Source organism: Ambystoma mexicanum, chromosome 10, assembly GCF_040938575.1.
Source record: "Ambystoma mexicanum isolate Mex_15411 chromosome 10, UKY_AmexF1_1, whole genome shotgun sequence".
Classification (NCBI taxonomy): Eukaryota; Metazoa; Chordata; class Amphibia; order Caudata; family Ambystomatidae; genus Ambystoma; species Ambystoma mexicanum.
In genome coordinates, this window is record NC_090932.1 from 163859460 (window position 1) to 163931548 (window position 72089).

Consider the following 72089-nt stretch of genomic DNA (forward strand, 5'->3'; position numbering starts at 1 on the left):
TGTCTTTTGTCCTTTCCCCATAGGGGCTGGGGTGCGGTACCTGCCAAAGATGCGGCGCCGACCCGAGATGTGGAATGGGTCACCAAGAAAAGCCGGTAAGTAATATGGCTGAAAATTCGGCTTTCCTCTTGTGTTCCCTTGCTCAACTTTTGTCTCTTCTTCTCTCCCCTAGGTGCAGAGATGTGGCGACCGGTGCTGAGAGCCGCGATGGAGCCGGGCGGCGTCTCGGGAACAGGTGAGTGAAGCGCGGTGCTGCAGCGAGCAACGCGGTGCTTTTAAATGGAAGTCTTCCTTCAGGAATGCTGGTGTAAAGATTCTGGATGCAGGTAAAAAGGTTGAATAAGTTCTTGGTTTTCACCTTTCTCTTCTCTTCTTTCCTTACAGGTGTTCCAGGTTCGAGGCGGGCGTGGCTGGAGTCCAGGTCCAGGTGCAGGAGCAGACACGGTGAACCTTCAGCTGCTGGGATGCAGAACAACGCGAAGCACGTGTGGCTGTCCGGGCGTGGCTTAAATAGCCTTGGAAGAAGTTCCAGGTGAGTATTCTTCCACAGCCCCACCCAAGTAACAAAATAGTTCCTTCAGAAAAATAGTCCCTCCTAAGCCTCATTTGGCTTGGTTCTTCATGCAGCATGGTCTGCATCAGGTGAGTGTGCAGCATGGTCTGCTTCAGGTAAGTGCACCAAACACTTCCCCTTATGAGCCTGGCGCCTATGGCGCCAGGACTGATGTCCAACATGAGCCTGGCGGCAACGGCGCCAGGACAGAGTCCAAAGAGCCCCTATATAAAGGGCCGCTGGGCTTTTACCCGGGGGCGTGATGCCTGCTCCCGGGGGTGCTGGGCCTGGCCTGGTGCTCCGGGGGTAGGCATCGAGACAGCGGGTCGCTGCCTGAAGGCATGGTGGCACTGCGGGCCTCTCTCGGGGCTGGAGCTGTTTGTGGACGGCGAAAGCGTTGGAGGGAAAGGATTGCCCGAGTGGCCGAGGGCCTCTCCAGGGTGTCGCTCTTCGTTGGTGACCTTAGGTGCGATGCCTCCTCGAGGCCAGCCCGTGGTGCTCTCAGCGTGTAGTGGTCAAGTTCTATGGAGTCAGGGCGTCGAGTATGTAGGCCTTAACTTGGTGCTGAGGAAGGCCTATGGGGCCTTCAGTTATTAGGGCTTTGGCCCACTTCGTTTTGAGGGCCTCTGCTGTGATGGCAGGGAGAAAGGCGGAGCGTGAGCCGCCCTGCTCCGTTTCTTTTCTTTTCAGATTGTTTTTTGGGAGGAGGGTTACGTCCCGGGAAGGGGCCACGGGAGGCCGAAGGGGGGGCAGCACTGTTTCCTCAAATGACCCCTTCACCCCTCCGTCTCCTCACCTCTTTTCCGTGTACTTAGAGAAGCTGGTGCTCAGGGCCCGTATTCCTCCTCCCGCTGGGGTAGCCCCGGAGATGTGTCTCGTTGGGCCGCCTCGCCCCGGGTTGGGCTTGAGGGGATGGGTGTCCGCCTCGTGTCGTGGCCTCAAGTCCTTGGAGCGTGGGTATGGGGCCCGGGCTGTATCGTGGGCGAGGGCTCTGCTCCGGAGTGCGGGGCTTCCCCGCGATCGGCGAGTCAAAATGTCAATGTCCCCGCGGGTCCTCTGCAGGGGGCTCACAGGTCTGTGCGCAGGATGGTGGGGGCTCCCGCTCCGCTCGGCTTCTTCTGGGCACCCTCGTACATGGGGGATAGCTCCCTCTGTCGCTGGGCCCCCGCGGGCCTTCGACGGGCGGCGCTTGTCTTGCTACGGGCCGCGGGCACCAGAGCCTCACCACCCGCTCCGGGTCTCCTGGCGTGTACCGTGCTCGTAGGGGGGCGCCCCAGTCTCAGGAGGGGGAGGCTGCTGTGCAGCCAGATGGTGTGCGCATGGGGCCCAGCTTGTCACCAGTCCGCTGGCAGCCTGTCGCCTTTGGCGGTCTTCAGGGGGGCTGGCCCCTCTGCCTCGTGCATTGCTGAATCCGGGCCCTTGATCGGGGGCTTCAGTGGGGGAGATCGCCCCGGGTGCTGGTCCTCCCTGGTTCCAATGTGAAAATCCCGGCCGGGGATTGAAAAAGGCCCACTAGGCCCTGCGAGGCAGAAGGAGCGCGAGCCTCACACGACTTGCATGCTCTGCGCCTCCTGGCGGTCTCCCAATTTTCGTTTTCAACCGCTTTATTTTCCTAAAATCGAACCTCATTCCACCTTGAAAATCTCATTCAATTCTTCAGCTATAGCCATCCTTTCACTTCTATATTGTGCCTGTGATGTGCCTCTACCCCCAGCCCAAAATCCGCATTCCAATTCAGAGTATTTCACCCGTTTTTCTGAAAAAACTTTTTTGACATTTAAAACTGTAAACTAGAAAAAATTCAACTTTTCCATGTGTGATTTATCTGCACTGTGTTTTCAATTTCAACCTGCTTTGTGAACTGTATGCCTTTAGCGATACCTTAAATTATAGTTGCTAGTGATATGACATCCCTGAGACTGTGATAAAAAATATGTACATCATTATTTAACCACACATAATTATTTGTTAAAATCCGATTGTCACTTTAGGCCATTGCAAAGGGTTTATAATCCTTTTTGCCTCTTATTTTGTGAGGGAAGGTCGGATTTTGATTCTGTTTGCTGCCTCATATCTCCAGCTACCTGCTGCTTCTTTCTATCCAGAATTTATTGTGGGTTGAGGGTAAATTGCAGGGGGAGACCTTGACTTGGGTGCAATCTATCCTAATTGAAAAAGTGCTCCTATTAATCTGTACTTTGGATATGTTCTTGTAGAAGGTTAACCAAGTGTATTTCTAAAGTTTCCATTGTAATTATCACCCCATTGGTGATTGCTGCCCAATATTAAAATGTGTGTGATTTCTTTGAATTTTAAAATAAATAAATATTGCATTCCCACCAACCGGCCTGGTTCATGGTCCATTGTGACCCGGGGTATTTGTAAAAGGGGGTGTGAGATAGGTTGTGCACCATCTCAAATTGAATTTGTAGGAAATAAAGAGAAATCATTCCAATTGCCCGCTACATCTAGGGCTAGGGACAAGGGTCCTGGTCCGGTGTGTGTCGCCCGATTGAATAAAATTGGGGGCTTGTAGCCGGGATTGGGTTTGTTTATTCACTCGTGACCGCTTAACACAGCAGGCTAAACTTCAAGGTAGTGATACTTTTTGTGGTTGGAACACTGTGTTACGCTGTAGAAGCACTTCCCCAAAACAAAAATCCTAAGTACCAGGCCTGTGTATAAAATTAAAGCTAAATCAACCCCAAAAACTAGACAAAAAGCAACAGAATACAAATTACCCTTGCATAAATAAATTAATAGAGAAAGAACACTTTCCAAAAAGGCCACAGTAGAGATCAATATATCTAGGGAGCACCTTCTGCACAAATTATTTGTCAAGGGGGAATGGCCAGAACAAGATGTAAAAGTCTGGCTAGAAGAAATGACGTAACAGGTCACCGCCATAGACATGGACAAGTGGCAGGATGGTGGCCTATTACATCAAGCTTTGAGCGAGTTGTACATGAGTCTGAAAATTAAAGAGGAGCAGATTAAAATTGTTATAATCACATGTATCTCCATATGGGATTGATGCGGGAAAAGCATGAGGAAAATAGAACTCTTGCGCAAAATCAATCCGATCTTTTAACTCAAATCCAGACTGAATTAAAATTAGCGGAAACAAAAATTGCAAGAGACAAGATTCTGAGGCAGAATCTGGAAATTACATTAAAAAGCTAAAAGAGGACCTGGTTCTCCGACAGCAAAATAATGTAGACCAAGAGGCCCAATTAAATGCCTTAAGAATGGAGTGTCAAGAAAAGGTTGACTCTTTGGAAGAGGGTCAACTGAAATTAAAACAACAAATCAAATATAACAGAGCCTGTTCAGAGCAAGTAATTGCTTTACAAAAACAGGTGTTCCCAAACTATATAGGCAGCACAAAGAGATAATGAGGCCCTCTGTAAGGAGAAAGATGGGCTCCACAAGCAAGTGGCAGCTCAAGAGCAGGTCATAGAGGCTAGTAAAGCCATAATAGCCAAGCAAAAGTCTCAGATCTTTGCCTATTATCAAGAGATAGGGGCTGAAAAGGAAAAACTAGCGAGGTTGGAGAAAGAGTATCCTAGATCTAATTCAAACTGGAGGGACCCTGAACAGGTAGAGAGGGACAGGGCAACCCCTGATTAGAGCATGATGACCTCTGTACTAAGGGACTCCAACCCATTTAATACTTTGTGCACTGCTGACTTCATGGCTACCGGTTCACATAAGCCAGAAACCATGAGGCCATCAGAATTAAATAGGCCTAGCATGACGGAGCTGACACGTCAGCGCCCCCCAGAAATTGATAGAAGGGCATCCCTGGATAGATACAAAATATAATGGCTGATGTCTCTGACCCAGAAACCTCCTATCAGGAGAAAGTCAGGGAATTCGATCTTCAGAATCACTACCTCCAAAGGGACAAGTTGGTTCGATTTGCACAAGAACAACAGGAAAAGAGGCCCAAAATGAGCATCCTGAAGACCTCCACCCAATCAGGACAGTGGGGGGGATACTCTGCCAACCCTGGAAGCAGGGAGGAGTCAGAAGACGACTCTCCTGTGTGCCACAGGGGAGAAGAAAATAGGCCCCACCATTCTGTGAGCCCCTCGCAAGCTCACAGAATCAGGGAGCGCCTAGATGATCATGCGGGGACCTCAAACAGCAGCACCTCTGAGTCTGAGGGTGAATGATCTCAGGTGACGCGGCGAAAGAAGGCAGATAAACTAAAAAGAGTTCTGGTGAAAGACCGTATTAGATAGATCAAGGCCATCAGGAATTTCATGACACTGTACAATAAAAACTCAAAATATTGTGTATGGGAGCATTTGGAACTCAATGAACAAGTGATGGACACATTTCACACAAAAGATAGCCAGACTCTATAGATTATGCCAAATGGACATTCGCTCCAGAATACTCCAGCTTCTTTGCTGGACTGCAAGACCAAAAACATTCAAGATGGTCCACCTACAAGGCGGCCATTTTGAAGCACTTTTCCACCCATAGAAACCCCCAAGAGGCTTGCAAAGCGGCCTACAATCTACAGTGTGGAGAAGATCAGGCCGCACGAGAATTTGTGCAGGAGCTAAAGGGCGCCTTTGCACAAACCACTGCGAGGGTGCGCACGGAGAGCAGAGAATTTGTCACTAGCTACTTTCATGCGCTCCCAAAATATATCATGACCCAGCTGGTGAGGGATTTCTATGATAAAAGATCTCTGGACTGGGTAATAGAGCAGGCTACCAGCATTTATGAAATCCAAAAACCTGCGGAAAATAAAAACCAGACCAAAAACCCCAAACCAGCCAACACCTCTGCTGCTGCTAAGGTGGCGGAGGTGAAGGCTGCCCCCATTTTCGACCTAGAAATGGGAGAGCCTAAAAATGCACCAATCCCAAACCAGCAAAACCAGAGACCAAGAAGGCCTTCAGGCCAATCACAAACAGGTGGCGGTCAGGGAGATAATCCCACCAATGGGACACCTAATTCTCCTGATTATTATTTTTTTTTTTTTTTATTATTTGTGTATGTTCATTTAGAACTTTACAAAGGAAAATGAAGAAAAGTCTTTCACTAAGGAAGGAAGGAAGCCCAGAGGGAGTCTGATAGATTCACGATTCACGAAGGGTGGGGTCGTTTGGACTCTATTCTCTGCATGGTGAATTGCAGAATTTTAGTTGATGCTAGTAACCAGCTGTTTCGGTCCCCACCTATCAGTCTGTTCCAGCACGTAGCTTCGTCCCATCCGTGTTCCTCTGGGCTAAAGTGCTTTATGTAGGCTGATCTTAAGTCTAGAGTTGCTGGGCATGAGATCAATAGGTGCCTGATGGATTCGGTTTCAACATTGCACAAACGACATGTGTTGGAGTCGGAGAGGCCTCGAATCTTCAGGATCTCGTTTGTTTCCAGTAAATTTAGCCGGATTCTTAACATGTAATTTCTTGCTCTCCTGTTAGGAAATTTCCGAAGATAATTCATCGGCTCATTTAATTTAGTGAACATGGTGGGAAGATGGAGAAGGAGTTTATTTTTGTTGGCCAGGTCCTGGGTCTGTATCCAGTCTAGTTCTTTCAATTTCTTATAGACTCGCAGCGGGTTAGAAATGAGATCAGCTTCCGTGCATGACACTGATTCTAAACTGGACATGATTTTGTTTTTCCAAGTTTGTAGCATTTTGACTTTGCCATTTTGAAGTTCTTTATTCAGTAGGCCGAATATTTGGTCGGTGTCGGCCGTAATGCATTTTCTGAATAGCCTAAGTGAGTTTAGGTTTACTGTTGCTGTTAGTGACAGTAGGCTAAGTTCCTGGCGAATTGCAGCAATGGATGTAGATTTTGGAAGGATCAGGACTGATTTCCAGAACTTGCTCTCCAATTTTTGCCAAATTCTTTCTGGGATTGTTGGCATCGCCTCTGTTCCATAGGTGATTGATGGAACGACTTTTTTCTTATAGAAGTCTATTACCGGAATGCACGAATATTTGCCAAATTTTGTGTCGATTGCTTTTGCTTGTGAGGCTAGTTTCCCCAACTTTGTTTCCAAAGCGCTCTGCATAGATGTTTCGTTTTTTGAGGAGTCGATCTGGACACCTAGATATTTGTAGTCGGGTACCAGCTCGATCTCTTTGCCCTCTAAGTACCATTTGAATTTTCCAGAGGATTTGTTTTTCTTCCCTCCTCCTTCCAGCGTCATTATTTTTGTTTTTTCTTGATTTATTTTTAGGTTGTTTTCGGCTGTATATCTCAGAAGGTTTGTTAATTGTCTCTGGAGGCCGATCTGAGTTTGATCCAGGAGGATTAGATCGTCAGCGTACAAAAGGTAACTTATTTTTGAGGATGCGAGGGACGGCGGGAACGTGTGCTCCAGGTCTACAGAATCGCCGTAATCTCCGAGGTATGCAAGGAACAAGGCAGGTGCTATCGGGCATCCCTGTTTTACCCCTCGCCCGGTTTGAATTTCTTCTGACAGGTCGCCTCTTTGGGAGAGTCGAACCCTGAGGGAAGTGTCCGTGTGGAGAGCTTTGATTGGTTGGAATATTTCTTGGGGACAATTCCATCTCTCCAGTTTGGTCCATAGGCGGTGTCTGTCGACGAGGTCGAAAGCCTGCGTTAAATCTATAAAGGCAATGAAAATCCGTGATTTTTTTTCCCGGGCTTTACTTTTTAGGGTGCTGATCGCTAAGATGTTTGCCATCGTTCCCGTATTTTTCTTGAAGCCCGATTGGTAGTTGTCATTGCATGGGGCTTTTTCGGCCCAGGATTGGAAGCGGTCCAAGAGTAAACTTCCATAGACTTTCCCAATGCAATCCAACAGGGCAATGGGACGATAGTTTCGAGGGTCGGTGATGTCCCCCTTTTTGTAGATGGGGACGACAATAGCTTTTGTCCAAGACGGCGGTAAAGATTGCTGTTCGGAACATTTCTGAAAGATAGAGGCTAGAAGAGTGGCCCATTCCTGGCAGTTGTTTTTCAGATCGATGTTTGAGATCCCGTCTGGGCCCACAGCTCTGGAGATCTTTAGTTTTTTTATATGGTTGCTAATTTCTTTCCGGTCGTTCAGTTGAATCCAAGCTGACTTCTGGATTGTACGATCCTGACAGGTGATTTGAGCAGTGGCTTGGAAAACCGAGGAGAAGTGCGTGATCCATTTATGCTCTGGCATGGCATTGGTTGGGGAGTTGTGCAAAGAAGGCGCTATGGATTTCAACAGGGACCAGAATTCTTTTGCTTTGTTGCCATTTATGGCTTTTAACATTTTTTCAGCGTCTTGTTGGTATAGACGGTGGCGATGTTCTTTCACCCATGATTTGTAAATTGTGGTTGCCGCTTTTAGTTTTTCTTTCTTTGACAAATCGTTTCCTAGTTGTCTTTTAAGTTTTCGCAGCTCCCTTCTTTTGGCCACCAAGGTGGCATCATAGGCATGTTTTGGGGGTGCATGAGCTGAGGTTTTCTGTTTTGCGTTCGTTCGATGTTTTAGCAACAGAGGTACGTAATCAAGAATTTTTTGTTTGCCCTTGGATTTTCCTTCCTCGGTATAATTTGCCAGCAGCGTTTTTACCGCTCGGGTTGTCAAATTTAACCGGTTTCCGCGGGCGTTTGATTCTAGTTCCATATTATACGGCTCAGGCGCCCTGTGGTGATTTGCCAATGACATTATCAGCTGGTTGTGGTCGCTGGCTGTGGTCTGTCGGACTTCAAAGGATTGAACTTTGTTCAGAAGAGGTCTGGATACATAGATATAATCTATGGTCGCTTTTAGTGGACCTTGTTCCCAGGTTGGCAGGCGGTTGTTGTTTGGGAAGACGAAATTCAGGTTTTCAAATTTTCTGGAGGACATCAGGGAAGACCACAAGAGGCCTCTTTTCAATGCTGTTATAGTTTGCGAGGATGCGTCTAGTGTTCGTGGGTCTCTGGGGCATTTGGCATTCAGATCTCCACAGATGATGATTAAAGAGACCTGACGTGTTGCTTGGATTTCATCAATCAGATTTTCCATCATTAAGAGATAAGACTGATGGTTTATTGCCGCCGGGTTCCAGTAAGTGTTTATCACCACTATTTGCTGCGGGTGAGAGAGGGGTTTTTCAGACCATTCACATAAAACTGCTAGAATTGACAGGTTTGCTTGAAGGGTTGACTTGAGGGTCAGCCCGATTCCCTGTCGGCAAGCCAGGAGGAGACCTGAAGTCGGCCGACCTAAAGCTCCTTTGTTGGCGGGTGCCAGAATTATATCGTACCCATCCATGGCTGGGTTATGTCTAAGCCAGGTCTCTTGCAGACAAATAATGTCAAATGAGGCTAAGTTTGCGTCACCCGTTGTAGTAAGATGTAAGTGGCCTCTCGTGTTCCATGAGCAAAAATTTAATGATGGTGTGAGCCGGCTGACGTTCCATTTTCCCTTGGGCTCTACTGGGTGACTGGCGAGTTGCTATTTGGATTTGGATCCTTGTGATAAGGCCTTTGGGAGCCATGCCCACAAATCCTGTAATTTTGCCGTTGATTTTTGAACTGTAGAGGCGCTTTCTGTTTGGACTCTATATGTTGATTTGTTGTTTTCCGCCGTGGGCACCGTCTTAGTCAAGTTGAGGCGGTTTGGTTGATCTCGCTTCAAAGAGGTCTCTTCTGTGGGGTCGTTTATCTCGGCGCGTCTGGAGATGACAGATTTAGGTTCTCGATGGCTTTCAGGTGGCTTTGAGGATGGATTTGTCACAGTTCGAGTTAGCCCTGAGAGGCTTTGTGGTTCCACTTTTTGGTCTTGCCTCGAGGTTTTTGGCGTTCGGGTCGATTTTTTTTCTAGGTTCACTTTTTCCCTGTTGGGCCCCTTTTGAGGCTCACTTGGCACTGTGTAGCCTAGCATAGCCAGGTCACTTGTTGCATCCTTTATTTTCGACCTTATGTACTTCGAAATTGGGTGGATGTAAGCTTTTGCTCTTTCGTTCGAATGGTATGGATCAACGATTTTTAAGTCAGAGGACTTGATCGTCCGGAGGGTCGGTATCAGACTAAATAGCATGAGGATCCCTCGTCTATTCAGTATAATATCGTCGTCGTTTTCGGCGTGTTGTTCAAGCTTAATCGGGGACACCCCTGTGGAATCAAGTCTTTTCCGGTATTGTTCGGTCCTTGAAATGTAGTGGGGCCGCGAATGTTGCTCCCTCTTTTCGGGTTTTCTTGATTCTAGGTGTGTATTTTCTTTTGACTTTTGTTGGGGGTCCCGAGGTTGGCGTGCTTCCTGTGTGCTAAGTCGGTAGCTGGAGGCTAGCTTTTTGCGAGTTTGCCCCTCACGAGCTGGGGGATCCATAAATGACACCACTCTTGAGCTCGTTGGGCTGCCGGAGGTGGCAGATTTCCGACGATGGAGTAGTTTCCTGTGCTCTTCCAAAGTGAGAAAATAGACTGGGGAGTCCTCATCAAACGATTTTTTGGGATTTTCTTTTTTTGCGACTTTATCTACTTTATATGAGGTAGATTGCTGCTTTGATGAGTTAGGTGTTTTCTCATATTTGTTAGGTGATGGGTTTTCCGTATCATCCAGGTGTTGGGAGATATTCATCAGATCCTCGTCTTCTGGGATATTTTCTTGTGATCTAGGCGAAGCTTTTTGTGTTAGTTGGGGTGTGGTCGGGCTCCGGGCCGAGGTTCTTGTTTTTTCGGACTGTTTTGCTGACCCAGAGTTTGACCGCAGTACTGAGGTTTGATTCGGAGTTTCGTGTTTCCCTCCACAAGGGTTAGTTTTTTTTGTTTCCCGTCTCATGCCAGTAAACAGAGGGTATGACTGATCTGACTCACTCGCTAGGTTGTTCGGAGGGGGAAGATCGTTTGCCATTTCTTCTGTAATGTCAATCACATCTTCTTGTTCAAGGATTGGTGAACTGGCGGCCTGTTGGTTATTTGGGAGAGTGTTAGAGGGTGGAAATGAGTGTCCAGCTGGGGGGTTTTGAGCTCCCAATTTTTTCCCCATGTCGGACGGCGTGAGAGTATTTTGCGTACCTTTATGGCCGGTTTCTATGGCTTGCTTTAGGGTTTTGAATTTATCATCTAGAGCGGTGATGTAACCTTCCAGAAAAGTTAATTTCGAGAGCATTGTGGCTTGAATAGCTGAGTTGTCTTTCAAATTTTCATTTATGCCCTCGTATAATTTGGTAAACGGGTTCATTGCGATGGTGATGGCGGACATTATTGGGAGAAGATCTCTCTTTTGCTGCGATGCCGGCTCCGTTGGCGGACCCAACTGGGGGGGACCTTGATTTGGAGCAGGCGAAAGTATGCTGGACTCATTTAGGATCCGTCTTACTGTGGGCGACGAGGTGAGATCTGGAGGGCCACCACTGAGACGCCCCGATAGATGTGATTTTGAGGGGAGAACGGAATGTGGTCCGTCTTGCTTAGTGCGAGTCGGCCGTTCCTTGATTTGGCTGATCACTACCGCTTTATTTGGGAGCATTTCAGACTCAAAGTCAGGTCGAGGGAGGGTTTTCTTTCGTGAATCAGAAGATGGGTCTTGCGAAAGCTGAGACCCTATCTGTTCTAGAGTTTCGCATGAGCTAGTTGGGTTTGAATTGGTTTGGCTGTAAGAATTCTTCGCTGGCTGGTTGTGGGGTTTTGCAAGTAGCTGGGGCCTGGTGTTCCTTGAGTGAGGCTAATTGCGTCATATCAGCGGGTTTTCCTGAGTGAACGCTAACATGAACAAAATCTGTGGCTTTTTTCGGCGTGGCTTTCCTCTTTGGAATGTCCTGGGGACCCGGTGTTTGATGTGAGGTCGGGTCTGTTTGGTTTGCTGATTTCGCCTGTAAGGCCTGTTTTAAGGGAGAGGCGGGTTGAATGTCATTTGCGAGGTTTTGATGTTGGACACAGGAATTTATCGGAGTGCATATTTTTCTCGCTTTTTCAGGTGGTTGGCACGTTTTTATTGCCTCCAGTATTTCCTCATCAGTGAGGTCCGCTTTCCTTGAGTGCGTCTCTGGTGCAAAAGCATGGAAGAAGTCTGTTACAAGGGTAACAACCGATGATTTTGTTGGTTTCAGGCCCCAGAGGTTTTTTGTTGTTTGGTCGTTTTTTTGATTTTTTGACATGTGTGATTTGATTATATTTTTTTGAGATTTTTTTGTAGTATTTGAAGGGACTTTCTTTCTACTAGATCTTACGTTTCCGGTGTCAGGGGACTCCGTGTCTTTTCTAGTGCGTTTTTTTTTGTTTTTCAAAACCTCCGAGGGTGCAGGCAATGGTGGTGAAGGCTCTACCAGTGCTAGGGCATGCACTACATTACCTGTAATCCCTAGAGCTCTGTGCTTGTCTGCTGAGTCGCAAGGAAAGGTGTTCAGTGACTTACTTGGAGGCACTTGAGGTTTTAATTGTGTTGGAGCCTTACTGGCTCGAATTTCCTTATTTTTCCCATGGCATTCAGTGCTTCTGAGCTCTACTGAAGAGTCTATTTTGCCGTTTCGTGTTAACTCCGATGGATAAACGTCTTCTTCGGTAGTGGGTGTGGCCCCTTGGCCGGCTAGCCCATCCCACTGTTTGTTGCTTCCTGTCGTGGGGTTGGCTCGGGAAATCGGCCCCTCCCCCAGAATGGCCCGCGGGTGCTCCGCCTCGCTTGGGGCCATTTCCGAAGGGGCCGTTATCGACTGGGCCGGGTCTTGCTCGTCCACCCAGGCACCTCGCGGCGCGCGGTCTGCACTCCCTGGCAAAGAGGGACCCTCCCCCCGCTCTCGGTCCTCGATCCTCCCTCCGGAGGCCATCGGGTCCCGGGGCAGTGGGGGTGGGAGGCGCGTGCGAGGCCGCAGTTTGCAGCTGTCGTTTTCCGCCGAGGCCGGTGCAGGAGCTCGCCGGCACGGGCTCTGCTGTGTCAACGAGTCGCCCTCGCGGAGCAGGTTCAGCGGGACTAAAGCCGGGAGCACGTCCTCCCGGGTCCGTCGATGCTGGTCCTCCGTCTCTTCAAGGCCTGGCTTTTGGTAAGTGGCTGCTAGTTTTGACGTGTCGGGCCCGGGTTTTTCTAGGGAATCCTGTTTCCCACGGGCATTTACAGATGCGCCTGTTAAAGTTTTTGAGTGTTTGTAAGATGGTCCCGGCATGGGATAAGATTGAACACTGTGTTGTTGTGGATTTTTTTCTGCAACAGGGCGTGAGTGTGCACTTCGAAGCTGACGACCCTCCTGTGTGTCCTTGGGGTCTCGGTCCATAGATGAGACTATGGATGTAGAGTTTGCTGGTGATGCCGCTGTTTCCATTGTTTCAGACGTGCACAGACTGCCACAGACTGCAACTCTGCAGCCAACTCCGCGGCCGCTCCGCGGCTGGGTGGTGGTTTTATGGGTCCTCCCACTAGTGCAAGTAGACACGGTAGAGAGACTCCTGTCTCTGGAGCAAAGGTTTGGAGTGACTGCCACAGACTGCAACTCTGCAGCCATTCTCCTGATTATGTAAGTCCCAGATACAAGGGCAACCAACCATCTTAGGGTGTGTATGGACTCCCCCCCGCCCAAGGGGGGGGGGAGTCCCAGCCGAAGGGTGGATCCAATCAGGTAAGTACTGCCCCAGGAAACTTCCCTCCAAGCTTCCCCCAGGAGGTCACTAATCCCCCAAATGCTGGGTTAAGTTTCTTTCCCCGGTATCCACAAAACCCCAACCTGCAGGACAACCCTCCTTTCTTTCCCTGCTTTCATGAGCCCAGACAACCCAATCCGGGGGAGGGGAGGCCAAGGGTGGAGGGTTACCAAAATCCACAGTATCCAGAATACTCCGGGAGAAGGGATAGTTACCCTTCCCGCGAACCACCTAGATATGAACAGAGACCCCCATACCAGCCTGAACGGGTGTCCCAAATGGAGCGCCAGGTTCAGAACCTCACACCGGATCTGGGTCGCATGTTGAGGGCTCAACAGAACCATCAGATGAACATGGTGGCTCAGAACCCCCCCAACCAAGCGTCTGGCACCCCAGAACAATGACGGGGAAAGTACCCCAACAACTCACCGTTTCCAGAGGAGGAGGCACGGGGAAGAGGCGTGTAAAGCCCTAGAGGAAGCTACCTTCCTCACCCGTGAAAAGCCCCTGGACACCCAGGAACCGGATCAAAAATCTCTTGCCCCTGAAAATCTGTAACCCAGGGAACAGAGGGTGGGTAGGAGAAATAAAGACAGTAAAGAGGCCCATTTTGTGGAGGAAGTTAGTCTCCTCCAGTTTGAAGGGGAAGAATCCTTAGAGGATTCTGGGAAAGAAATCTTCTCCTTCAGGGATGGGGGAATTCCTCCCAAAGAAAAATGGGTCCCAGGAGATCTAAATGAAGACTGGATGGGTGTGGGGACTGATTCAGAGTCACCCATCCCTGAACCCCAGAATGGTCATCCTGAGAAAAAAAATTGTAATGGAGGGATCCTCCCCACAAATTGGTTGTAGTGACTGCCACCCCGTAAGCGGGGGCAGCACAGAGCTAAGGGAAACAGGGGATTCCAAAATCTCCACTTACTTCAGGAGTAATCTACATCATCACAGTAATTACCGAAAAGGTATCAAGAGTGAAGAGTGCCTTGGGAGTAATCTCCCACATCACAGTAATTACCGAAAAGACCAGAGTGAAGAGTATCTCGGGAGTAATATCCCTCGTCACAGTAACTACAGAGAAAAGACCAAGAGTGAAGAGTATCCCGGGAAGAGCCGGTGACATGCCCACATGAGAAAGAAGGTAACTGGAGTCACAGGAGACCCGGAAGGGGTTTGGCCAATACTGAAGAGTATCTCAGGAGTAATCTGTCTCATCACAGTAATTACTAAAAAGGTACCAAGAGTGAAGAGCATCTCAGGAGTAATCTCCCTTATCACAGTAACTACTGAGAAAGTACCAAGAGTGAAGAGTGCCTCTGAAGTGATCTCCCTCATCACATTAATTATCCAGAAAGTACCATGAGTGAACAGTGCCTTGGCAGTAATCTACCTTGTCACAGGGACTACAGAAAAGATATCATGACTAAAGAGTGCCTCAGGAGTAATCGCCCTCGTAACAGTAATTACACGAGAGATATCAGGCAAAGGGTTACCACTGAGTAGTACCCCTCCTCAGAAAGTTTGTGGAAACTACGGCCAAAGCCACAGACATTACAGGAGTGTTCTCCTTTGTTACAATAGACCAGAAGAAGAAAACCTAGGAATATATATTTCGCTGACGAAGAATAATTGTTGGAGATTTAACCAAGCCCAGACAGTTACAAGGACTTATCAGATCTGTTGCCAGAGACTCTTCGAAGTAGAAGAACTAGTGGAACCAGGAGAATGTAGTTATTCTGTTTGCTGAATACCTTTGGTTGGTGGTAGGGTCAGAGTAGGATAGTTTTGGACAGAGGACTGATTCTTGAGTTTGACAACCACCCTGACAACAAGCACTCCAGTTAGAATTCAGTTAGGTAGGGAAACCCTCTTAGTAATAAGGATAAACAGGTCCCTTTTCTTATGTTTTAATACAATCTTGAGTTCGAAACGCCACCTCTTTGTCCGACTCCTTCTGACTGCACAACCGAATAGAAACCTGCGATCAGGCACCTCACTCCTCTTTGTGATCCCTTCCTTCAGATAGACTGTAATACGGGGAGCCTCCATCTCCGTCCAAGCCCCCACAATCTGGAACTCAATTCCCCTTAGCATCCGCTGCTTAAGGGATCACCTCACCTTCGTTAAGACCTGCCCACCCAACCCCTGCATCCTAACAAACCCATGCCAAACTTTGGGTTTTCTAACCACCTGTCAGATAGGCCGAGGAAGCATTGAACCCCTCATGTATTGTTCTGAACGGCAGAGAGAATAAACTCTAGCAGAACATAGGACAGAATCCACACCATATCCATGAAACCAAGAAACTAGCCAGGACACACAGATATGGATGACTCTCCATATTGATGGAAGACAGCCGAAGGCACAGCTACCCGCCAACACCAGCATCTGCTATCATACACTATTTTAAGACGCATCACACAACACCTCTGCCATAAGAATGCAGCTATGTCCAACGACAGAAATTCAGTCTAGCTGGACACATAATGAGTCTCCTGCACTCTCATACTCTACCGACTACCTCACAGCACCCATTCACATGCCAGCTCGACATGGGTAGTTAACAGAGAATTGGCAACCCCTACCTACATCCATATTGACTAAAATGCACACACGCATTCTAAACTCCTCTGACGAATTTCCCATACCCTGAGGGCGTTCACCTATAGGGCTTTGAGGCCATACCAATGGGAAAAGGTGCTACACAAATGGCAAATTACATTTCATTAGATTACATGTTGAGTTTATACAAACACTGAAATCCCATCCCAAGCCAATACAATGAGCATATGTAATCTCTTAAAAATCAGGGCTCAAGTCCTAAATAAAAGGTGGGTTGTGACGCCATAGGCAATGAACGTAATTTTAAAGACATTGGCATATTTAATTTTAAGATGTCTTTCCTAAATCAAGAAAGTCCACAGGACAAATACGCATTTGCCAAGAGAAAATGATTTCTTAAATCATTGCTTGCTAAATAACAAAGGTTTGCACCTTTTATATCTAAAAATGTGTAAGAAAACGTGTCCTGTGCTGCAGAATTCAATATGAGTGTTTCAGGACGATTTGCTTAGAGGCTTTTGTGGTCTCGTAGTTAAGTTTCTTGCCTCACAGACATGGTACCCGGGAACTGCCCTGAATTATCAAGTGGAAGTAGCACTGTTTTCATTAAATGAATGAATTCATTGACAACGCATGGAGGGACGGCTTCCTCACCCCTGAAAAAAGATGGTGGACGCTGCCCCCTGAAAAAAGATGGCTTGCGCCGTCCACCCACGTGTTCCCTTGATCCTGCTTACAATTGACTACTTAGTAGGAATAAGGAGGATCCATTTTTGGTGAAAGTAATAGAGATATGAAAGCCAAGATAGAGAACAAATGGAATGAGAAGACATAGTAGAAGAAAATAGAACAAAGCAAATAACTCAAAGAAAATCAATTTGTGATTTTAATGGTAGCCTGTAAACTAGCTGTATTTTATGTTCTTTTTCTCCCACAGTTCCAAAGAGCCGGTGTGATTTGCAGACCAAGTAAAGATGATTGTGACTTGCCTGATGTCTGTGATGGCAAAAGTGGCAGTTGTACAAGGGACCTGTTCAAAATTAATGGGCACCCCTGTAAACATGGGCAGGGATACTGCTATATGGGGACCTGTCCCACATTGAAAGACCAGTGTATGGATCTCTGGGGAGAAAGTAAGTGTTAGATCTTGTTAATACCATAAAATGCAATTGCACATGGCACATGTACAAACACAGCCACTGACTAATTGTGCAAATCTATGGAGACTGTAGTGATACATATGATGTATTTATGTATGTATGTATTGTGAGGAAGGCATGGTATTATAAGCACGACAGACAATAGTTACAGTTTCGAAAACCTTTATTTATATTGCAGGGGTTTGAAAAACTCCTAAGTAGCCCTAACTCTAAAATGAGAGCAAGCTCAACCATCAAAATAAAAAGAAAACAGTCCTGTCAGTCTTGTCCAAATAATAATATTTAAACTAGAAAACCTAATGCCTGCCCTCACTCGTATTCTTCCAAATGTGTGTAAGAAAATGTTTTTTTTAACAAAAGGAAGAAAATAGTGTAAAACAAAATGTCAGAATGGCAAAATTGGATGAAAGTCTCCTCCTCCCCACATTGGACAGCACGCGGGTATTGGTGGAGCACTAGCACTTGAACACACTGAGTTTACGCGAGCAGTCTCGGCATCCTGCTCTATCTTTTAACTGTTCATCATTAGTCCCCCTCAATCGGGCTCAAGCTTTTCTCCTAGCTCAGTACAACAAATTCAACAAATGGTTTTCACAGCAGCCGTAGTTTCTCACAGACTCTCCTCTATCGGGCTCAAGAATTTCACAGTCTTAAGTGTTTGTAGATTCCCCTCTGCCGGGCTCAAATCTTCTTCACTTTCTGCGTGGGGTTCCTTTCTCCTAGGTTTTTACACCACTCTGCACCACTCCCATGACTCCCCTCTGCCAGGCTCAAGTCCTTACAAATGTCGAAGTCTTTCAAGTGTTTTGAGGATTTGACTCTACGTCAACATGACCCTTTTGGCTTTTCCTGTGCAATGTGTTATGTTGGGCCCCTGGCCAATAATGACACTGACATCATTGCAAGAGAAATGTTCTTCTTTGCTGTGCTCCAGGTACATCATACAAGTACATCAGGTCAGGTAAGTACATAGGGACAGGAACATCCACCGGCATCCTTTCTCAGTCACCCCATCATCTCAACTGACATTTATGGAACCACTCATAACATAACATTCGAGGGGATTGGGTCCTCCGACATATTCCATATCTATGACAGTAATCACCACAGCTGTGCTGCTTCGGAAAATCTTTCGGCGTCCTGCGTCGATGACGTCGATACACTGCCCTCGAGGACCTCCTCTGACGGCCGATGTCACTGGATGTTATAAGTAGGACGCACGATGCCCGTAGCCTCAGTTCCGTTTTTTCCGCGAACATGTTCGCTTCGGAGATCTCGGCGCGCCTCGACTCTCTGGAGTTTCTGTTCTTTCTCGGTTCTTCGAACCTGTGCGTTTGTGAAGTTATCCTTCGTGATGTCTACCTCATCTTCCACCCCGCGTCCGGGCTTTAAGAAGTGCGGGGACTGTGGGTCCAAGATGTCGGTGACGGACTCGCAAGACGCCTGCCTCTGGTGCCTCGGGGAGGCCCATGACACGGATGATTGTGTCGACTGTCAGTCGCTTAAGTCCAAAGCCTTGCGGGAGCGCAAGAAGAAACTGTCGGTAGGTAAGGTGTCCAAGCCACGGAAGTCGAGGTCTGCGGGGCTTTCGAGGGGCGACTCTCTGCATCGTCGTCGGAAGTCCAGTGGGTCTCGGCCCCGGAGTAGGTCCCGCCACTCCTCTGCCTCTTCGACGCACTCCCGGAAGCGCCGTCATCGGTCGCCTTCCCCATCCTCATCCGAGGACTCCGCCCATCAGCGGGTCGCTTATCCCACCAAGCATGCGACGCCGGAGGAATGGGCTTCCTTCGGTAAGAAAATGCTAGCGATTCTCGAATCGCAGGGCACTGGTCCGTCCGCACCTCCGAGTGGGGTCGGTCGTGATCGGTCGAGAGACACCACTCGCACGGGCTCGGTGGTCAGCACGATTCGCGGGAAAGGTCTCGCTCGGACAAGGGGAATCGTTCTCCTCATGCCCGTTCCAGGTCCCGGTCCTCGATGCGCTCAAGACTGTGTGCACCTGTGGTGTCTTCGAGGAAGACGTCGACGCCTGTGGTGCCAAGCTTGTCAATAGACTCTTTCGAGGCTCCGCCTCCGAAGAAGTCGTCAACGCCATCGGCGCCCAGGCTGTCGAGGGACAAACTCGGGACTCTGCCCTCGAGGCCTGTGTCGACGCCGTTGATGCTGTCGGCGCTGCGTTCGGCATCAGCGCCGATTCACTCAACGCCTTTCTAGGCTGTTTCGATGGGGGTACCCCAGGGCAAGGTGGAACCCCCTTTAAAGGGTCTGGCCAAGGTCAATCATGGCTTTGTTCCCCATTCTGTGCCATCTTACCGCCATCTTGAGTTCATTTCAGAGGTGGATGAGGGCTCTGATGATGGCATGGTTCCTGATACGGTGCCAGATGAGATTCTCTCGGGCCATAGCCAAATTGAGGACCGGTTTCAGCCCCTGCATGACGCCAGTGGTCCGGACACCTCTCCGGAGGTGGAGTTTTGTAGGCCTGAGCCTGGCACTCATGCCGACTCCTCGTACCGGCGCCTTATGTCTAGGGTCGCAGAGTACTTGGGGTGTTCTGCTCCCCCACGGGATTTTCTTCAGGATGACCTTACGGATATCCTCGACCATGGTCCACCAACTGACCCGGTACTGCCGTTCCATATGGCTCTATAGAGTACGGTGGCGGTGGCTTGGACTGCTCCGGAGAGTCTCCCGGCAGTGGGCAAGTCTTTGCCGCGAAAATACCGCCCAGCCAGTAGCAACCCCTGCTACTTGACCAAGCACCCCACTCCGGAGAGTTTGGCGGTGCAAGCGGCTACGGCCCCAGCAAAACAGGTGTCGTATCCTACCATCCCTCCTGATAGTGACAAGCGTTTTGATGGTTGGGCGAAGAAAGTGTTTTCTTCAGGGTTATGGCGCTTCAGGCGGCCAACTCCGTATGTGCCTTGTTACGTTTCACGCACACTCTGTTGAACTGTGTTTCCTTAGCGGCTGAACATATTACCGAAGGGGATGAAAGGGATGGTTTCCTTGCCATGGTTCAGGATGGCAAGGCTGCCATGTGTGAGGCCGTTCAGTTGGGTTTGGACATGGCAGATTGCGTCAGCCGGTCCATGGCGGCGAGCACCGTGATACGCAGGTTTGCGTGGTTGCAGAAGTCTGTGTTTGCTCCTGATGTGCAGGCCCGGCTCCTCAACATGCCCTTTGATGGTGAACATCTTTTTGGCAGCAACACTGACGAGAGTCTTGAGGTTGCAGACCTCCAAAGCTGCAGCAAAGTCGTTGGGTGCTGCAGTTTGACAACCTGCGCCTTTTCGTCCTAGGGGACAGCAATGGAGGGGAGGTTCCTTTCGTTATTACTCATCCTTTGGTAAAGCGAGAGGAGCTGCCAGTCAAAGGGGCCACCAGAGGAGTGCCAGAGGTGGAAAACAAGGTACTTGAGGTGCCAAGGCCACTCGGGCCGTTGCCTCTTTGCCCTCAGGCAACACCGCAGCCGCTTCAGCTCAGTCATGAGGCCATGTCCCATAGTTCGCCGGTTGGGGGAAGGCTGGCGCAGCATCTTGTAGAGTGGCGTGCCATTACTTCAGATGTGTGGGTTCTGGAGATCATAGCCCACGGCTACTGTCTTCCTTTCCGGCAGAGGCCTCACGACAATCCACCGGGGAATCTCTCTTTGAAGAGTCCGGATCCGCTCCTTGCACAGGAAATTCAATCCCTGCTGGAGAAAGGCGCCATAGAACTGGTGCCTGTAGCGGAGAGGAACAAGGGATGGTATTCCCCTTATTTTTTGATTTCCAGGAAAGACGGGGGATTGAGACCCATCATGGACTTGCGCGGTTTGAACAAACTCCTCAGGAAGGACACGTTCAAGATGGTTACTCTCTCTAAAGTCCTCCAGGCCCTTCAACTTCAGGACTGGTTGGTGTCTTTCGTCCTCAAGGACACTTATTTTCATGTGCCGATCCATCCAAAGCACAAGAAGTACCTGAGGTTCGCGGTTGGTGACTCGCACTTTCAGTTTCTGGTACTGCCGTTCAGATTGACCTCAGCCCTGAGGGTCTTCACCAAGCTCATGGTAGTGGTGGCAGCGCATCTCAGGAAAGGGGAGATTCACGTCTACCCCTACCTGGACGATTGGTTGATCAGGGCGCGCTCTCCCGAGCAAGTCCTGGATCATCTGTCAGTCACCTGCCACTCCCTCCACAAGCTGGGCTTCTCCCTCAACTTAAAGAAGTCCCATTTGATGCCAACTCAGAGGCTCCAGTACATCGGAGCAGTGCTCGACACGTCCCTGGGGCAGTGTTTTCCTCCCCAGGTGAGGGCTCATCACATTCAGCAGATGGTGCACAAGTTTCAAATTGCCCAGAGTCTACCTGCGTTCGAGTTCTTGAGATTGCTCGGCCTCATGGCATCCTGCATTCTTCTGTTGCCAGAGGCCAGGTTGCAGATGAAATCTTTGCAATGGGCACTCAACCTCCAGTGGTCTCAGTCCTCTGGCAGGATGTCGGACCCTGTTCAGGTGCCGTCCTCGGTCGCCCAGGATCTTCTGTGGTGGGCCGTCAAAGGCAATCTGATGAAGGGGGCTCCCTTTTGGCTACCCTTGCCGGAGGTCACGATCGTGACGGACGCATCCCTCACGGGATGGGGAACTCATGCCAACGAGCTGACAGTCAGCAGTCGTTGGTTTCCGTCGGAGTCCAGACTCCATATCAATCTTTTGGAGCTGAGGGCTGTCAGACTTGCCCTGAAGGCTTTTCTGCCGACTGTGCGAGGAAAGAATGTCCTGATCCTGACGGTCAACACAGTGGCCATGCATCTCAACAAAAAGGGGGGGGCAGGGTCACTTCCTCTGTGCAGGGAGGCGATGCAGCTCTGGTTCTGGGCAATCTAGCAGGAAGTTTCGATCTCGGCAGTTCATCTGGCCAGAGACGAAAACGAGACGGGGACGCTCTGAGCAGGCAGAGCTCGATCTCTCATGAGTGGGAGTTGGCTCAGGAGATTCTCTTGGAGATCTTCGCCCTTTGCGGGATCCCTCAAGTGGATCTCTTCGCCTCCAGTGTCAACCGGAAGTGCGAGAGGTTCTGCTCGCGGGAATTTCCTCCAAAAGGAGCCTTAGGAGACGCGTTCGTGGTGGAGTGGTCTTTCCCACTGCTGTACGCGTTTCCTCCAGTCCCCGTCATCCTGCAAGTGCTGCGGAGGTTACGAATGTTCGGTTCCCGGATGATCCTCATTGCTCCGGCGTGGACCCGGAGGACGTGATACCCGGACCTTCTCGACTTGTCCATCTGCCCTCCACGTCGTCTTCCCTTCCGAGACAATCTTCTCTCACAGGAGGGGGCTCAGGTTCTCCATCCAGAGGTCCGATTCCTTAACCTTCACGCTTGGTTTCTGAAAGGTTGAGGTATAAGGATTGGGACCTCCCTGAAGACGTGATGGAGGTGTTGCTTTCGGCCAGAAGGCTCGCAACTAAGTCCCTGTACCGTTGCCGTTGGCGAAAGTTCTGCGACTGGTGCAGGGTTAAGAATGTGGATCCTTTTGCATGTAAAATTCCTGTGGTTCTGTCTTTTTTGCTTTCTTTAGCCCACAGGGGCTTGCAAGTGGGTACGGTTAAAGGTTACCAGCAGGCGCTGTCCATATTTAAGCGCTCATCTGAAGAGTGTTCTTATTTTAAAATTCCTTTAATTTCTCAGTTTCTAAAAGGGCTCATTAATGTGTTCCCTCCGTCACCTTTCCAGGTGCCTGGTTGGGATTTGAACCTTGTCCTCAAGTTTCTGATGGGTGCTCCGTTTGAGCCTTTGCATTCTTGCCCTTTGAGACTGTTAACTCTTAAAACTGTATTTTTGGTTGCGGTCACTTCCGCTCGCAGAGTGAGTGAGTTACAGGCACTTTCAGTTAAGCCACCCTTCACTGTATTTCATAAGGACAGGGTTGTCCTTAGAGTTCGTCCTTCCTTTCTTCCGAAGGTGGTGTCGGAATTTCATTTAGGCCAGAAGATTGTTCTTCCGTCATTTCATCCACCTCCACAGCCTGGTAAGGAAGAGGAGAGGCTCCATAGGCTCAATCCTAGGAGAGCTTTAAGCTTTTATATTTCACGCATGTCCCGGGTCAGAGTGGACGATCAACTCTTCATTGGTTACGCTGGTAAGTGTTTGGGAGAAGCTGTGACTAAGCAGACTTTGTCTCGCTGGATTATTCTGGCTATTTCTGAGTGTTACCGCTTGGTGGGTAAGGACCCACCGGTCGGCTTGCGGACCCATTCTACCAGGGGTATGGCTGCCTCTACTGCCCTACAGAGGGGTGTTCCTATTCGTAACATCTGTGACGCAGCCACCTGGGCTTCAGTCCATACTTTTGTACGTCACTACTCCCTCGATTCCATCCGTGGGCAGGATCTGGCCTTTGGCAAGGCGGTCCTTTGCTCCGCAGTTTGATTGGGCATTCTAAATTTCTTTTGCTAAATTCTTTTCCCACCTCCTTGCATTGGTACTGCTTTGGGAGTCTGTCATAGATATGGAATACGTCGGAGGACCCAATCCCCTCGAAGAACAAGTTACTCTCTTACCTGGTAATGTTCTTTCGATGGGATGGTCCGACGACGTATTCCATATCGCTCCCTCCCTGCCTTCCCCGCTACAGAATTTGTTTTGCGATTGCAGCTTACGTTTCCACAAGGCTTTGTGTAGTCAGACTGGCAGAAGACTGGTGCTACGCGTTCTGGGGAAAAAACTACAACTGAGGCTACGGGCCTCGTGCGTCCTACTTATAACATCCAGTGACGTCGGCCTTCGGAGGAATTCCTCGAGGGCGGCGTATCGACGTCATCGACGCAGGACTCAGACGCCGAAAGATTTTTCGAAGCAGCACAGCTGTGGTGATTACTGTCATAGATATGGAATACGTCGTCGGACCATCCCATCGAAAGAACGTTACCAGGTAAGAGAGTAACTTGTTCTTCTCTCACTTAGTATTCCACGTCAGTCACTCACAGCATTCCATCCATACCAAGCAAGGTGCAGTTAAAGCTAAGTCGCAACATATCTTCCCCCATTACCAACACACAACAACACCGACAAAGCAAGGGACATGCCTATACACCGGACAAAGGCAACAAATATTTTCTCTTTAAACATTCCTATAGTCACATAAACATCTCTTACATGTTATTAACCAAAGCACTAAACTGTGCATTTTATATGTGCATTTTAACCATTTTATATTTAACATGTTGTCCATAAAGTCCAACCTGAAAATTAAAAGATATTACAACTAACTTCACAACATGCTAGTCACTAACAGTGCACACTCTCTAAATTCTGCTAAAAGTCCATCTGTGAAAGGAAAGTATTAATAGATTGCTCATAACATCTCTTTGTAAATAGTACTTAATTGCACTATAAACTTACTTAAGCAAATAATAATAAATTGCACTATAAACTTACTTAAGCAAGCACAATCATATTGCACCTCAACTCAACCTCGCAGAAGACACAACTTCATACTCATCACACATCCCTCACTTCACTATCAAACACTTCAGTAACTCCAGCTTGCAACACCACCACCCGGCAGCACCACACTGCACAATACCCAGGACCCACCTGGCCATCCTGAAAACTGCAGCACCTCACTGCACCGCACCCGGGACACATTCGGCCGTCATGAAAACCACAGCACCTTCCTGCAGTGCACCCACCTGGCCATCCTGAAAACCATAGCACCTCACTGCTCCATACCCAGTACCCATCCAGCCATCCTGAAAATCACAGTACCTCACTCTGCAGCACCCACTACTCAATAACCTCACTGCAGCACCTCACTCTGCAGCACCTCACTGCAGCACCACACTCTGCAGCACCTCACCACAGCACCTCACTCTGAAAAAGGCCTCACATCACGTCACACATATCTGTAGCAACAATAATACCAGTCCAAAACTCGATTTAAAACTCAGATACAACTCAGATGCTGATTGCCCTTCTAGCTAAAACGTGAATTCTGGCATAAACTTCCACACAGCAATCAATCTCGCCTTGATCGCTGCTCCCCCTGCCAGCGCCAGATACAGTACAGTACCTCCGTGGACACGGCCCCTTTTACCAACTGATGAAACTTGACACTCTTTCTGATTCTGTCTGCCGGCATTCCTCTGTCTTGTAGGCTGCTACACAGCCTTGAGCTGCTCCCTCCTGCACTACTTAATTGTTTGCTCCCCTTCTTCATCACATGGCCCATAATCTCACACAGTGCCATCTTCAAAGGCCACACGCTGTCCCTTGCTACTAGCAGCATTTCTGAAGAAAGGACCATATTTAACGTGGATGGAACGTCAAAACGTCTCTTAACACTACAGGGTTCTTTTCTTCCACTTCCGCAGCTCTGACCAAACGGACCTTCCAGACAGTGACGTCCTCAACACACCGAGACGATCGCCATCTCCCCAGGCACTCTCTATGACGTCACCACTTCAGATGAGCCACAGAGGAGGACAGAGCTCTTCGCTCCAATGGTCTCCACAAAAAGGCCAGACCTCATCTCTGGACTCCAAGTCCCATACACCATTGAACTGGAGAAGCGCTCAGCTTCCAAGTTTCCATAATCTCTATGAAGTGCAGCTTGCAACCTCTGAACCACTGCCAACAGGTAAGGACTGCTACTGCACTACTTCAGCAGTGATCTCAGCTGCTTTCAGCTGCCCCTTGGTCATTGTGATTCCTCCCTGCTCCGGCACTTCTGGGCCTTCAACTTCTCAAAAGAAAAAGCTCTCTGTAGGCTAAGTGACCCGCAGCCTTGGCGCAGCAGCATACACCAATGCTTTATTTCTCCTTTATAATGTCAATGGGCCCTAGGCCCCTCCAATACTTTATAACAGGCTCCTAGCCCCACAATTATCTTCTTCTCCACTCTTTACGGGACTCACTGTCCTATGGCAACTTGCTGGCTCTTGGCCCTGGCACTGCCTCAGTACTTCATTGGCTGGGCCTCACTTGCCCCGCTGCAGCTCGCAGCGCTCCTACCTGAGAGACGATCTTCTTAGCATTTGGGGGGCGAGTGGATGTCCCCTTCATGGTGCTGTCCCCCCAGCACAGCCAGCATCCACATCGCCAATGTTACGCTGAGTCCCTGGCCAATAATGACACTGACATCAGTGCAGGAGCATTCATCTTCTTTACTGTGCTCCAGGTACATCATACAAGTACATCAGGTCAGGTAAGTACATAGGGACAGCAACATCCACTGGCATCCTCTCTGTCACACCATCATCTCAACCGACATTCATGGAACCACTCATAACATAACATACTCTCACTCATCATCCCACGTCAGTCACTCAAAGCATTCCATCCATACCAAGCAGGGTGCAACACATCTTAGAATGTTATGTTATGAGTGGTTCCATGAATGTCAGTTGAGATGATGGGGTGACTGAGAGAGGATGCCAGTGGATGGTCCTGTCCCTTTGTACTTACCTGATCTGATGTACTTGTATAATGTACCTGGAGCATAGTAAAGAAGTTGACTGCTCTTGCAAAGATGTCAGTGTCATTATTGGCCAGGGACCCAACGTAACACAATGCTTTCTGTTCTTTGTAGTTCCGACAACACGCGCTCACAGTTATTTTTACATAAACAACCTTCTGCTTGATTTCACAGCTTCTAAACCTTTCAGAGACCTTTGAATGAGCTGGAATTCTCCCGCCAGACCACTATGCTACTTAGAATCCTTAGCGTTAAAGTTCCTTAATATTTGGCTCATTCTCCTTCTCTTGCATCACCTTCATGTACGTAAGCCTCAGTCCTTTATCGCAACTGTTGCAAGCACTTCCAAACACAGACCAGACTTTCGTTCCTCATTCTCACTCACCGGCCGTGTTAGAAGGCTTTGATTTTTTGCATCTTTCATCTGGAAGTCAAGGTTAGGTTTCCTGCTTTTGCTGTTCCTCCCCAACTCAGCTGTTCACCCAGGAGGGTTGCCTGCGACTCTGTAGCACCCTTGCACCTCCTTTCTTCCAGCAGTTATGCGCAGCCTTCGCGGCTCTCAGGTCACAACAATTTCTTGTGTAAGTGGTCTTTAGCCATCTATAGCCCTCTTCTTTCCCTTTTTTTCCGTCGCTCCTCTTCGCTTGGTCTGCTACTGCCTCTGAAGGACCGCTCCTTCCTGTGTATTGCCTCGTTCCTATTTGACACCAAGAAAATTTCTCTGGACTACCAGCTCCAGAATGCACCTGGTTGGTTTTTGCTCCCACTTCACAGCTCCCCAAAATGGCATTCAATGGCTTTGGGAGCTGCCAGAGTTTCAATGGAGATAAGTCTTGAGATCAGGGTCTCATCGCCGGCCCCTCAGAGACCTGGGCTTGATTGGCCCAGTGGAGGAGCGCTGCTGTGGTACTGCCAGGAGACCCAGTTCCACCTAGTTTTTCCTCCTGGAGGTACAGGTCTCTCCCCTCACTGCAGTCTCTCCTGCATTCAAAGGTCCAGTTTGGTGGCTGCCTCCTCCTCCAGGTCTCCCAGGGTCTCTGTAGCTCAACTGATCTTCCTCTGCTGTCTCACCATCTTCCAGCATCCCTAGCTCGCTTCAAGTATGCTTTCCTTCTCCACCTTTTATACTGGTGGGGAGGAGTAACACGAGTCAGGTGTGAGTAGTTGTCCAGCCCTGCCTGACTCTGTCTGACCTTGTTAATGGGACAGGATGGAGATCGCCCATAGGAACCCATGGTGTATTGGTCCCTTTTGGTTATCTCCATCGCTCTTTCCTGCCTCTTCCTCTTCCCAGTGGCTTTGGGAAACAACAGGGGGACGGAATTATGGGAGTTGTAGTTGTTAGGAGGGAATTGTTAAGATGGATTTCTGAACTCGGACCTGGAGGGGCAGAGGTTCAGAAGGCCAGCCTAGTTTCTTGGAACAATGTAACCTCTGGACAAGCCAGACCAATCAGGGTAGCGATGGCGGCGATCAAGACTAAGGGCCTCATTACACAGATGGCGGTATGGATTTACCGGTACCGGTAAAATACCGGTACCGGTAAATCCTTACCGCCTTACTACGAGGTCCCTTTGCGGGTTGGGGGATTTAACGCCTGCTTTTTGCAGGCGTTAAAAACCAACCCGCAAAGGGACCCAGAGAGCTAATTACGGTACCGCAATTTGCGTACCGTAATTAGCGCCTTCCCCATTCCCATTGAGCCCTATGGGCCAAAAATGGGAATGGGGAAGGGCAATGGTGGAAGGGGGAATTACCACCCCGCCAACCTTGGAATGGGGCGGTAATTCCCCTTTCCGCCAAGGCGGTGCCGGTATTTTACCGGCATGAACTATGGCGCTAATAGGGCCATGGTTCTCCGCCATCCGTGTAATGAGGCCCTATGTCTCAAGAGGGGTGCGGATGACGGAAAGACCTCAATGAGCACACAAAGCAAGGACACTTACAAATTACTCCAGACAGGTGTTATATTAAAAATATAGACAGATTTATTACAAGGCCTTTGTAACATCGACCATAGAAAAGAATCACAATAATACTAAAGTAAATCAACACATCACAATCAAAACAATATATATACAAGACCGAGGGGTCTAAGGAGTTATGAGCACGTAATATGTAGACCACCTAGATGGGGAGGAAAACAGGCAGTGCAAGTAATCATTAGACCCAGTTCAACATCAGAAATACACCTGACTAGGAGGAAGTCTGAGCCCTACGAAGAGAGGAGCCTTATGCTGAAAAGTACCTGCACGCGCTGGTGCCAATGGATAAAGTAGGGTCTCTTCAAGGGTCTCAGGCAGTTCAGGAAGGTGAATGAAGCGATGCAGAACAAGTCCCCACTACTCAAGCAAGGCCTCCACTTGTGGGCAGAGGCAGGGTGAGAGTGCGGGATAGAGTCACTATTTCGCAACAGCGGTAGAAAAGAAACGGGCTCCTACACGAGGGGCCACCGGTTGGGGTATGGACTACTCACCGGTCCCCGACGCAGGCAGACCCAGACTTCTCCAGTTCAGTTTACGTTGCTGGCAGGTTCAGCTGCGATGATCAGGACGTCTTTACACCGTGTAGATTCTGTGTTGCAGGATACAGGGTCGAGGGTGTCCCAAATGCAGCGGACGTGCACAGGTTGTTACTGCAGCAGGGCAACACGGCAACCGCGTTTACTCTGGTCCGGGCGCACTCTTCTCACTTCAGACCTGGGAATGCCAAGTGTACAAAATTCGGTGTGAGGGTGCCGTGGACGCAGAGCAAGCAGTAGACCAAGTTTCGAGGGCTTCCCCAAAACGGCAGCGGTGGCAGAGCAAAGCGTCCTCCGTAAACTGGTCAGCCCACTGGTTGGCCCAGGGACTCTTCCGAAGAGGCTTACTTGCAGGGTTTGATGAAGGTGCCGGGAATAGTTGGTCCCTCTATTCCAATGGGTCGAAGCGCCTTCGCAGACCTTCTAGGACGATCGGATGCAGAGGAGTCTTGCAGGACGACAGTGGTTCAGGGTGCCAAACCTTCAGCGGGTCACCAGCGGTTCCTCGACTCCGCTTCTTGTTGCAGGATACTTGGCTCCTTATCCCTTGTTTGGTGTGAACTCAGGAGATCGACATGGTAGTGGTGTTTTCAGCCACCTCTTATCCAAAGTTCCCTTCGCGCCAAAACGGAGAGGACCCAATGGGAGATCTGCTCACAAACACTCACACCATACGTGGACCTATCACGGACCACGGTGGTCCCAGGCATTCAGGACACTCCACAGTCTCTGGCACCCAGGATGTGTATTGGGAACAGACATCCCAGCCCACATTCTGGAGGCATAGACACAAGGCATGCAGAAGCCCGCGAAAGCTTTGGGTTTCGCGGGAAAGTGCATGACCAAATAAGGACTAACCCGGGTCGGCTCGACCTGGGGAAGGTGAAGGGGCAAGACGGTCAGAGTACAGGACAAAGAACCTTGTGGCATGGCCATTTTGGAGCCAGGCCACCTATTTGTGCCAAACGCGGTAAGCGCGGATATCATGGCAAAAAAGGGTTCAAAACACAAGAGAAACAATAGCTGCCACCAGTCCTGTCCGTGACACACTTGCACAGTTCATAATAAGTCCAGCGAGAGGTTCTAGGGCCTTTGGAATGACTAGAGACCCAAGAGCATGGTAAAGTAAGTTACAGTGCACTCTTGTTTCATGTTGCACAAAATCTGCAACATGAGGAAAGGACTAAGGGAAACAAAGTCTCCCAGTACAGACTGTCTTAAGGGCATGTCAGTTTCCCCATAATAATTGAGCGAAAGCCCAGAGGAGTGCGGCGGAAGCCTGCGCTTCTCTGGCAAAGTCTAGATCAGGGTGTAAAACAGCAGCATAAAGTTTGGGGGTTGCCACATGGAGGGAAAATGACAAATAATATGAAATGTTTCCTAACACTCGCCCCTCCCAGACTAAGGACAGGGGGAACTAATCCACCTCTGGATGAGTTTCTTGTTCAGGTCGGTTAAACATTCTGGACAACCCTGCTCAATAGTGAAGTCAAAGCCTTGCAGACTTATGGACCACCTAAGCAACTTTGGATTCTCCCGCTTCATCTTCATTAGCCACTTTAAGGGTTTATGGTCAGTTTGCACAGTGAAGTGGGTCCCATAGAGGTAGGGCCTCAGCTTCCGTAGGGCCCACACAACAGAGAAACATTCTTTCTCTACTGTGGACCATCTGAGCTCTCTGTACTTAAGATGGCGACTAATGAATCCAATAGGGTGTTCCTTACCCTTCTCATCTACTTGTGATAGTACAGCTCCTATCCCAGTGTCAGAGGCATCTGTGTGCACAATAAAAGGTCTTTGATGACATCGGCCACCAGGGGGCGCACGGATGGGATTACTTTCTGTGTAGGCTCCACGCAAGGGTCCCGAAAAGTGGATTGATCCCCCACCACGAGACCCACCCGGCTACAATTTCGACTGAAATAAGCGTCGGAAGTGATCAGGACATACTGGGAGAAAACCCGGACTGAAACAGAGCTTTTCTCGTGGAGAAACCCCCTCTGCAAGATTGGGCGCGCGAAGGCAGGGCAGGCTTGCGAGATCCAGGGGGAATTCAGCGACGCACACCGCTGCCAGGGCCCACCGACAAGTACAGGCACAGAGGTACGCACTCCCCCACCTCTGTGAGACGGGGACCCGGAGGGGGCCCGATTGGGCACTGGGTGCGCCCGTGGGAGGACTGCTGTGGAGCGGGCCCAGTTTACGCAGTCTCTGCTGTCGCTTCATGTACAAGCGCGTGCCCCGGTCACTCTAGAAGGAGACGACCGGCTCCATCCGCTCGAGCTTGTTAGGCAGAAACCTGTGCAGTTCCCTTAGGGACCACTGCAAAATATTTAAGACTACAGGTGTTTGGCAATAAACCCACTTGGTAGCAGTCTGTACCACACAGATTCACTTGGTAGCTGTGGCTGAGCAGTCAGACTTCCCTCAAGAAGAGTTAGGCAGTATGTAGAGTATACACAATAGGTACAGAGATACAGTAGCACAAGCAAACACTGACCAGAGCTTTGGTGTAAAAGTATATAATTATTTATTTAAAGACACACTTGTAGATTACACTAGCACAAAAAGAGGTACGTAAATTCAGCACACAGTCACTATTATATATATACAACCCTAATTACTTATTAGACAAGTCTTAGTGAGAAACACCACTTATTTTCAGACAGAGGTGAGCGCTTAACATAACATGGCACTCTAATAAGTTATAAAAAAGGGAGGGAAAAGGGCAGAGTTATGGAAGCACACAGGTTTCAGTACTTTTAAAAGAACCACAGTAAGGCAGGATAGGCAGAGTTCTACTTGAGAGCAAGGAAGTCAATTGCAAGGCCCAGCTCTTGGAGAGAGCAAGCAAAAGGGGTCCAGGTTCACACAGTGGGGTTATGCCCAAAGAGTATTGTAGATAGTTCGCACAAAAAGGATGAAATTAAAGTCAGGCAAAATTAGCTAGGTTGTCCCAGGCCAGCCCAGGTTAGAAAGTCGAGGCTTTACTGGCACCCTGAACGATCTGTCGCAAGGGAAGCCAGGCGGGACACAGTACCTTAGGTGTGAAGGAAGCTCCATCGGGGGCAGTTCCTGGCAGCGGGCGCAAGTCGGTGTTTCGTCCAGAGGAAGAGGAGGTCTCGCCGTGGAGGAAAGATTAAGGTCGTTGCACTGCCAGGGAAGAAACCAGCCGCGGAGTTCTTCGGTTAAAAGGTACTATCCTTCTCTTTGCGGTAGTGGTAAGCTGTGGTATTCTGGTTGCCGGGGTGCTTGGCACAGGCAAGGCGGCCACGAGATGCTCCAGGAAGGTGAAAAGAAGGCAAAACTGGTTATCCCCACCAGTCAAAGGAAGAAGACTCTCCGGACTGGAGATCTCCTCTGTCGTCGGGAAAAGTGGTGAGACGGTTCAGCAGGGCTCCACCGGTGGTGTCGTCGTTGCAGGTCGGCTCAGCTTCTCCCTCCTCGGATTCTTAGGTCCTGTGGCGACTTCTGAAGTTCCAGTCCCCAAAGCCCTGCTTTTATGCAGCAAACCCCCATTCATTCAGCCTAGCTATCAATCAAACATGCTAAGTGGTGAGCCGGCCGGCCAATCACACAAGAGTGCAACTTGAGTTGCCAAGGCAACTCAGTCCAGGGTGCCTAAACCCCCTCCCACACCCCCTGTGGTACTCAGACAGAGTGGCACCACTTTTGGAGGCTTCTGTGGAGAAGCCCGCCAAAAAGCGGAACAAAGGGCTCAACTTGGGTTGGAGTCACAGAAGAGAACACAAACGCCATTTTAGAATCGAGTTCTGGCAAAAAATACCAACCGGTGAATTAATATTAAATAAATAAACCGGCAGTATGTTCGAGGCTAAAGGAATTAAATAATTAAAGTTGGTAGCCTCGAACAATGGGAAAATCCCATAGGGATATATTCGCGGTCGAATATAAAAAGTAGTATCCACTGCCATCAGCCAAAACTCGATCAGGGGGGATGGAGACGTGCCCCATCGAACAACAGACCCCGGGGCAATCGAATTGCCACGACCAGTACGTACACAAAATGATGGTTTGTACTGGTTTCTATTCATAATTTGGGACTAGTAAAGCCAATGGTGACTTTACATGCACTGGGAGACAGTAGTCAGTCCCAGGGTACGGAGTCTATGTTTGGGGGTCGCTACGACACCCCTGGGTTACGGCACGGAGGGTGCTGTGTAACCCACATCAAAAACACATGAGACCCTATGGAGTAAAAGACCCCATAGCCCATAAAACACATGGAAAGACAAAGGAACACCTCAAATCATGTCTAAGAGTGGGAGTAAAAGAGTCTCACTCTTAGCAGGAGAAAAAATAAACCCCAAAAATCCAGCAAAGCTGCTGGGGGACTCACTAGGTTTGGGAAATTAGCCTTTACAGAGAATTCTCCCTAACAAGCTGTCCCGGCTCTTCACGTGTGGACTCTCCTCCCGCATCACGAACAGGGAAGGCAGCGGGCCCTCTCCCTAGTCGCAACTTGGCTGGGGGGCTGCGCGGAGCACCTGGACCCTGGAGAGAATGAGCAAGCCAATGCGCCTCGGGTCCTATTAAGGGCGCTAGAAGATCTTAAACAGGCCACAAAAGAGGGTTGGGCCCCTGTCTGTCAGGGCGTGTGCCCTCCTCGGAACCCACGCATACTCCTGAACTTACCAGATCCAGGAACAGTACCCCGGCACCCCGCCTGGGGTGGGCTACGCAGGCCTCAATCTGATATCTCTTTTCCTTGGGAACTGTCCCGGAGCCTCGTGCTGTCATACACCACGGGAAGCTCCCCAGTTGGATAAAGCAGGAAGAACCGAAGGGCAATTAATTACATAAGAGGGGCTATCTGTTATCGGAGCTTTTAATAACATCCCCCGTCACGCTTCGCCACTGGAGGACAAAGCCCGTATACACAAGCGTATACTTCTCAATAGACCATTCTGGCGGGGCTATCTGTGTTTAGCTGTGACCCACACACCTCGCCACTGAGGTCCCGCCACCCATGGACTTTAGGGGCAAATTGGCAAAATATAGGTTTACACCAACCCACGAATCCCTGAGGCCACCCGCCGAGTCCAAGATGTCGACTGCAGGATCTGACGCCGCTGCCACCAAGGCGGATGTTGCTGACCTGCTTACCAAGATTAGAAGCATGAGAGCAGATATAGGCAGCAGAATCGATAAAATCACACAAAGAATGGACAAAATGGACGACAGGCTGGAACAAGTCCAGCACAACCAAACCTCTCTGAACACGTTGGAGGCACAAATGGATCACCGCATTGCAGAAATAGAACACGGGGACGAAGAAATACGCCTAAAGGTTTTCGTGTGTTCGGCGTGCCCGAAAAGGAAGGCGAAACCGACCTTGACCTAAAACAGACCCTACACACCATTCTCAAGCTCCTATTTAGGGATGAATTAGTGGATGAACCCAAAATTGACCGCATCCATAGGGCTGGAGGCAGACCAGGAGGCCCAAGCGGGAGCAGGCGGTGATTCCATACTGGTTTGTTTTCACAATTACGCGGACAGAGCTAGGATCCTAGAAAAGGCCAGACACGCACCACAACTTTCACTGGGCGAAGCGAACATCTCAATCTACCAAGACTTATCATCGCTTATTATCAGAGACGGGGCGATAGGAGCTACAATATTTGGGGTCTCTACCCTCCTTTGGAATGACAGCGAGCAGGGCGTGAGAGAAGGACGGGGGGGGCTTGGCCTGTGTCAAAGATGTGATTGAACAAGGATGCAAGGAAGGGGGCAATGAATGTGGAGAATGTCTTATAAAAACCAGGCGTGAAACCATCATGCCCAGGGGCCTTTCCCGTCTTCAGGCGTTTTATGGCTTCCGTTACTTCCTCTTCTGTGACTGGTGTGTCTAAGGATTCGGCCTCCATGGATGTGAGCGTGGGTATCTGCACTTCTTTCAGGTATGTGTCAATACTCTCGGGAGGAGGGGGGAGGGTCACATGTATATAAGTCTTCATAAAAGAAGGTAAATGCTTCTTGTATGCCTTCGGGGGATGTTACTATCGTGTCTGTGAGGGTGCCGTCAGTCTTCTCGATGAGATCAAGCCATCTCTCTGCCTTCTGTGTACGGAGACGAGCCGTCAGGAGGGCGTCTGCCTTGTCGCCTTTTTCATAATATTTTTGTTTGAGATATTGTAGGGTATGAGCTGTTTTGCCCACGATAAGTATTTTCAGCTCCTCTCTGAGCTGTTTAGCTTCGGCAAGATACTTGGGTCTCTCACTTGGGGAGGACTGTGCCAACTTTTGGGCTGTAGAGAGCTTCTCCCTAATATTCTTTTCTATCAGGGCACGTTCTCTTTTTTTTCGGGCCCCCTCCCTAATGAGCACCCCCTTCCAAGTGGCCTTGGCTGCTTCCCACACGGACGTCTTCCCAATCTCTCCCGTGTCATTTGTGGCAAAGAATTGATCGATCTCAGTTTCAAGAGTTTCTTTGAAAACCGAATCTGCCCATAAGGAGTCATTACATCTCCATTTAGTATTCCGAGGGGCCAGGTCGTTCCAGCATATATCCACCCTAACCATGTCGTGATCCGACCATGCCATGGGGTGTATATTCGCGGTGCAAAGTATTCGGAGGATGCCACCGGAGAGGAAAATGTAGTCAATGCGTGTGAGCGTGTCATTAGGGATGGGAGTGAAAGGTGAAGCCCCTATCCGCTGGGTGCAAATGGCGCCAACTGTCAGTGAGGCCATATAGGTACAGGGTTAATTTGATTTCAGCTTCATCTCGGGAGGTGGGTGGATCGTGTGCATCGGACCTAGTCTGTCTATCCACAGAGCTGTCCATCCATGTATTAAAATCTCCACCTAAAGCTATGTGTCCCTTGGCCATGCTAAAAACCTTCTCAGTCATTTTGTGGAGGAACCTATTCTGCCCTTGGTTAGGTGCGTAAAGCGTGGCAAGGGTGACAATTGTGCCTCGAATGTTTCCCACAACCACGAGAGCTCTTCCTTCCTTGTCTGACCAAGTCTCAAGAGTCGACATCCGAAGGCCTCTGCAAATTAAAATCCCCACTCCCGTTTTTTTTGAGATATCAGAGCTCCAGTAGGAAGGGCCTACCTCATGTGATGGAATCACCCTCTGCTCCCCCCTTTGGTATCGTGTCTCCTGCAGAAAAAGAACATCTACGTTTGACCTCTTGAATTCCCTGGCCACCATAGATCGTTTGTGGGGGAGTTTAATCCCTTCACATTAAGTGTGCATATTTGTAGTGTGTCGTTAGAGAATATAGGCGCCATCTTGAGCGTCATGTGAGTGCTTAAGCGACCATGTCGTCTGCATCATGGTCTGTGTTTTGTTCGATAATGCAATGTATGGTTCATTTCTCGTGAGTCTGGTCTCCGCGAGTCCTGAAGAGGCCAAGGAGTGACCCTTCCAATTCGCGCTTTGACCCTTCATGGTCCCACTTTGTGTTCTTCCGCCCCCCAGGTCCGTCTTCTCATGGATCATATATCTTCATCCCAGCCCACCCTTTCCTCCCTCCCCACCCCCCCCAACATTCAGCGTCCGACCCGTCCAGGTTGACATCACCCAGTCGGCCTTGGACCACCAATGGAAACCGTAAAACAAGCGGTCCTATCCTAATGTAAACATATTTAACAGTGAGCCCCCAACCGTGTATTCTTAACAGCGCAAAAGCAACTTACAAGTATTAATTCTGACCCCCTTCTTAGGCATCGTTCCAGTGTCCGTTTTACCCCACATGTCCACCAAGGCACCCTAAACATGCAGGCCCCAGTTTGTCGAATTCGTAACAAAAATTAAACAATTAGTTCTAAAGTCTGACCCTGGGGTCGGGTGCACCGTTGGCGCATGCTGAGCGTGAGCTCCCCCCTCCGTCATACCGAAAACCCTCCACTTTCTCGCGGGCAGCGCCCGAGCTTTCAGCTTCATCCATACCAATCACCCCATTGTACCTTTGCCACGTGCGGCTTAACGTGACAGCCTGGAATCCGGGTTCATGTTCCATGTCTTGTGAATTGTTCATTCTCTGGAATTTTCTGGATCCCTGAATCCTCCTGGGCCGCGGCCCTTAGTGCACCACTCACCCTCACCTCCTTTTGATTCAGCAAGGGAGGATCCTTCTCCCTGGGGACCCAACAGGTCCGCTATACAGTACGCAATGTCCTTTTCCGAAACAAGTTTCATTGTCGAGGCCTCCCAATCAAAGGTGAGTGAGAACGGATAACACCACCGGTACCTGATACCTTTGTCCTTCAGCATCTGTGTAATTGGGGAGCATTTCTTCCTCATTTCCTTACCTCGGCTAATACACTCCGATCAAGTTGGCTTCGTTATTGGGAGACAGGGTGCGGATACCATGAGGAAAACACTTCACTTAATTCATGAAGCACAGGGAATGGGAGGGGATCCGTCTCTTCTGTCATTGGATGCCGAGAAGGCCTTTGATAGGGTGTCATGGGACTTCTTAGAAAGAGTTTTGGTCTGTAACGGGCTTGGGCCGAAGCTCCGCCGCGCCATAAAAGCATTGTACACATCCCCCACAACGCCAGTGGCAGTGAACGGAGGCTATTCACGCTGGTTTCCCTTGGAAAGGGGAACAAGGCAAGGCTGCCCACTGTCGGCAATACTATTTGTACTGTCCCCTGAGCCGCTGGCTCAGAGGTTAAGGAATGATGGTAAAGTTAAGGGAATCATAGTGGGTGATCGTGAGTATAAACTAGGCCTCTACGCTGATGACATATTACTACATCTTACTGATCCCCTGAAATTCTGTCCCAGCTGCGATTGATATAATCGAAGAATATGGCGAACTGGCCTGCCTGAAAATCAATACTGGAAAGTCTATCCTCCTCCCAGTTGATAAAAGTAGAGACTCTGAGATGGAACGCTTTGCCCCTCTAGAAGTAAAGGTCAGCCTCTCCACACTCCGATACCTAGGCATCAATGTTACACGCAACTTGGATTCCCTATACAAGGCTATTCCCCCATTTCCTCCCCCAGCACTTCAAAATCTATGATGGTCCCCTCCCGCCAGATATCTCCCATTGTCACTACCCCCACTGACTCCCAGTGGTTCCTGATTATCATCCTCAGCTGCTTATCTCCCCCTGCCAGTGCAACTAGTGGTACTTGCAGGGAGCATGGGAATGGGTTCTCCATGATCTGGCATGCCCGGCGCCACATCTTCCACCCAAGCATCATCATCTTAGGGCGCTCTTCCATTTCTGTCTTGGGCAGCCAGATCATCTCTTTTAAATAGAATGGGGCAAAAACATGTCCAAACAACCTGGATTCGGGGGTCAGTTCATCTGAGAGCCATTTGGCAATATATTGCAGTTGGCTCGCTACATAATAGACCTCATAATTAGGCAGTTTTATTCCCCCTTTTTCATAAAAGTTCTGCAGCTTCCATAGTGCCACCCTATTCCGGGTACCATGCCACAGGAAATCCCTACACATGCTATTCAGCTTGGTGAAAAAATTCTTGGGTATCAGATATGGAATATTCCCGAAATAATGCAGGAGCCTAGGTAGGACCACCATCGTAAGCATTGCCCCTCGTCCCATCATTGCTAGGGGCAACTTCACCCAGAATTTCATACACTTCTCGATTTTCTCAATGGCTACCTCGGTATTGTGCCTGTGCTCCTCTTCCACCGTGTGGTACACGTCTATCCCAAGATACCTGAATGTGCTAACCGCCCATGGTATTTGTAACACCGGTAACCGTCCCACAGGGATTCCCTTATAACTGCCTAGCGGGAAAATACTAGATTTCTGAGGATTCACCGCTACACCAGACACCCCTGCATATCTATCTATCCACTTCCAGGATGTACTGGAGATTTTACTCCGGGTGCCTCAAGTACAGCAGCAAGTCATCAGCAAATAAGGAGATCAGGTGTCGTTCCCCTCCCACCTCGATACCTATAGTGTGGTATTGTTGTCTAAGGTATATTGCTAAGGGCTCCAGGGCTAGTATATAGAGCATTAGGGACCATGGGCACCCCTGTCTGGTGCCTCTACTAAGTTTCCATCTTTCAGATATCACTGATCCTGTTCTGACCCTGGCCAACGGTTTACTATATAGCATCTTTGCCCACCTTATGTATCCAGGCCCCATTCCGTAGCCCGCCAGGGCCGCCAGCAGCCATGGCCACTTGACTGAATCAAAGGCCTTAACCGCATCCAAGGACACAAATGCCATTTCGCCCTTGTTCTTACTCCCCCATTCAACAACCCGTTGGAGTCATCTATGATTATGAATTATATTTCTATCCGGGACATAGCCCGTCTGGTAAGGGTGTATTAGTTTGCCAATAACTTTCCGCAGTCTGTTTGCCAAGACAGCCGTCAATATTTTGCTGTCTTGTTTCAACATCGACAAAGGCCTGTAAGAGCCACAGCTATGCCCAGGCTTGTTGGGTTTAGGAAGCGGTATTATGATTGCTTCTCTAAGTGACTCCGGCAGCCGTCCCACCTCAAATGCTTCATTTAACATTTCTAACATTATGGGGGAGCACTTCCTCCTTATATACTTTATAAAATTCACTTGGGAACCCGTCCGCCCCTGGGGTCTTACTAGTGGGCAGCTGCCTCACCACTTCTTCTAACTCCTCCAAAGTAATTGGTGCATCCAGCTCCTCTCTTTCCTCAACACTTATCATAGGCAGTCCTATGTCCTCCAGTGTTTCTGTTATCCCCCCAAGACTACTTCCCTCCATATAGTAACCTATAATAGTCTGCAAACTCCTGATTAATTCCCTCTTGGGTGTCAGCTACACTACCATCTTCTCTCGCTATTGTTCTAATCAAGGGTCTGGGAGTGGTGTCCTGTCAATTGGTCGACTGCAATTTGGTCGACTGCAATTTGGTCGACACCATTTGGTCGAATGCCAAATGGTCGATTTTTTTTTTTTTAATTTATATATATTTTTTGTGGGTTTTCGTGTGGGGAAAGAAAAAAAAAAAGAAAAAAAGGGGGTTGGGGGGGACCCCCCCAAAAAAAAAAAAAAAAGGGGGTAAAAAAAAAAAATTCGACCATTTGGCATTCGACCAAATGGTGTCGACCAATTGTCCTGTCGACCAAATGTTTTCGACCAATTGACTGGTAACCTCTGGGAGTTTCGCTCTTGTATGACCATGCCAAAAGCCTTCCTGTTTTATCCCCTCCCGCGTGCTGTCTCTCTCTCTATTTTTTATAGTTGAGGTTGTACAGTCTTTCCCATTGCTCCGCACATTTCTGCTGCAGTTTAAGTATCAGCTCCATGTCTTCACCTCCTCCCTTCAATGCCTCTTCCAGTTCCCTTTCTGTTTCTTGTAGGTCAGCCAAGATCCCACCTTGTAGGCCTTTTGATTTTGCTATGGCTACACCTCGCATCACCACCTTGAAGGCTTCCCATAATGTGCTCGCCGAGTCAACGCTACCCGTATTCGTCTCAAAGTAGTTTGTAATCTCCTCCCTTATATCTTCCCTGAAAACGGGATCCTTAAGTGCCTCTGCCTGGAGGCGCCATGTCGGAATCCTTGCCCTCGGGGGGGCAGTATTGCCACCCAATAACCAGGGGTGAGTGGTCCGAGAGGACCCTCACTTTATATTCTGCCTGAGTAATCTCTGTTACTACCTCCAACATAGCAAAGACATAGTCCAGCCTCGTACGTAACTGCTGCGGGCCGGAGTAATGAGAGTATTGCCTTTCTTGGGGGTGTCTTGTTCTCCACACATCTGCCAGACCGAAGTCGTCTAGTAGTGTCTGCAATGCTTTAGCCGCTGGGGCGGGTCTATTAATCTTTCCATCTGATCTATCCACCCTGGGGTTTAATACACAGTTAAATCCCCACCCCAGATCACCGCACTACCCACACATATGCTAAGGTTAGTATACAGAGTTCTGAAATATGCTGCCGTATTTTGATTGGGGGCATATGTATTCACAATGCTTATCTCCCTATTCTCCACCAATCCCCTCAGTATGACCATCCTCCCATCCGTTTCCGCCACTTCCTGCAACAGTTGAAACGGGACATGCGGCGCCACTCAGATGAGTACTCCTCTAGCATAAGCAGAGTATGTCGAGCCCAACACAACCCCTTTCCATTTCTTCACAACCATCTCCATCTTTTCCCGTGTCAGGTGAGTCTCCTGCAACAGTGCGATGTCTATCTTTTGTCTGCGCAGGTACACATAACCTTGTTCATTTTTATATAACTATTAAGTCCCCTGACATTCCACGTAATTATTTTAAGGTCCCCCATGGCCCATTAGAGTCCCCCTTCCCCTCCCATCGGTGCAGTCCAGATCCCACTTCCGTCTCAGTCTATATAGGCTTGTTTCCCAATTCAAACTTCCCTTAACTACAAACAGCCCAAACACCCCTCCCCCTCTCCCTCCCGCCTCCCTTCCCTTCCCCAACTTCACCCCCCTGCCCGCTGCCCAGCTCCTTCAACAACCCCCCTTACCTCCCTCCCATCTAGCTCCCTGTCTTCCCCCAACAACACCCTCCCCAACTGTTGCCCAGCTCCATCCCTGGATCTCAGGCACCCCCGCATCTAGCCCTTTCTGGTGAAACCTGTACTCGCGACTCAGCAGGGTGAGGCCGCCCTATTGGCTGACTTACTACTAATTCTAAGGGGTAGGTAACTGCCATCCTGTTGCTCCTATTTGTTTAAAGTTCCTACGCCTAATACTCCCATTTTCATTTGTGCTTTTATACACCATATTCCAGTCCAACAGAGTCATAGAGTTCAAGGGCTACACCTTATCTATCAAGTACTTCAAGGCGCTATGCTAGAATTCCCCACCCTCTTATCCTCGCAGTGTACATGATATAGTATCTTCACTTATCGTGCTCTTGGCAATCTTGTTCCTCATTCCGCGCCGGGCAGCCCTGGAGATCCAACCACGACGCTGCTTCCTCTGGGGTATCAAAGAACAGCGCTCTGCCTTTGTGCAGAACTTTCAACTTCGCTGGGTACAATAGCATGTACCTGATATCCGCTGCACGCAGTCTTCTCTTAACCGCCATATAACTATATCGCTGCCTTTGCACCAACATAGTATAGTCGGGGTATGCTGTAATTTTGGAGGAGGCTCTTTCTATTGTTCCGCCCTTATGAAAATAGTCCAGAATCTTTTCCCTGTCTTTGTAATTCAAAATTTTCGCAATTATCGGCCGCGGTGGAGCTCCAGGCCGTGGTTTCTCATTCAGGGCTCGATGTGCCCGCTCTAACGTGAACCCCTGCGAGAGTTTGTCCGCTCCTACTTCTTGCAGGATCATGTTCTTCACGTAGTCTGTGGGGTCTTGGCCTTCTTCTCCTTCTGGCAGGCCAACCACCCGGATGTTGTCCGTCTCGCCCGTCCTTCTGCTTCCTCCACTCTGTTTTCAAGGTTGGCGACCTGTTGTTTGAGCACATGGGCCTCCTTCGCATTGTTCGTGCTTACATCAGTGTTAGTCTTTACTGCGCTTTCCAGGCCGCTAGTTCTTTCTGCCAGCGCTCTGACGTCCTGTCGTAGCATGGTGACTTCAATTCCTACGGCATCTATTTTGTTTTCCAAGGCTGTCCGCAGTTCCGCCATCCCCGTGCCCCACTTAGCAATCAGGTCCGTTATGGCCGCTAGGACTTGTTGGTTTTCTCCTTCAGGGGCGTCATCCCCCGATGCCCCCCCGTTTTTGTGCTGGGGTCGAAAGGGTCCGCTGCGCCTTTGCAAAGGTGTCCATAGTGGGTTGCTTGCTCCTGGACTTCAGCCCTTTCACCGACATCCTGCAATCTCACTTTGTGTCCTATATCAGCTCTCCTGTGTCACTGTAGCTTCCCCAATTCAGTTCAGTGTTTGGGTGTCCTCAGTGGGCAATACTGCAAGGCGGCACGCAAGGTCAAGCTTGGAGTGGGCTTTGTACTCCCACGTCTCTCCTTTAAGCAGTGTTTCAGTAGCGTGTTTCCAGGGCCCATGCTCACATTCCACTTTTTCCCCCTTCCTGGCCGCGTTTCAACTTGGGGTCCATGTCCGCTTTGCAGGTCCCAACCTCTGTCAAAGCTCACAGTGTTGCATTCGTTTGTAAATGGCTGATCATCGGTGCACCTTGTGCGTTTATTTCGCACTGTATTTCACGTGGCCCTACTTCTCAGCAGCGGTGCCACTGTACAGTCCAGCGGTCTGCATTTACCGAGAACCTCAGCAGTGGAAGGGGGTGAGTTCTTAGGCCTTTGTCGTGGCAAGTCAGGCTTTACAATGCGCCCCGATCCATTGTTAATTCCGTTCTGAGTGGCACTAATTTCAGACTGCATTCCAATTTAAACAGTGCACCGCTTCATGCTCCCTCAGTACCTTTCATTTTCATGCGTGAGCTCCTGTCCCATACTTCTACAGCGTTGCAGTTGCTGGCACTGCAGGGACATCTATCAACTTCTCTGGCTCTTGTTTGGACCAGGGAGTGTTCGTATGTTGTGTATTTAATGTTGCACTTTTCGTTCTATCCCGTGTTGCAGTACCCACGGCTGCTACTGCGTCCCGGGCCCGATGGTGTCTGCTGAGCCACTCGACTATCTGCGCTTCGCTCCCAGGGCATTCCTTTGGCATCTCACCTCATCGCTTCAATGTTGCACTGGGAACAGGGCTTGGGCAATAATGTAGCTTCATGCCTTGGGCCGTTTAACTCGTGCCTCACGGTCAATATGCGGCTCTTCGTTTCCAGCTGCAGGGGTCTGCTATAATGCACCTCTGTATGTGTCTCACACGTCGCAGCTTGCCAGTTGACCTTGCAGGTCTATTTGTCCCACAATGCATATATCGCACCGTGCAGTGTCTGCTCCCAAGCGTCTGCCTCTCGGTGACACTCCATCAGCAGAGGGGCGATCTGGCCAGCATTTGGATCAATGGCTCACTCCTGTGTCCGTGAACGCTTGCCAGTCAGTAAAAAAATGTCTTATGGATATGGAGTTGCAATCCGACTGAAGTCGGATGATCCTTGGGGACCCAGTTACAGCGTCCGCATCACGCTACTCCAGCCCCTGGCGCTCTCGACCCGCTCCCCAGGTTCCGCCGATTATTTGTGACGGAGGCGGCCCTTTGTCCTCCGGAGCCCTGCCGCCGCTTTTGTCTCTGAGACCGCACTTAATAGAAGCAATCCTTCGCTTCAAACACTGTGCGCACTCGCCAGAAGACACTGCTGTATCAAGTCGTTGGGGCACTTCTTACCGCATTAAAAAGTTTCAAAAGGCACACGCGATCGATGTGCCTCCTCCGTTCACCAAGGTCCTCAGCTATGTTGGCTGGGGACCCCCGTTCTCTGCAGCTGCCCAAACTGAGCAATATGGTATTTATTTTATTGTGCTAGCGATCCGCCTCTGTAGCCATCTACCGAAGACACCTCTTCTATTACAGGGGTGCGCCCCTCGCAGTCTCTTTGTTCTCGGCTCCCGCCATTTTGATGTCCCTCTCGCGGCCGGCTCCGAGATACAAAGTATCAATCTGACTGTTCCACAGCTGTGAACGTGCAGCCAGCCTGCTCATGCTCTGCTCTGTGCCTTCCCATACCTTTTCATGCGTTTTAAAGCTGCTGTTGGTCGAAAAAATATGCGTTTTTTTGTCAGATCAGTTCGCCGGATCTCGGAGCTCACAGGGATCACAGCCTATTCCATGGCTGCCAAGCCACGCCCCGCTCCCTCCACCTACTTCATGTCCAAGGTAAACCACTGAGCCTTGTCCAATCTGGCATTTACTGGCCTTTACGGTCAAGTGGGCTTTCTGAAGAGCCTGTAACACAATCCCGAGGTGTTTCACATGGTCTTCCCAGGTGGCACTGAAAACTGCTATATCATCCAGATATGCAAGACAGAATTCATCCAACCCATTCAACATCAGCGCCGACATTAGGATCAGGAAAACAAAATGTCGGGCGCGATGCGGCGCCACAACGAGGCTCAGCGTCCTCGCGGTTGCTAAGCAACCAGTGTTTTGAATTTGCCCGTATCCGCCGGCAGGCGGAAGAGCCGGCCTCACCAAAGGCCACCTAAGGCCCTGTTTGCCCCTGTTCGCCGCTGGACGGCGCATGGCGACCATCACGAGACTCTACTTTTGGACACTCATCCTTCTGTGAGTACGATCATGCTGCCAGCCAGTATGCCTGCCTAGGAATAATGTCTACATACGCCCTTCGGCGGTTATCGTTAACTCGTTGCAGCCATTATCTTTAAGCTGTTTGTCCTCCACATAGCCGCTTAGCTGCAAATATTTTGTGGTAGCCCGGTCAGCTAATGTTCTAACTGACTTATTGTGCCTCACTCATTTGATGCCACTAATACTGCTACTACACCTTACTCCAACCAATGATACTTGATGCTAGTTGCTGCACCTCGAATTTAGGTGAACCCTTGCTAGTCATTTTATTGCCTGCACATGCCACTTTAGTCTGCCGGCCAATTTCGAATTTAGGTGAACCCTTGCTAGTCATTTATTGCCTGCACATGCCACTTTAGTCTGTTTGCCAATTTCGAATTTAGGTGAACCCTTGCTGGTCACTTTATTGCCTGCACATGCCACTCTATCCTGTCTGCCAATTTCGACTTGTATCTTAGCTAATGCTGCGCCCTTTACAAACACTGCATCTAGACTACTCCCGTATTTGCATTCTGAACTCTGCACTCAGACACACAATTCAGACCAGATCTAGTCAGTACACCAACATAGAATTGGATACAGGCTCTCCCGCCTACAGCACCCATACCAACAATGCACACACCCCTGTGCATCCTGCTCCCCACCTCCCACACAACAAGTATCATACACATCCTGCTCCTAGTACTAGCAACGTACCAATACCATACCACTCACTACAACACCATGTCACTACCTCTCAACCACGTTAAACCCTGGCCAACCACGTTAAACCTGCAACACCAGACACAAAATACTCTACCTTGCAATACCCTCGAGAGGAACAGCAGACTCCGCTCAAGACTTGCAAAACTCTATGAACCACTAGCTAGAACCCTGACATCCTATAACAAACGAACAACAGAACACTGGCCCAATCCAACCACCTCCAACAACCCCCCCTCCAAGACCCAAACTACAACTAGTCCCACCTTTCCAAAGATAAACAAACCTAACCTCATGGGTGGCCTAATAAACTCTAGATCGCTAGTTGCACACGCTTCAGATATAGCAGACATTATCCACTCTGAACAGCTAGACTTCCTAGCAGTCACCGAATCTTGGCAACACGCCGCAGCAGGACCGGCCCTCTCACTGGCCATACCAAACGGATACACCATACTGCGATCAGACAGAACCGACACTCGAGGTGGAGGCACTGCACTCATAATAAGAAACAATCTACCTTGCAGACTAGTGCCATCCCCAGTCATCAAATAATGTGAGCTCTTGACAGCCAAACTAAACATAAATAACACCCAGACTCTCACAATATACTTGGTCTATAGACCTCCAGGCCCCATTGAGACCTTTGAAGATGACATATCAAATATCATCTCGAATAATCTAAAAAACTCATCTCAAGTCCTACTACTAGGCGACTTGAACTTAGGTTATAGCGACCCCAAAGACACACATGCATCTAATGTGGCTAGTATCCTAGAGGAACAAGGATTTACCCAAAGAGTGCTCACCCCCTCACACAACAAAGGCAGAACCTTGGACTGGGTAGCAGACTACAACTGCAACGCCACGATAGCCTCCATATCCCCCCAGATCTGGACAGAGCACCACCTCATAACCTTTACCCTAACTGCCGCCAAACCTACCTTGGCTCCCACACCCCTAGCTCCGTCCATTCCCACCCGGAACAAGAAAAACATCACCTGTGCAAAATCAGGCAAGTCTTTTGTGGTGAGGAGGGTTCCTCTTGTTAGTCCCTTTGTTTCACCTTGCTGTCCTTTTGTTTCCCCTTAGGGGCCGGGGTTCGGCTAGCATGCAGTGGAAGCTGCGCCGACCCGTGAAGAGGTATAGTACCCCGGTGGTAAAATCAGGTAAGTCTATGGGGGGTATTCCTCTGTGTATTCCCTTGGCTCACCTTGCTGTTCTTGTCTTCTCCTTAGGTGCCGGAGTGCGGCGGGAGGATGCAGTGAAATGTGAAGATGCTGCGAAGGCCGGTGAGTTCAGCGCGGTGCTGCAGCAGGCGAGGCGACGCGCATAAAATAACTTCTTCCAAAGGTATTGCTCTTGTTCTAACCTTTTCTCCTTCTTTCTCCCTTTTTCTAGGATCTCCAAACTCGAGGCAGGCGTGGCAGAAGACTGGATGCAGACTTGCAGGCACGGTGAGCGTTACGCTGCTGGATGCAGAATAACGCGAAGCGTGTGCTGCTCTTCGGGCGTGGTTTGAATAGCCTCCAAAGTAGTTCCAGGTAAGTATTCCTCCTCAGCCCCACCCGAGTAAAAAATAGTCCCTACGTAAAATAGTCCCTTCCAAGCCTCTTTTGGCTTGGAGCTCTTGCAGCATGGTCTGCATCAGGTAAGTTTGCAGCATGGTCTGCATCAGGTAAGTTTTAATCTATGAGCCTGGCGCCTATGGCGCCAGGACTGACTCCATATGAGCCTGGCGCCATAGGCGCCAGGACTGCACCCAAATAGCCCCTAGCAGGGGTTTTTGGGCTTGCTTGGGGTAACTTGATGCCTGCTTCCGGGGTTGCTGGACTTGGTCTGGGTCCCCGGGGGTAGGCATCATGACACGTTGGCCTTTACTGAATTCTTCCCTGTCAGGACCACGTTCTACTAACAAATCGTTTAGTTCAGGATGGTCATTGGGGTCAAATACTTCAGGCATCACCACCTCCTCGTCAGATCCGGGTGATTGAACAACTACCTCCACCGCAGTGGTAGGTGAGTTAGGGGGAATATTCTCTTTCCCTCTTCTTGGTTTCTTGACTCCTTTAGCCTTGGGTTTCCCCTTTGGCTGGGGCAGCGCATTGGTCTTGGCCAGTTCTGCACTTGTTTGCGACCTTGTGCAGGGTCTGTCAGCAGTATCTCCCACAAGCCCTAAAGCTCTGAGATCATTGCCCAACAAGACCTTTCCTGGGACACTGGGACACTCCTCTGAATGCTCACTGAAATCCTGACGGCTGTACCGTTGATAGTAAGATTTACAGGTATTACTGTGAGCATGAGAGGTGGGCCATCAGCCAACGTAGTGGGCATCAGAGTAGGTCTGGCAACTTCCTCTGGGTCTACCAAGGTAGAATCCACTACAGTCCGACTGCATCCACTATCCCTAAGAGCTCCATTGATCAGCACATTGTCTTTAAAGTAGTGCTTGGTGTTATTTGGAATCCGAGCATAAGCCTCTGCGACTTTAGGCTCCCAGGAGCCCAGGGAAACTAAAACTACCTCAGCTTCTATCCCACTGGGACCTTACATCTGGGGTCCCCCCTTCACGTGGTCAGTTGCTCCACAAGCAAAACAAGATCCATTGGGTCTGTTTACATAGGGAGGCTTATTATAACCAGAGTTCGGTTTCGGAGGCTGACCTCCACTACCCTGTGAGTTTTCTTGTGTCTTACCCTTATTTTTCTTTTTGTGGCCCTTTTGGGAAGAAGATTTATCAGTTTCCCCACCCTCCTCATCTTTGGACCTTTTCCCTTCCTCCTGCTTACCAGGATGAGTCTTGTCCTTATGGGACACTCGATGTGACACCCATCGATCTGCTGCAATGGCAAGTTTCTTAGGATCTATCTCCTTTGAATCTGCCAAATGCTGCTTAAGCTCAGGGGAAGAAGATGCAAAAATATGTTCCAGCATGACAAGACTTATCATACCTTCAAAGGTAGAAACCTTATAACCTTCGACCCAGCCAGCCAAGTTTTTTTAATGATTTAGTTACATAAGATACTCAAGTACCATCTTCTTTTTTTGTATACTCTCTGAATCTTTTTAAGTATTGGGCAGGAGTCTTTCCAAACTTTAAAATGAGACTCTGCTTTAACATTGCAAAATCTGATCTTTCAGTTTTCGACATTTCCATAATGGCACTGCAGCCAGAATGGAGCAGTCTGCTAAGTAACCAGGCAATTTTATCAGCATTGTCAGCTTGTTGAACTTCAAATGCATACTCAAATGTATTCAGCCAGAATGTCATTCTTTTCCTCATACACACTGAGCAGATCATTTGGAAACCTTGGATGAGAGGAGGCCCCAGACCCATGTCCAGGACCCTTGGATCCATTGGCAACTTGAAGCTTTGCCAGTTCCAACTGGTGATCCCTGTCTTTCTGTTTTTCTCCCTGTTCGATTTTTAGTTTGGCCATATTGAACTCAAGCTCCTTCTGCCTAAACAGCAGTTCTTGCTTCTTGAATTCAAGTATGGCCTCCCCATCAGCACTGGCAGAGGAAACATCGGACATTTCATCGTCCCTGTCCTCATGTTCGCGGTGGACCAGTGCAGCAGCAGAACTGTCAGTTCCACCAGTGAGAGCAGCCCCACCTCCTACTGCACTGTCCTCTGAAGCTATAGTGCTAAGCTGAGCATCTTGCCAGGCCATGATTCTTTGGATCATTTCCATTTTGGTGCCTTGAGAGGAGACACCTCTCTCAGCATACATCTTTTTCAATGGTTCGGATTTAGAAGCATTTAACACATCTTTTTCAATGTTTCGGATTTAGAAGCATTTAAAGTTAACACGGTACTTGTTTCCATACTGTTAGATAGGACTATGGCCTTTAAAAAGTTATACTACGACAATTCACTATGTGTCCTGGTAGGAATAACTTGAAATGCCTTCGCTCGTGCGCAACACCGGATACCTTCAGTCCTATCCCACCGCTGTACACCAATTTGTTAAGATGGATTTCTGAACTCGGACCTGGAGGGGCAGAGTTCAGAAGGCCAGCCTAGTTTCTTGGAACAGGGTAACCTCTGGACAAGCCAGACCAATCAGGGTAGCGATGGCGGCGGTCAAGACTAAGGGCCTCATTACACGTAGTGCGGTAAGGGTTTACCGGTACCGGTAAGGGCACCGGTACCGGTAAACCCTTACCGCCTTACTACGAGGTCCCTTTGCGGGTTGGTACTTTAACGCCTGCTGTTTAGCAGGCGTTAAAAACCAACCCGCAAAGGGACCAGGCTGCTAATTCCGGTACCGCAATTTGCTGCACCGTAATTAGCGCCTTCCCCATTCCCATAGAGCCCTATGGGGCAAAAATGGGAATGGGGAAGGGCAATGGGGGAAGGGGGAATTACCACCCCGCCAACCTTGGAATAGGGCGGTAATTCCCCTTTCCTCCAAGGCGGTGCCAGTATTTTACCGGCATGGACCAAGGTGCTAGTAGCACCTTGGTCCTCCGCCTACCGTGTAATGAGGCCCTAAGTCTCAAGAGGGGTGAGGTGACGGAAAGACCTCAATGAGCACACAAAGCAAGGACACTTACAAATTACTCCAGACAGGTGTTATATTAAAAATATAGACACATTTATTACAAGGCCTTTGTAACATCGACCATAGCAAAGAATCACATTAATACTAAAGTAAACCAACACATCACAATCAAAACAATATACATACAAGACCGAGACTTCTCCAGTTCAGTTCACGTTGCTGGCAGGTTCAGCTGTGATGATCAGGATGTATTGACACAGTGTAGATTCTGTGTAGCAGGATATAGGGTCGAGGGTGTCCCAAATGCAGCGGACGTGCACAGGTTGTTACTACAGCAGGGCAACACGGCAACCGCGTTTACTCTGGTCCGGGCGCACTCGTCTCACTTCAGACCTGGGAATGCCAAGTGTAAGAAATTCGGTGTGAGGGTGCCGTGGACGCAGAGCAAGCAGTAGACCAAGTTTCGAGGGCTTCCCTGAAACGGCGGTGGTGACAGAGCAAAGCGTCCTGCGTAAGCTGGTCAGCCCACTGGTTGGCCCAGGGACACTTCCGAAGAGGCTTACTTGCAGGGTTTTGATGAAGGTGCCGGGAATAGTTGGTCCCGCTATTCCAATGGGTCGAAGCGCCTTCGCAGACCTTCTAGGGCGATCAGATGCAGAGTGGTCTTGCAGGCCGACAGCGGTTCAGGGTGCCAAACCTTCAGCGGGTCACCAGCGGTTCCTTGACTCAGCTTCCTGTTGCAGGATACTTGACTCCTTATCCCTTGTTCAGTGTGAACTCAGGAGATCGACCTAGTAGTGGTGTTTTCAGCCTCCTCTTATCCAAAGTTCCCTTCGTGCCAAAACAGAGAGGACCCAATGGGAGATCTGCTCACAAACACTCACACCATACGTGGACCTATCACGGACCACGGTGGTCCCAGGCATTCAGGATACTCCAGACTCTCTGGCACCCAGGATGTGTATTGGGAACAGACATCCCAGCCCACATCCTGGAGGCATACGCACAAGGCATGCAGAAGCCCGCGAAAGCTTTGGGTTTTGGGGGAAAGTGCATGACCAAATAAGGACTAACCAGTTCGGCTCGACCTGGGGAAGGTGAAGGGGCAAGACGGTCAGGGGACAGGACAAAGAACCTCGTGGCATGGCCATTTTGGAGCCAGGCCACCTATTCGTGCCAAACGCAGTAAGCGCGGATATCATGGCAAAAAAGGGTTAAAAACACAAGAGAAACGATAGCTGCCACCAGTCCTGTCCGTGACACACTTGCACAGTTCATAATAAGTCCAGCAAGAGGTTCTAGGGCCTTTGGAATGACTAGAGACCCAAGAGCGCGGTAAAGTAAGTTACAGTGCACTCTTGTTTCATGTTGCACAAAAGCTGCAACATGAGGAAAGGACTAAGGGAAACAATGTCTCCCAGTACTGACTGTCTTAAGGGCATGTCAGTTTCCCCATAAGAATTGAGCGAAAGCCCAGAGGAGTGCGGCGGAAGGCTGCACTTCTCTGGCAAAGTCTAGATCAGGGTGTAAAACAGCAGCAAAAAGTTTGGGGGTTGCCACATGGAGGGAAAATTACATATAATATGAAATCTTTCCTAACACGAATGTAGCAAATTTTTGGGGAATCTTATTCGGGTGAAGGGGGTGAGTGCACAAGGGCGGTCTTATTTTCCTTTTGGGTTTCCTTCGTGTTGTTATAGAAGTATACTGGGGTTTGATGGGATTTGATTGACAGTATCCCATAATGACTGAGGGGGCGTTGGGTAGAAGAGTGTCCGAAAGGGGGGTATACTGCGTCTCTCCCGAGGGCATTCCTTCCGCAGTCCCCAAAGATCCCTTGCCCAAGTGATCCGCCCTCGCTCGTACATCCCCAGGGTTGGGTCCCAAGGGCAACGCCCTTCCCTGGCCACCTGAACAAAGGATCCCAGAGGTCTATAAATGAGAATACCCTCGGATTTCTCACAGTATATATGAATGTATGTATGTATGTATGTATGTATGTATGTATGTATGTATGTATGAAGTTTTATATAGCTCAAACCTATAGGGTAAGCAACAGAGCAATGTACAGCAAGGGGTTACACTAATATGACACAATAAGGAATACAGAATATTTGTTAGAAGGAAATGGCGAGAGGAGATGCAGAGGGTTACAGGCAGGCGTACAGGTTACAGAGGGGAAAGCCAGATCCAGCCTGACTCTGTGAGGTTCCACAAATGATCGTACCATGACATTTTCTTTGAAGAAGTGCAGAATTTCAGGAGAGATATCTGTGGGGTTTAAATGTTGCTGCATTTTCTTGGTGCATAGTTTCTCCTTTTTCCCATTTCTTGTTTATCTGGCAATATCCAGGATTATGGTTCTTTGAGTTTGAGAGATCATACTTTTGTCATTGAGGCAAGCAGGGCCATTGGTCGTAGTTCTTTGTAGCTGATGCAAGCTATCTTAAATGTGATGCAGGTTTATAGGAGCAAGCAGTGTAATTACCCCACATTTGAGATGTGATGGTCATAATACTCAGACCTTTGTTGACAACAGCTACTGCATACAGGATGCTTTTTAGAGATGCCAGAGTGGACTGGGGACACCAGTGAAGAGCACATTGCCATGATCCAGTTGAGAGTTGGCTATTCTGTGGACAATGACATGTGATAGTAGCTAATCAGGACATGTGTTTTATTCTTAGAGAGTTTGTGTGAGTTTGAACATCCTCGTCCGCACTTTGGCACCCCAGTCAACCCCTAAATGTTTGTATTGGTTCTGATTGGTTAACCCAACTTTAACTCTAATGAACCATCATCCAAGGCCTCACCAGGGACACAATTCCTGGAGTGTCCCTGAGAGACACTTGGCCTCTCATGGTTAGGGTAAGCCAAAGGTAACCAGTTCCTTGCGTGAGTTTTCTCTCACTGCATTATATACAAGGGTATTACCCGAATTGACCGATCACAGTTGACCTTTTGACCTAATTGACCAAATTACAGTGGTCCTAATTGACCTTCTGTACAATTGACCTTTTAATTATTATATATACTTTTTTTTTACTTTTTATTAATTTTATTGGTTTTTACAAACCTTTAAAATAGATACAACATATAAACAAACACCAACAGACAGACAATTCCCAGTTCCATCATTGTAAGTCAACATTGCAATGTTTCTCCCGGTCTTAGTGTTTACAGATATGTTCACTCTGCTGGTGTCAGACAATTTTCAATTATTTTCAGCAGCCGCATTAAAGGAAGTAATAATTTTAAGTCAGTTCCCTGAAACATCAGCTTCCACCAATCGTCTGCACACCAGGAGGGATGGTTTAAGCTCCAGGGACCCAGGTGGATTGTCCTTTCTGATCTTAATTTGGTGCAAAATAGCACCAGATGTTTAAGCGATTCATTAGCTTTTAAGCACAGCCTACATTCAGGTGCTAGATGTCTGTTGCCCTTCCATAGGCAAAGCCGATCAATAGTTTTAAACATGTTCAGCCGAAACAGTATGAACACTCTTCGGGCCTGCGGTTCAGGAAACAGTGTCACATAGCGTTGTAGGATGTTCAGGGCACGTGTCTCGAGGGGCATGTCGCTCATTAGTCTGGCAGCGGCTCTCTCCGCACAGGTTTCATCCCAGTCCGCACGCCAGATTTTAAGTTTGACCGCGTCAGGATTTTCGTGAAGCATGTCAGGTTTGATGTCATATTTCTTTAGTATTGCTTCACACCTGTTTGTCCACATAGACTCAATTTTGGAGTTGGCGGGTGAGACATCGTAAAAGATGTCAAATTGTGGAATCTGAGCACGTGTACAGGTCTTACGATAGAAGTTCAACAGACTCCAGTATATCCTGGCATGGATCGATATCTGTGCTCGCTCATATGTTATGCAGGACATGTTCACACCCCTGGGAAGAGCTAGTACTTTGGACCAAAAGCAGTTTAGTTTTCTAAGGAGGCCCAGGTCTCATAAGGACAACCAAGGGCATTTTCTGCCCCGTATGTCACGACCGGAATAACGTTTTGTTGATAAAAGGACGAGACGGGTCGTAGTGAAAATGTTCCAAATTTCTTATGGATGATCAATGCCTGGCTTGCTAGTTGTTTACATTTCCTTTTTGTTTCATCAAGCCAGGGCCCGTCGTTTATGGTTGAGCTTATTCTCATCCCAAGATATTTAACATTCTGAGAAATCTGGAGTGTTTCTTCTCCTAGAGACCATTTTATGTTTTTTCTGTTAGACACACCGCCGCCATTCAGGTTTCAGAAGACCAGTATTTCAAATTTTTTAGTGTTGCTCGATAGATTGTTGGATGTAATGTATTGTTGCACAGCATTTAGTTTTCTTTGCAACCAGATAGGCATTACATCGATAACGATCAAGTCGTCTGCATAAAGAAGCCAACTTAGATGTGTATTGGCGCCTTTTGGCGGAAAGGACTTTAGCTCGTCTATTGATTCGCCTATATCAGATATAAAGTGGCTGAATATTGCCGCGGCTGAGAGACAACCCTGTTCAACTCCTTTAAAGGTGTCAATTGAGGCAGATAAGAGGCCTGATTGATCCAGGCGGATTCGAATTGAGGTCTTCGTGTGGAGTTTTCTGATAGCAGCTGTTAAGTCCGACGGGCACCCCCAACTCTGCAATGTTGCCCACAAAAGTGATCTGTCAATGGTGTTGAACGCGTATGAAAAGTCTACGAATGCTAGGTAAACCTTCGTATTCGATTTTATTGCCTCCATTTTGTTGATGTTTAGCAACAGTAAATTTAGCGAGCAGCCCACGTGTTTAACAAAACCAGATTGACGTTTGTCCACGTGATTTGATGTTAACGACCAGGCTACCAGTTTTTGCTGTAGGCTGTAGCATTGTGGCGTAGATTTTACCTAATGCGTCCAACAATGCGACTGGACAGTAATTTGTCGGGTTAGATCTATCGCCCTTTTTAAATATAGGTACAATAATCGCACACTTCCAAGATTTTGGAGTTTAACGAATTATGTTTATCCTTTTGAAGAGCGTCTCACAAATCTCTGCCCATAACTCTAGCTGCAGTTTGATGGTAAAATTTGTGAGCCGGTCGGGGCCTGGAGCTCGCAAATTTTTTGCTTTTTTAATTATGGCCACTATGTCGTCTTTCGGAAAGGCTAGGGCCCATGGTTTGCAGACTTCATTAACTGGGCTTTCCGATGGCTCAGTTGTTTGATATAAGGCTACAAAATGGGTTATCCAATCAGATTCTGACACCATACATGTTTGTATAGCGCTTTGAGGTGCATGCATGTTGTTGATGAGACACCAAAAGTCCTTTGTGTTTTTATTTTGTAAAATCGCCAGCATTCGTTCTGCGTCATTTTGAATCATAACGTGCTTATGTGATTTTACCCAGTTTTTGTATCTTTGCTTTGCCGCCTTTACTGCTTGCGTACGGGCATGTTCGTCTAACGTCTTAGATCGTCTTATTTCACTGCGCAGCGAACGCTTATGTTTCAAAAGATCCAAGTCAAAGCAGTGAGCACGTACGAAGGACTTATGTTTGAAGCCCGCCTTTTTAGATTTAAATTGCAAAATTTCATCAGCAGTTGGTCATATTCGAGGGTCCGACTGAGATTACAGTACTGAGTTGTCAGTTGTTCTAGTTCGTGTGTGTCCAGTCTCAGACGGACTCTATTTGATTCAGCCTGGATTTTGTGCTGCGACATAGTGACTGGAGCCTTCGATTTGGTTGAGAATTCCGTTACCAACATATCATGGTCATTGTCGGTTTTTCTGATAACTTTGATTGATCTTATACGCGGATGTAGGGGTTCTGACACAAACATGTAGTCGATAGTTGAAACCAGACTAGCCCGATGCCAGGTATGGGCTGGTGGCATGTCATTACAGGTGTTTCCGTTTAACATTTGGAAGTTACGGGCAGACATTTCTTCTGTCCACGCATGTGCCAGCAAGTTTTTTTCGGCATCCGATGGTTTAAATAAGTCAATGTTTAAGTCACCGCGGAGGATTATGTTGGGCCATCCAGGTGCCTCCAACAGTCGGTCCAGATTTTCCATTATCTTATCTATGAAGTCTTGTTTCCTGGCCCTTAAATGATTCCAATACGTATTTACTATCGTTATCAAGTCAATACACATTCCTGCAGGGCCAAGAAATTCCATGGAGGTTACTTGAATGAATGGAGAATAGTTAGTTGAATTTGCAATCCTCCAGCCTGACGATCTTCTGATCATGGTAACTAAACCTGCCATCGGCTGACCTTTTGAAGGTTTAATTGCAGGATTTAAGGCCACCTCAAAGTCAGTTGTGACTGGAGCTTCGGTTAGCCACGTTTCCTGTAAACATGCAATCTGCAGTCGATCGAGCCAGTTCGACTTAAACGTATAATGGGTTGGTTTTGGTTTATAATAATATAAGGGGATTGGGTGGGAGGTTGCGGGGGTTTGGATTGGGTAGGGGGTTGGGTGGGGTTTCCCCCTGCATATATGTCCTAATTGACCTTTTACAGTCGGTCAATTGTCAATTCGGTCAATTGTGAGAAGGTCAATTGTGAAACGGTCAATTCGTATACAACCCCCATCAGTTGACTGTGTAATTGTAGTTGAGTGCATCCTGGTTTTCCCTGGGAGGTATCCCTACTGGGAACCCCTCTGTGAACTCTGGTTCTGAACCAGTAGCCTAATGCTGCATCCTGCAAGAGTGAAAGGGACATGGATATTAACATGCATGGCTATGACTGCTGCCTGCTCCTGGAGAGAGAGCGCTTGAACGCCAGACCCGAAATGGCTGGTTGCCCAGGAAAGTTTGAATGTCCCTTCTTCTCAGTGAATTGATGGTCGTCCAAATATTTAAAAGAATTCAACAATGCATTGGGAAACTCTGCCAGACGGCAAAACTTCCAAAACTCCCAGTGAAAACAAACCTTTGCATGTGTGCGCACATGCCAGCATGCACAAGTTGAAGCTGCAGCTATGCTTTTTATTATCAGTTCCTGGTGGTAGCATTGGGCATTTCTGACTGAAAAGCACACCTGCCTTATTGTATCACTGAGAGAACCCACTCCATGGACTGTTACATTTGGATAGTCCGGGATCACATGGCCCTTACATCAAAGGAAGCAGAATAGCGTCATCCTACCTAGTGACTGCTGGGAAGTTATTCATAGACATGTTGGTTCAAATATATGGCTATAGAAGATGTGGAATTTGAACCAACACGAAACGTAACCTGAAGTTAGCTGTGCTGGAAAGATTATTAGACTTTCATTTTTATATAACATGTGTGGCTATGGTGTTCCACAGATACCACTGAAACCCTTCTTTGTGGTTTAACTTATTTTCTCTCTACTGGATCTAAACTGTCCCTTACGATCTTGCAGGTGTCCCTGTGGTGTACCTACAAGTTACTGTACATATTTATTGTAATGCTAATCTACAACTCCATGTGGCCATTCAGTTTATTCAGGGGATAAAATACTTCTTTCCTAGCGCTCCACTTAGTCTACATAACCTCCGTAGAAGTATACTTTTGCTGCTTGGCCACAGCTATTTTAGGTATAAGGATTACACTTAAATGAAACCAAACTTTTGCTTAGCTCAGTGACAGACCTACCCAGAGTCTGAAGGCTGTCTCTGGGGTGATTCCTTCAAACAGTTGCAGGTGAGTTTTTCATATTGACTCCACACTCACTCAACAATTAGAGCCAACATTTAAATCTGTTCAATTCATTAATTGTACTGTCACAATTGGGCAATTGGTGAGGAAACTTTAGGTGGTACAAGAGCTCTACCCCAAAGGTGGTGAAAATAACCACCTGTGGCAGGTTTTGCGGTAGATAATATTTCTGGTCCTGATACAAGTCTCCAACGTGAGTTGGATCTCTGTGTTTAGTGCAAGAAAAAACACTGTCCCTGTGTACCATACATGTTTGCTATTATGCAATCCAATAGGTATCCAGTGATATTAACGAAAATGAAATGACAAATAACTTTTTTCATGTACCTTAAATACTGAAAACACCTAATTATTTATTAAATATATATATATATATATATATATATATATATATATATATAGATATAGATATATATATATATATATATATAGGATGAAAACGGGTGAGGTGGGGATTAGGCTGGGGTTATAATCATAGGGAAGCGGGGGCTTCGGAGGGGGTAAATTAAAAAAAATATGTTTTTTAAATCTGTCTTTTTTCTGTAATTAAGGTTTGTTAAAAAAGTTTTAGATATTACAGTTTGTTAAAATCACAGTGAACCAATCCAATATTGTTGTGAGTCTACCACTAGAGTGTTTAGGAACCAATTTCTGTTAGCCTTTTGGGAATGATGTACATTAGATGTTGTCAATATCTTCCCTACACAGTTTTATCACTAAAACATCAAGGATTTACACTTGAAATATTGTGCCTGTTTATACTGATTAATGGAAACACACTCTTAAGGCTGCTTTGGCACAACACTCTTTTGAGGCATTGAGAATGGAATTTGGCCTCTCTTTACTTAGGTCTCTCTGGTTACTCCAAAGGTCAAAATGGTACCTAAAGTTTTTATCATCTAGGACCAATCCAAAACCACTACTGGGTTATTGGTGCTATGTCTCTTTGAGGATAACTCTAATCCCTTTGCGCGAGAGCTTCATATTTCAACTTCATCTCATATGATGAATGTTGGTTTATCTTTTGAAGAGGCATTTGAATTGCTGAATTTTAATTCTATTCTGAGAAGCAAGACCAGAAATTGGGATCGTACTACTACCATGAATAGGCTTCACGAGTAAAGGAGATTCAAAGAACATTGCTATCAAGGTTTCTCTTTGAAATTGCCTTGTAGTTAGTTACCAAAAATGTGTGCAGCCGATCTCAGAAGGTTTATAGTGTATCTACGTTTCAATCTATTACCGACCTTTGAAAACATAGGGAGATGGGGGAAAGTGTCCCATGGTGAGAGGCATTGCCAAATTTGCAATACTGAAGTGGAGACTAGTCGCCACATTTTAACTCAGAAGGGTTATATTAGTTTTGTGGAAAATGCAGATCGAATTGGATCAGATCAATTCTGAAGTGCCATTTACGGGGCATAGTCATTAGTTATATCAGTAGCTGCTTTTAGTATTTGGAAGGTAGTATTAATAAAGCTTAGCGTAGATATAATGATATTGTAATAGGTCTATTTTAAAGTTTTAAATGTATATTGATATGAATGAAATATTTGTATCTATGTATTTATTGCTATTAGGGTAAAAAAATTGATTTTAAAGCAATTTTGAGTAATTTTATATCTTTTGTGCTAAATTGGATTCTATTGTAATCTTAGTTAATTTGACTATTTCATTGTATGTGCTTAAGGTTTATTTATTAACCAAACGCACAATAAATAATAAAAAAATAATAAAACAATTTCACCAAAAAGCATATTTGCCTCGAGTGAAAAAATGTCCAGCCAGACACAAATTACAAGCAAGATTTAAAATATTTAAAATTACATTTCCGAATACATAGGACAATATAAACTGTCACTTATTGAAAAACTGAAATGGATAGCGCCTAGGTATTTTGTATATTTTTGCTAGGTCCTGCCAGAGTCCTTCGAATACTTTTTCTTAGGCCCAAGCTCTCCTGATAAACAGATCCAGTACCCAAGAGATAGCACAGTCTTGCAACATAAGGCATTGAAGGAGGGCTGGTCTGAACTGCAAGAATCCTCCATCTCTTAACATTGGTATTACAGTTCTTATCCTTAAAGAGTTAGAAGTTGAACTGAGAAGGCGAAAATGGCTATAGGTTTCGACGGCCGTTAAACCAACCCCCATCAGCCCCGAGCCCCGTCCAAATACATGAGCTAAAACGTCAGGCAGCTTCCCATAGAACAGGTTATTTGGCTGTGTTTGTTCTCGGTAGAGCGGCTCCTAGAACTTTTTGTGCCCTTCCAAATACACATAACCCAGTTGAACTTAATGAGATTGAATCTACTTGGCACAAGATGTCTGCACTGTGACAAATGTGGGCTCCAATCGAGATAAGGCTCCAACCTATTAGGAATAGGCACTTGGGTGATACAATTTGCAATGCAATGCTATGTACGAAATAATTTTCTGAAGGGACACCAATACTATAGAAACAGATTTGGAATCAGGTTTGGAATATCAGAAAGGTAAATCCTCTTGTTTTGGTTTAGATACACTAAAAACACACAAACAGATTTTGTGAACCATGCTGGCAATTAGGGGTAAGCGATATTTCCACCACTAACGAAAAGTGTGAAATTCGTAATCCACTTCGCCCTGTTCTGCGAAATCAAAATTACGGTTCCACCGTCACAGAAATTTTGAACCAGGTCTTTTTTCAATCCATGCAAGCTTTGTCCTGTGGCAAAAGAAACTTTGCACGGTTTTACGATTCATGATAGGTTCGTGCAGCGACACGAGAAACTTTGTGGTTCTTTTTCAATCCATGGTAGTTTGTGCAGCAGCACATGAAACATTATATGGCTATCCCCCATCTGTTCTAGTTTTTGCGCATTGACACAAGAAACTTCAGCTAGGCTCCTCTTCGATGAGTACTAGTTTCTCGTTGCAGCATGAGAAACTTTTAACATGTTTTTGTTTTATAGCGCGGCGGTTTAAGAAACGTTGTACAGTTTTTATTCAATCCGTATTAGGTTAGTGCAGCGGCACGATAAGGTTTGCGATGCTCTTTTCGATTTGTGCTAGGTTCGCACAGCTGTACGAGACACTTTGTGCTGCACTTGTCGATCCATGCTAGGTTCGCGCAGCAGCACAAGAACTTTGCATTTTTCGTTTTGATTTGTGCTAGGTTTGTGCAGCGGGCAGGAAACTTTGAACCGCTCTGTTTGTTCTGTGTTAGGTTTGCGCAGTGGCATGAGTAACTTTTTGTGGATCATTTAGATTCGTACTGGTTTTTTCTGCAATTGCGTAAGAAACTTTGCGCCACTCTTTTTAATACACAGGATGGCAGAACAGTGGATTGGGGCGAAACTGATTGAAATCGGATAGATTGTGCTTCCGCGATTGGTGGAGCAGAATTTAACCATTTCACCCAGCCCTGCTGGCAACACAGTAGCATTCTTGTCTGCTAAACAGCAGACTATAAGATCTGTGGTGGTAACTTTGACACGCTCCGCTTGTAGAAGGTTGGCCTTCCATATGAGGGTGCCACTCTGTGTGAGGATGCAACCAGACATGTGGCCCCCAAAGACAGGGACTCAAGTTCAGAGAAAACCCCCAAACAGAGAAAAATACCAGTATCTAGGACTTTAGGCAGCAAAAGGACAGAAAGCTCTTTGTGGAGTGGCAGGTGGCAGAATCCAGTAGCCAGAACTTAGAGAGAAACGAGAAGTGCTACAGTAGATGCTACAGATGATAAAAGGAAACAGAGAAGGAATGGAGGGGAGAAACAACAAGAACTCCTAGGTGGGCATGGAGGAACATCATGGGAAAGCAAGCAAAGGAAAACGGCAAGCAAAAACCATATCAGAAAAAAAGACTGCAACATATGCATTAAGGTGCACCACAGACTCCCCTTGCTGTGTTTATGAAGCCGCTGTGCCGAGCGTTGATCACTAATAACCGCAGCTGGGGTCTCCTATGCAGTCCACGGCACCAGCACCAATAGAGGCTTTACTGTGTCATGGCACACAAGTAGGGATGTTTACTGTCCACTTTGGGATATTAGCAACAACTCTGCTTTCAATGGAGAGATACTGGTGGCCAAAGCTGAGAAAAGATGTACAACCACATTTTGATAATTGCTCAACATGTTTGCAAACCACAATGGATCATACAAGCAAGCCAAAAGAAACTCCTGTACTGAGAGCAACAGCCTCATTGGAAACCATGTGCCTGTACTGTATAGGTCACAGCCACTAACAAAAAGAAGTACTTGTTAATTGTAGACTCATGTACTAGATTATCCTGTATTATTCCCTTGCGGAAAGCTGCTTGTAAGGAACTCATAAAGGATTTGCTATGATGGCACCTAAAACACCCCAAGCTGATAATGGGCCAGCATTTTCAGACAAAGCCTTAAGAGAACCCTTTTCATGCTGTGAATCTATCTTGCAAATCTCAAAGCCATTTCTACCATAGTCAAAAGGGATTGTTCAGCGCGCACATGAACATGATAAAACAGGCCCTGATGAAATGCATTATTTCCACTGGGGGTAACTGGGTAGATCACTTGCCTTTGGTAATAAGAAGTATACATAATTTGATGTACTAATCACAATGTGATGGTAAAACGCTTTATACAAACTCTGGATAGCACACCAATGTACATGCCTGCCTTATATAATACTACTAGTTTTATCAACAGGCGAGCTCAACTACTTGCCATGACACTACTAAGAGACTCTTGGAATGTGGTGAAACACCTCCTGACTGAAGAAAGTATAATATAGGACAGTAACTGGGTTCTTGAGAAGCTCCATGATGCAGGCATATTTGGTCCAAATGTGGTCCTAAGTACAGGCAAATATTGCAGGTCTCCAAGCTTGTGGATATAAGAACAGCAGTTCTACCAGCCGTGCTCCCCAAATGAAAAATGTGTGATTTTAGTTAACCATGTGAAATCAGTTCCAGATGATCTAGTATATTTTCCATCAGCCTACCCACATACACTCCATACGAGGGATGTCTAGGAGTGAGTGCCTGTACCTATAAGCCTTCACCCATTTCCTTTGGGTAATTTCTGGATAAAACAACGCAGGACATATTGTATGCTTCCCATGAACCTTTAGGAACACACTATTGGTGAACTAAATTGGATTCTTCTCCAGGACAGTTGGTTCTCCTAGTGTCCCTGTTTCAGAAGTATATAGGGGCATATTAAGGGTTAGACTTAAAGCTTTTTCCCCAGGGTTTCTGTAAAATTCTGAAAATGACATTGAATAATTGTGTTAACGGTTAAGGAACCTCAGAGGGCGTGGTGATTTGTGTGGTAATAGTTGGTTTGACGGTTTATGAGGACAAGGGACGTGAAATTTGGAAATTAGGATATGGGAGGAGTTTGGGAAATATGCAAATAAACGGTGTGTCATCTGTACATGGATGAGCCTGAGCGTTTATTATTTTTCTTTCACTTTCAGCTGACGTTGGTTAGAGAATACCCACCTCTTGGCTTTGGTAATACTAGTAGCAGCCCCGGGTGCTCCAGAATTCAAGCATGTGCTGTAGGACTGCTGAGAAAGTGCTTTGAGAGTGCTCAGGGTTACTGGGTGAAGGCCACTCGGGCCTCCATCTTGGATCCAGCCAGTTTGGACTAGATGGAACAATGGGACCTTATTCATGGCCGGAAATACATTACGGAGCAGTGGCCCTATGCCCATCGTCTGAGGAGGTGGACATTGGATATTGTCAGGCCAGGGCGATGGACCCGGAAGGAAACGATCACGTGGGAAGGAGGAGCCAGATGGAAACCAAGGACGGACTACCATAAGGAACAATTGGGAGTATTGTGATGTCCAGGGGGGTCGGAAAGGTCAATCAGACAGGATGTCAAATGGATGGGGTCGGACCATGAGGGGATATAAGTAGAAGGCGAGTTGGAGACAGGTTGGGTTAGATAGGGTGTCAGGCTAATTGGGAGCTATCCCTCTATTCGGTTTGCAAAAACCTGATTTGAATAAATATTCTTGCGTTGTCCATTCTCTGAACGAATATTAACTCTTATTTGTTTTGCGTTGATAGATGGAGACTGCGACATGGATCCCGTCGCGCTATGCTGTAGAACTCTGGCTCCTGGGGATCTTGGTCTGGACACCCCCCACAAACTATCAACACGATAAGGTAGGAGCCCTACTTTCAAATTTCCAAGGGGGGGTTCCGGCGGAGGATATCAGGGCTGGTGAGAGTGCATGCAGCAAAACGAAATCATGTGTCTCCACACGATATCCCCATATGCACTCCTAAGAAACCTAAGTTCCAAATTTCTAGTAAATACAAGGCCAGAGATATAAACAATAATTCAATAACTTTAAGAAAAGAAGTTCACTATCCTCAGAAGGAGGGGAGAGGCAAATATTCAATTGTATATGAGACAAATAACAACTAAATCTGTATCTTTGACTTTACCAGACACAAGAAAATCAGTTTCAGAAAAACAAAGTATTTATTTCAAATGATCAAAGCATCTTTTTTTGAACAGCTTTTATACATTTCGCATATTGCAACATATTTCAAAATCAAAGAAACATCTTTTTTTGTAAACAAGACCACCTTCACTCGGCATCAGTCTCAAAATTAGCGACAAAAACACAATAATTATGTCAACCGAGATATATTTCATGCATATCTTCAATGGTTCTCTTGACTAATGTTCACAACATCCACATTTAGTCATGTGAGAAAAGCATTGGATTGGATGTAAAGTGTCCCAAATAGCACCAATCGTTAATTTTTTTGCCAACGCGACTAATTATAAGTCCATCATCAGGACTGAGGTTGCTAATGGTTCCGATAGGGTCAACGTGTTCAGACGGTAGACTCCAGGAGCTTCATTGGCACAAATGTGCATTCGAGTTCACAAACAAGGACACTTATTTCCATGTACACAGGAAAATGACACCGAGTGCACTATCAGAAAGGTGGACGTGAGTGTGAACAACCAGCTGAGGTATTCAAGAGTAAACATTATACAAGATTAATGCCGTCAAGGGGCCAACAATTATATAGGATTCGGGGGCCTAAACTATATCAGTTACGCATAACATAATTTCCTCTTACCTCGCCAAGGAGAGCGCTGCAATCAATCACCGGACGCGAATGTGTCACGCTGTAACCCGGATGTTATCGTTTCCATGAAAATACAATGCATGCGTACTAGTGCAGCATTCCGCCATCTTAGTGTGGGATTTTCGTGTATGAGCTTGTGACTTCCGTGTCTGCAGCTTGCCACCTGGATGTCCATAACGTAGTCCATCCAAATGCAGAGGCAAGTCCTGGAAGCCATATTATTGATATCCCTGTGTGGGACCTAAAAGTGGCCAAATCTGGAGTTACGAGAAGGATCTCGTGTGTACGTTGGTACTGGGGAAGTGCACACCACATCTGCTCCAACCCCCATGTCTGCCAGTAATAAGGGATAGCTTACTCACCATCTTGCTACTTAGGACGATAGGGAGGATTGTAAATCAAGTAAATGGCAGGACCACAGACTCAATAAATAAATAAATAAAATATATATAAAATTAGCAATCAAAAATTTGCTAACCCTAAGTCAGACCCAAGTATGACTTACTCATCAAAACCAGGTGTTTGGTATCCCTATATCGGACCTCAAGGTGTGGCCCAAGTATGGCTCACTAGGTGGCGATGGGATGTACCTCATGTGTTTATGCTCAAGCCCCCTTGTTAAACAAAAGTTAGGGATGACCTTCTCATGATACCCCCGTTTGGGAAGATGGGGAGGAAGGCAGAACAAGTCTGCTCGTGCCCCCGTGTTCCCAACAACTGAGTCTACATCAATCAAAAAATATTTGCATCATGCAAAAAGCATATTCGGTTGTCACCAAATACTCATCATCATATCTAATCAGTCCTCACAATCTCGTGACTGTTCACACTTCAAACCAAAACTGGCAGTTGAAATCTGGCAGTTAAAATCTCCTCACACTTTTAAAGTAGGAGAAAGACATACATAACACTAATTGCCGATAACTGCACCTAGACCGGTTATTGGGGGTCATTACAACCCAGGCGCTAATTGCGCCAACTTTACCACCATGGTGTAAACTATGTTTACACCATGGTGGATGGCGGATTTACCGCCCCATTCCAAGGTGAGTGGGGCGGTAAATCCCCATTTCCCATTTTCCCTTCCCCATTCCCATTTTTGCCCCATAGGGCATAATGGGAGTGGGGAAGGCGCTAATTACGCCACCGTAAATTACGGTGGCGTAATTAGCATCATGGCAGGTTAGCGCCATGGATTTTAACGGCTGCTAAAAGCAGCCGTTAAAATCAGAATAGGCGTTAAGGGTTAACGACGGCGTTAACCCTTAACGCCTGGGTCGTAATGAGGCCCATTGTCTCAGGTTATTGAATATAAACCCCTATTCCTCTCAGAACCACGAAAGAGTGGAGTCAAAGTGTGAAAGGAGTAGGGGCATCTGGGTAATGGGGCACGTGATTGGTGAATGTGAAATGAACTAGGGAAAGGAAAGGTCGCCTGCCCCTTATATGTTTAGGCAGTTTGTCTTATGACTATTTGGATTTGTGGCATTATTTGACTTGACATAACAGACAGACCCAGTTTCCCATTGAAGGGACGTTTAATTTGTAGAAATTGGGTGCGCCTCTAGAAGCCGAGAGGACTAAATTATCAACAGTACAGTGGGCAGTATTCGCTACATGGCTGGAAGAGGCTACGGCTAGGAAATGTGACAGTATGGTTAGAGGACTGAGGGAAATGAATGATCGATTGAGGGCACAGATCAAATTATTAAGTGGTAAGGAGAGGAACAGATGGGGCTTGTTTGTGTCACCAGATAGTTCAGAAGGAAGGATCAATTTAACCAAATTAAACAGAGGGGGGTAATGAGGAACAAGACAGTGAGACACCAGAGAACATACTTGAATGTTTCACATTATGAAACCATTGATGGGGCCAGGAATGGAAGTGGCCCAGGAAGGGTTGCTTATGATAGAGCTACCCCCTTTGGGATGAGCAGCTTCAGGGGTGCAAGGGGCAAGCGTGTCAGGATCTGCAGGTATCCTCTTCTGAGGTGGCCAGAGAAAAGCCAAAGCTTTAGTATCCCGCCCTAGGGGTGGATATGCGAGGGAGGATCCCCTGGGTGGAGGACACTTGGGGAGTAGGAGGGTGAGGAGAGGATGTCCTTAGGTGAGACATGGTGTCCCCCATTTCCCTTTCACAACACACCCTCCATCCCTCAAGCCTTTATAGACTTTTGTCAGCCGTTTCGCTGTGATTCCCCTAAAGTATTCCATAAAAAACCACAGTATGGTACTGGGATGAAGAGGACACCTAGAACAACACATACTCACTTTGTGAATGCTCACACTTATCAACCCTAACCAAGTACTGGGACGAGGAGGAGGACAACAGGAATAAAGCAGGACTACTGCCTTCGTGGTAAGCGGTCTAGTCTTTTTTGGAATGAAAATGGAGCCTGGAACTTTAAAAGCTGGAATCCCGAAGGAAATGGAGTCCGCTGTGGAAGAACGCCCACAAACTGCTGGGTGCAGGCAGACCTCTCTGGTGTAGGTGTGTGGCAGGAGGAGCACTCGAGAACTGTGTAAATGTGCAGAGCGTATGCAGCAGCAAGCAAAGGTACAGGACGCTGGAGGCTAGTGGCAACCCATAGGAATGAGGCCGGCAAGACTGAGGGAAAGTGTTTATGTGAGTCTTGCGTCGCAGATGAAGCATTGTTGTGTGTGCGCGAGCCACAGAAGACCACTGGAGAAGACGCAAGGGAATGCACAGGGAGAAAGAAACCTGTTGCAGACCTCGCAAGAAGCTGTAAAACCGACCTTTGAGTGTAACCAGAAGGGGGGGAAACCGGGCTGGTAGGCGGTCATAGAAATAAAGCTATGGACATTGATATGACTGGAAAACACTAATTGATATGTGAAGTTAAAGCAAATATAAGGCATTTTGAATACCGCAAGCAAGTCAAGGTAGATATAAGGCATTTTGAATACCGAACGAAATGAAAGAAAGTTGGAATACATTTGCAATTTTAGAGGAGTGATAGATAATTCTGAATCTTACTGAAAGGAGGTTTTTGAACTGTATTGAAATGATGAACTGCATTAACTGAAGGCAAGTGCTAACAAAGCCAAGAAAGTTGTATGCATGATAGGAGAAATCCAGCATTGACCAAAGCTGAGAAAGTGCCAAGAACTGTATATATAAGGAAACAAGCATTGGCAAGAACCAAGGGGGCATAAGAAAGCGTAACAAGTGCATGGTGACTAAACAAGCCACAATACAGTGTCAGGAGAGTGTGACACATGTAAATGAAGCAAGCCTCACTGCTATGGAGAAGCAATGGACTGGTATTCATGGAAAAGCAGTGAAGGAGGGGTACCAGTTGCGTGACCTGTAATGGGTGGACCGTGTGGTCCGATAACTGCCCCTAGACCGGGTGCCCCCTAAATGGAAGAGCCACTGAAAACACCTATAAAGAAGCTTGTGGCAGAGTCGGTGTTAGGCAGAATTATATGCAGTACCCTTTGGGAACACCACACACAATTAAGACTACAAGTGACAGTACAAATTCACCTTTGGTACAAGCCTGTACTACACAGTAAAAGTGGTAGCGATGGCTGAGCAGCCAGACTTATCTCAAGAGCAAGTGAGCAGTTAAATAGTTACACAAAGGACAGCAATTACTATGATTCAAACAAACACTGACTCAAGGTTTCTGAGTAAAAGAATATACATTTATTTACACATCAGTTGTATAACATTTCACTAAAGTAAAGCAGCTTACAAATCACACTCTTAATGCACCACACCACTCCCAATAGGCTCCAGACAAGTTAAGCTCACAAATGAAGTGGGAGCAAACTGGCACTCCAGAAATTTAAAAGGGAGGGAAAGACAAAGTTAGGCAGACATTGACCAGCACCAACAGGTAAGTAAGCAGGGCAATCTAGAAAGAGGAACTACAGTGATGGAATCAAATCAAACAGGCTTAGGGCCAAAGTCAATAGGACAAAAGTCTTTTGCTCAAGATCACACAGCTCAGGGTAGTTTGCGGTTAAGTCTTTGCCAAGAGTTCCGGACGAAGTTGGTTGGCATAAAAGTTAGTTTAAAGAGTAGAGAAGGACAAACCCTCGGATTGGAGAAAGATTTCACACACTTTCACCGCGGCTGAACGAAATGAACAACCGGATTTGCACAGTACCTTTAAATGGAGAAGAAGCTGTAGCTGATGCGGACGTTCCTGGCAGTTCCTGCAGGCTCCCGGTTCCTGAAGTGACTGTTGGACTGACATGAAGTAGGAAGACTGGAGGGTCCTGCACTGCCCAGGGAAGTAACCAGCAGCAGAGCAAAGCAACAAATAAAAGGTGCGTTCCTTAACACCCAAGCACGGTCCGACCTTCCTGGCTATCCGGCCCACTGTAGCTCTGTATAGCGAATTCGACCAGAGGAGGGAGTCCTGGCTCACCACAGCCAATCAGTTTAGAGTGCGACATGGGTCTCCCAGGAGACTCTGTGCAGGGAGTCCTAAAACCCTCCCTCACATCCTGTCCACCCCCCAACATACAGGTGCCTAAGGACGGCTTCTGCGTAGAAGCCCGTGAAAAGACGGTGAACAAAGGAACCAAACCTGGTTTGGTGCGCAGAGTAAAACACAAGAAAGACTTACAAAAACAAATGGCGAATAAACCCAGCTGGAACAGAAATAAAACATATATGGTCTAGCGGGTTTAAATTCGAGGCTACCAAGGTAGCCTAAAACAATACCAAGGTTATTTAAGATAACCTCAGTAGGAACAATAAGGTAGTTACTACTGCCACCAGCCAAGTCTTGATGAAAAGGGAGTGAAACAATGCTCCAAGAGAAACAGACAAAAAGGGATAAGTATTAACACTTTCCAGTAGCCATGTAAGATGGTTTGTACTGGGTCTGTGGTTTTTTACAGAGGCTAATAAAGTTAATGGCAACTTTATATGTTCTGGGAGACAGTAGTCAGTCCCATAAAAATGGAGTCTGAGTTGGGAAGTCTAAAAGACAATCCTGTGTCACTGCACTGAAGGTGCTGTGTAACACACAGTAAAAAGATGATGCCTGTGGAGTAGTTGAGGCTCCACAGTCTATGAACACAAAAATGTTAAACACACACAGCAAAACACATGTAAGAGTGGGAAAAAAGGGCTCAAACTCTTACCAGGTGAAAAAAATAAATTCTAGAAATCCAGCAAAGCTGCTGAGGGACTCAGTAGGTAAGGGAGATTAGCCATTCTGGAGAATTCTCCCTAACAGTCGGTCAAACAGTCTTCCTGCTAGAGACTCTGCTGGTGTATGCTGTTACGGCTGATACTTGTGTTATGCAAAGAAAGACCTTTTAGGTGATTTTGAAGTCAAGCGTTGTTTTGAAAGCTGGAGGATTTGAACTCTCGGGGAAAGAAACCCCTGTGTTGTTTTGTTTGAAAGCTGGAAGATTTGAACACTTTGGGAAGGGACCCCCTGTGCTTTATGAACTATTTTGAACTTGGGGAAGGGGATCTGATTGGGAGCTGATTACAACCTGTGAGCTAGAAGAAGCACCAAACTTTATTTTGAACACAATTCATTTTGATGCTGACATCCCTACACATGGTATGCAGTTAGTTGTGAGGGTAAGTATAGGTTTTGGACACGGATGTTTTACTTTGAACTTCCTGACACAGTCTATCCTGAGTTTTCTTTGGGTAGGGAAATCCCATCTTAGCATAGGGCAAGTTAGGCATTACTCTAGCCTGCCTTTTTCAGTTAACAAAACTTTGTTGAAAGAATTTGAACCTGTTGTCTGTGTCTTAAGCATGAGGCCTTCACAAATATTGTCAGGGATGTGGGATGTGGCTCAACCAATGCAAGTTGGGGAACCCTAATGTTTGAGAAGTTATGCCTCGGAGAATCAGACCCTTCGGTAGCCACAAAGGGCTATGTTGGGTTTGATATTTGCAGTAGTAGGCAATAGATAATTCCCCCACGTGAAAGAAGTCTAATACCCACTGATCTGATTATGATTCCACCCCCAAATGCCTACATCAGCTCCCAAATCAGGACTAGCATGAAAGTTCAGAATTGATGTACTAGCAGGGATTATAGATCCAGACTTCAGGGGTGACATCAAAGTGTTGTTACAGAATCATGGAAAGGATCCCTTCCAAATCCACCATGGGGTACTCGAGAAAGCAGTGTTCCCTAAGGCAAAGGAAGAGGCTGGGAAGGAGTTAACAGATCGAGGAACCCGAGGCTTCGGGGACGCTAAGACACCTGACACATCTCCAGATCCCGAGCCCAGAAGGGTCAAGGAAAAGGAAACGGAATCTCTTTCCGACCTTGCCTTTGCCCAAAGGATTGACCCATTGTTGGCTGAAGCCGTTTCTGCAAATTATAACTGAGCAAGAGGGCCGTGAGAGAAGAGGACCTTTTTTCTTTTTAAAACATGAGTTACACTACCGGGGAGACACCACGTCAGAGGGCATACTAAAAACCCAGTTGGTCATCCCTAAAAGTCATAAGCAGGTGGTCCTGGAATTAGCCCATTACCATCTGGCAGGAGGTTATCTCAGACAGACAAAAACTAAAGCTCAAATCCTGAATATGTTTGACTGGCCTGGAATTGATGCTGGCATTAAGATCTTTGTTCAGTCCTGTGCAATCTGCCAAAAGACTAGTACCCATATACCACCACCAGTCCCCTTACAGCCACTTCCAATCATTGAAGTTCCATTCTCAAAAACTGGCATGGACATTGTGGGACCCTTGGAAACATCAACGTTGGGGAACAAGTACATCTTGGTGATAGTTGATCATGCCACCCGATATACAGAGGCCTTTCCCCTTAGAGCTAACACCACTCAAACGATCTTGAAACACCTACCCGCCTTTCTTTTCGCGAGTAGGGTTTCCCAAAGAGATCTTGACAAATCAGTGCTCTACATTTATGACTAAACTCATGGGGCAAGTGAAAGAACTGTTACACAATACCACACTAAAAACCTCTCTATATCACCCACAAACAAATGGCTTTCTCGAAAGGTTTAACAAGACCGTGAAAACCATGTTACGAAAACTATTAGAACAGGATGGCAGAAATTGGGTTCATATGAGACCTTGGGCTCTTGCTATAAGGAAGACTTGCCATGCTTCTACAGGATTCTCCGTGTTCAAATGACTTTATGGGTGGGAACCTCAAGATATCCTAGACATGTTGAGAGAAACCTGAGAAGAAAGGGAAGAGGCCCCAATTCCACTCTCGCAAATGACAAACCGGCTAAAAGAACACCTGTAGG